The sequence below is a fragment of the Lontra canadensis genome, unplaced genomic scaffold, assembly GCF_010015895.1.
Source record: "Lontra canadensis isolate GAN:19392208 unplaced genomic scaffold, GSC_riverotter_1.0 scaffold89, whole genome shotgun sequence".
Lineage (NCBI taxonomy): Eukaryota > Metazoa > Chordata > Mammalia > Carnivora > Mustelidae > Lontra > Lontra canadensis.
The window spans coordinates 2413490-2482410 of record NW_022631083.1 but is presented as its reverse complement, the minus strand read 5'-3'; the positions used below and the strand labels follow the sequence as shown (position 1 = coordinate 2482410).

The 68921-nt window shown below is 39.1% G+C and overlaps 2 protein-coding genes across 2 annotated transcripts; one reads left to right on the top strand and one right to left on the bottom strand.

Moving 5' to 3' along the window:
• Nucleotides 1–13594: 13594 nt before the first annotated feature.
• Nucleotides 13595–41374, bottom strand: MCEE (methylmalonyl-CoA epimerase). Its single transcript, XM_032835938.1, has 4 exons — nt 41343–41374; nt 40978–41156; nt 30687–31024; nt 13595–13972 (listed from the first exon to the last, which is right to left on the bottom strand). Exons 1-4 carry the CDS (start codon nt 41372–41374, stop codon nt 13820–13822), a joined length of 702 nt encoding a protein of 233 aa, XP_032691829.1. The 3' UTR covers nt 13595–13819.
• A 150-nt stretch (nt 41375–41524) lies between these two features.
• MPHOSPH10 (M-phase phosphoprotein 10) lies at nt 41525–60948 on the top strand. Its single transcript, XM_032835962.1, has 11 exons — nt 41525–41613; nt 43585–44260; nt 44795–44949; nt 45726–45897; nt 47765–47906; nt 49356–49423; nt 51269–51406; nt 53562–53672; nt 58897–59004; nt 60081–60311; nt 60706–60948. Exons 1-11 carry the CDS (start codon nt 41525–41527, stop codon nt 60853–60855), a joined length of 2040 nt encoding a protein of 679 aa, XP_032691853.1. The 3' UTR covers nt 60856–60948.
• Nucleotides 60949–68921: the final 7973 nt, after the last annotated feature.

The following is a 68921-nucleotide window of genomic DNA, read 5'->3' as shown; positions in this document are numbered from 1 at the left end:
CTTTCTTTCTTTCTTTCTTTCTTTCTTTCTTTCTTTCTTTCTTTCTTAAGAGCACAAGCTCTTTTTAAGAGCATGAGCAAAGGGAAGGGGCAAAGGGAGAAGCAGACTCCCCACTGAGCAGGGAGCCCAATGCAGGGCTTGACCCCAGGACCTTGAGATCATGACCTAAATGGAAAGCAGCTGCTTAATTGACTGAGCCACCCAGGCGCCTAGTATAGCCAATTTGGAAGACATGTTGGTGATTTCTTAAGAAATAGATATTATTTAAGAGTAAGTAAATGTACTCTTACTGTAAAATCCCACAATCATATTCCTTTGTATTTACTCAAATGAGGTGAAAAATGTGTCCACACCAAAACCTACACATAGATGTTTATAGCAGTTTTATTCATAATTTTCAAAATGTGGAAGTACCCAAGATATCCTTCACTGGGTGGATGGATATATACCCTGTATTACATCCAGATGTAGAATACTATTCAGCACTGAAAAGAAACGATCTATCAAATGAAAAAGACAATTTTAAAAAACTGCTTGATGATTCCAATTATATGACATTCTGAAAAAGGCGAAACTATGGAGAGAGTAAAGATATCAGTGCTTGCCAGGGGAAAGGCAGGGAGGAAAGGATGAATAGCACAGAGGTTTTGAGGGCAGTGAAAATATTCTGTATAATACCATAATGATGGATACATGTCATTATGTATTTGCCAAAACCCATATAAGATCTAATACCAAGAATAATATAATAATAATAATAATAATAATAATGTAGGCTCATTAATTTTAACAAATGTACCATTCTTATGCAGATGTTGACAATGGGGGGAGGCTATGCATTTATGGGGAAGGGGTTATACGGGTACTCAGTGCTTTCTGCTTAATTTTACTGTGAACCTAAAACTTCTCTAAAAATAAACCCCACTTAAAAGGAAAAAAAATATGTTCCACACAGAAGAATTAGGTACATATCAATAATTTCCAAAATATAAATTCTCAACTATAATTTTGATGAAAACTTAAGCATTTTTGTATTTTAAAATAAAATATTACCAAAGATAAGTAAAATAGGGGCGTCTATGTGGCAGTGGATTAAAGCCTCTGCCTTCAGCTCGGTCATGATCCCAGGGTCCTGGGATCAAGCCCCGTGTTGGGCTTTCTGCTCAGCGGGGAGCATGCTTCCTCCTCTCTCTCTGCCTGCTTCTCTGCCTGCTTGTGATCTCCATCTGTCAAATAAATAAATAAAAGCTTTAAAAAATGAGTAAAATAAAATATTATCAAATTTTAAAAATATATTAAAAGAATAAAATTTTTAGAAAAATGCAATGAGGTGTTATAGATTACATGTTATGAATCCATCATTGGCAAGGGAAATGGAATTTAAGTCCAACTATGAGACTTTACCTGAGGCTTATCTGTGTGTGTGTGTGGGAAGGGAGAGACACCTAACAGAGTCAGAATTCTGTTAGGAAGAAAATAATGAATGGATGCTAACAGGCTATTAACACTACAGATACATATTATTTTGCATAAAATGCTATCACATTTTATTCTGCTTATGAAAATAGAATTGTATTAAATTATCAATGGATGAATTAAATTCACAAAGTGAATTTTATTAAAAAGATTGTGTATTTGCATTTATTTTATTTATTTATTTATTTATTTATTTATTTATTTTTATTTTTTTATTTTTTATAAACATATAATATATTTTTATCCCCAGGGGTACAGGTCTGTGAATCGCCAGGTTTACACACTTCACAGCACTCACCATAGCACATACCCTCCCCAATGTCCATAACCCCACCCCCCAACCCCCCTCCCCCCATCAACCCTCAGTTTGTTTTGTGAGATTAAGAGTCACTTATGGTTTGTCTCCCTCCCAATCCCATCTTGTTTCATTTACTATTCTCCAACCCCCCTTAACCCCCCATGTTGCATCTCCTCTCCCTCATATCAGGGAGATCATATGATAGTTGTCTTTCTCCGATTGACTTATTTAGCTAAGCATGATACCCTCTAGTTCCATCCACATCATCGCAAATGGCAAGATTTCATTTCTTTTCATGGCTGCATAGTATTCCATTGTGTATATATACCACACCTTCTTTATCCATTCATCTGTTGATGGACATCTAGGTTCTTTCCATAGTTTGGCTATTGTAGACATTGCTGCTATAAATATTCGGGTGCACGTGCCCCTTCAGATCACTATGTTTGTATCTTTAGAGTAAATACCCAGTAGTGCAATTGCTGAGTCATAGGGTAGTTTTATTTTCAACATTTTGAGGAACCTCCATACTGTTTTCTAGAGTGGTTGCACCAGCTTGCATTCCCACCAACAGTGTAGGAGGGTTCCCCTTTCTCCGCATCCTGGCCAGCATCTGTCATTTCCTGACTTGTTAATTTTAGCCATTCTGACTGGTGTGAGGTGGTATCTCATTGTGGTTTTGACTTGTATTTCCCTGATGCCGAGTGATATGGAGCATTTTTTCATGTGTCTGTTGGCCATCTGGATGTCTTCTTTGCAGAAATGTCTGTGCATGTCTTCTTCCAATTTCTTGATTGGATTATTTGTTCTTTGGGTGTTGAGTTTGCTAAGTTCTTTATAGATTTTGGACACTAGCCCTTTATCTGATCTGTCGTTTGCAAATATCTTCTCCCATTCTGTCAGTTGTCTTTTGGATTTTTTAACTGTTTCCTTTGCTGTGCAAAAGCTTTTGATCTTGATAAAATCCCAATAGTTCATTTTTGCCCTTGCTTCCCTTGCCTTTGGCGATGTTCCCAGGAAGATGTTGCTACGGCTGAGGTCGAAGAGGTTGCTGCCTGTGTTCTCCTCAAGGATTTTGATGGATTCCTTTCTCACATTGAGGTCCTTCATCCATTTTGAGTCTATTTTCATGTGTGGTGTAAGGAAATGATCCAATTTCATTTTTCTGCATGTGGCTATCCAATTTTCCCAACACCATTTATTGAAGAGGCTGTCTTTTTTCCATTGGACATTCTTTCCTGCTTTGTCCAAGATTAGTTGACCATAGAGTTGAGGGTCTATTTCTGGGCTCTCTATTCTGTTCCATTGATCTATGTGTCTGTTTTTGTGCCAGTACCATGCTGTCTTGATGATGACAGCTTTGTAGTAGAGCTTGAAGTCTGGAATTGTGATGCCACCAACTTTGGCTTTCTTTTTCAATATTCCTTTGGCTATTCGAGGTCTTTTCTGGTTCCATATAAATTTTAGGATTATTTGTTCCATTTCTTTGAAAAAAATGGATGGTACTTTGACAGGAATTGCATTAAATGTGTAGATTGCTTTAGGTAGCATAGACATTTTCACAATATTTATTCTTCCAATCCAGGAGCATGGAACATTTTTCCATTTCTTTGTGTCTTCCTCAATTTCTTTCATGAGTACTTTATAGTTTTCTGAGTATAGATTCTTAGCCTCTTTGGTTAGGTTTATTCCTAGGTATCTTATAGTTTTGGGTGCAATTGTAAATGGGATTGACTCCTTAATTTCTCTTTCTTCTGTCTTGTTGGTGTAGAGAAATGAAACTGATTTCTGTGCATTGATTTTATATCCTGACACTTTACTGAATTCCTGTAAAAGTTCTAGCAGTTTTGGAGTGGAGTCTTTTGGGTTTTCCACATATAGTATCATATCATCTGCGAAGAGTGATAGTTTGACTTCTTCTTTGCCGATTTGGATGCCTTTAATTTCCTTTTGTTGTCTGATTGCCGAGGCTAGGACTTCTAGTACTATGTTGAATAGCAGTGGTGATAAAGGACACCCCTTCCGTGTTCCTGACCTTAGCGGAAAAGCTTTCAGCTTTTCTCCATTGAGAATGATATTTGCGGTGGGTTTTTCATAGATGCCTTTGATGATATTGAGGTATGTGCCCTCTATCCCTACACTTTGAAGAGTTTTGATCAGGAAGGGATGCTGTACTTTGTCAAATGCTTTTTCAGCATCTATGGAGAGTATCATATGGTTCTTGTTCTTTCTTTTATTAATGTGTTGTATCACATTGATTGATTTGCAGATGTTGAACCAACCTTGCAGCCCTGGAATAAATCCCACTTGGTCGTGGTGAATAATCCTTTTAATGTACTGTTGAATCCTATTGGCTAGTATTTTGGTGAGAATTTTCGCATCTGTGTTCATCAAGGATATTGGTCTGTAGTTCTCTTTTTTGATGGGATCCTTGTCTGGTTTTGGGATCAAGGTGATGCTGGCCTCATAAAATGAGTTTGGAAGTTTTCCTTCCATTTCTATTTTTTGGAACAGTATCAGGAGAATGCAAATTAGTTCTTCTTTAAATGTTTGGTAGAATTCCCCCAGGAAGCCATCTGGCCGTGGGCTTTTGTTTGTTTGGAGATTTTTGATGACTGTTTCAATCTCCTTACTGGTTATGGGTCTGTTCAGGCTTTCTATTTCTTCCTGGTTCAGTTGTGGTAGTTTATATGTCTCTAGGAATGCATCCATTTCTTCCAGATTGTCAAATTTGTTGGCGTAGAGTTGCTCATAGTCTGTTCTTATAATTGTCTGTATTTCTTTGGTGTTCGTTGTGATCTCTCCTCTTTCATTCATGATTTAATTTATTTGGGTCCTTTCTCTTTTCTTTTTGATAAGTCTGGCCAGGGGTTTATCAATCTTATTAATTCTTTCAAAGAACAAGCTCCTAGTTTCGTTGATTTGTTCTATTGTTTTTTTGGTTTCTATTTCATTGATTTCTGCTCTGATCTTTATGATTTCTCTTCTCCTGCTGGGTTTAGGGTTTCTTTCTTGTTCTTTCTCCAGCTCCTTTAGGTGTAGGGTTAGGTTGTGTACCTGAGACCTTTCTTGTTTCTTGAGAAAGGCTTTTACCACTATATGTTTTCCTCTCAGGACTGCCTTTGTTGTGTCCCACAGATTTTGAACCGTTGTGTTTTCATTATCATTTGTTTACATGAATTTTTTCAATTCTTAATTTCCTGGTTGACCCATTCATTCTTTAGAAGGATGCTGTTTAGTTTCCATGTATTTGGGTTCTTTCCAATTTCCTCTTGTGATTGAGTTCTAGCTTCAGAGCGTTGTGGTCTGAAAATATGCACGGAATGATCCCAATCTTTTGATACCGGTTGAGACCTGATTTAGGACCTAGGATGTGATCTATTTTGGAGAATGTTCCATGGGCACTAGAGAAGAATGTGTATTCTGTTGCTTTGGGATGAAATGTTCTGAATATATCTGTGATGTCCATCTGGTCCAGTGTGTCATTTAAGGCCTTTATTTCCTTGTTGATCTTTTGCTTGGATGATCTGTCCATTTCAGTGAGGGGAGTGTTAAAGTCCCCTACTATTATTGTATAATGGTTGATGTGTTTCTTTGATTTTGTTATTAATTGGTTTATATAGTTGGCTGCTTCCACGTTAGGAGCATAGATATTTAAAATTGTTAGATCTTCTTGTTGGACAGATCCTTTGAGTATGATATAGTGTCCTTTCTCATCTCTTATTATAGTCTTTGGCTTAAAATCTAATTGATCTGATATAAGGATTGCCACTCCTGCTTTCTTCTGATCTCTATTAGCATGGTAAATTCTTTTCCACCCCATCACTTTAAATCTGGAGGTGTCTTTGGGTTTAAAATGGGTTTCTTGTAGGCAACATATAGATGGGTTTTTTTTTTTTTTTATCCATTCTGATACCCTGTGTCTTTTGATTGGGGCATTTAGCCCATTAACATTCAGGGTAACTATTGAGAGATATGAATTTAGTGCCATTGTATTGCCTGTAAGGTGACTGTTATTGTATATTGTCTCTGTTTCCTTTCTGATCTACTACTTTTAGGGTCTCTCTTTGCTTAGAGGACCCCTTTCAATATTTCCTATAGAACTGGTTTGGTGTTTGCAAATTCTTTCAGTTTTTGTTTGTCCTGGAAGCTTTTAATCTCTCCTTCTATTTTCAATGATAGCCTAGCTGGATATAGTATTCTTGGCTGCATATTTTTCTCATTTAGTGCTCTGAATATATCATGCCAGCTCTTTCTGGCCTGCCAGGTCTCTGTGTATAAGTCTGCTGCCAATCTAATATTTTTACCATTGTATGTTACAAAGTTCTTTTCCCGGGCTGCTTTCAGGTGAACACAGAGTTCAGATGGAAATGAGGGAGGCAAGAGTGATTGACTGCTTTTCTGTGAAGGCTCACTAAAGAGTAGAGGCCATAAACTTTTGGCTCCAGGGCTAGAGAGGGGTGCATCACCATTTTTATTCCACCCATTGGTGCTGAAAGCCTTCAGGGAACAAAACAGCACCACATAGTAGAATCCAGAGCTGCTTACACTGAGCTCAGACCCCTGGCAAGAGAGGAGCAATTCCACCAGGCAGGGCACCTGAGTATCAGCGCAACAGGTCCCTCCCCCAGAAGACCAGCAGAAACAACTGGCCTGCACCAAGTATACTGAACATAGAGAGATGCAAAGCTTCAGCTCTTGGGGACAACAATATATAGCACCCATGGGGTTTTTTATTCTTAAGTCTTTCAGTATTATTTTTTCAGTTATTTTCTGATTTTTTCAATTCTTTTATATATATATATATATATATATATATATATATATATAGTTTGTTTTATTTTTTCCTTTCATTGTATTTTTTTTAAGATTTTATTTATTTATTTATTTATTTATTTGACAGAGATCACAAGTAGGCAGAGAGGCAGGCAGAGAGAGAGGGGAGCAGGCTCCCTGCTGAGCAGAGAGCCTGATGCCGGGCTTGATCCCAGGACGCTGAGATCATAACCTGAGTCGAAGGCTGGGGCCTAACCCACTGAGCCACCCAGGCGCCCCTCATTGTATTTTTTATTTATTGCCTCCTTTCATTGTATTTTATCTTTTTTAAAATGTTTGATTATGTGTGTGTGTGTGTGTGTGTGTGTGTGTGTGTGTGTTTCTTATTTTGGAATCCAGTTTGTTCTAACAAGCAGACCAGAACACACCCAGGGTCTAGTTTTTTGTTTTGTTCTGTTTTGTTTCTTATCTTTCTTGTTTTGCTTTTGCTTTTTTTTTTTTCCCCTGGTTTGTTTTGTTTTGTTTCTGTATCATTGTAGCTATTGTTGTATTTTCTCTTTCTCTCTTCTCTTCTTTTCTGTACAAAATGATGAGACAGAGAAATCCACCCCAAAAGAAATGAACAGGAGGTAGTACTCACTGCCTCACAGATATAATCAATATCGATGTAAGATGTCTGAACTAGAATTTAAAACGATTATAAAGATACTAGCTGGGGTTGAAAAAAGCATAGAAGACACTAGAGAATCCCTTAGTGTAGAAATAAAAGAACTAAAACCTATTCAGGCTGAAATTAAAAATTCTATTACCAAGATGCAGTCCCAAATGGAGGCTTTAAAAGTGAGGATAAATGAGGCAGAAGAGTCAGTGATAAAGATAAAATGATGGAAAGTAAGGAAGCGAAAGGAAGAGAGAAACTACTGGACCATGAAGGGAGACTTAGAGAACTCAGATTGCATAAAGTGAAATAATATCCAGAGATTAGAAGTCCCAGAGTATGAGGAGAGGGAGACAGGGACAGAAGGTCTACTTGAACAAATTATAGCTGATAACTTCCCTAGTCTGGGGAAGGAAACAGGCATTCAAGTCCAGGAGGCACAGAGAACTCCCCTCAAAACCAATAAAAATAGGTCAACACCTCAACATATAATAGTGAAGCTTGCAAATTTCAAAGATACAAAGAAAATCCTGAAAGCAGCTTGGGATAAGAGGTCCTTAACCTACAAAGGTAGAACACAAGGCTGTCAGCAGACCTGTCCACAGAGACCTTGAAGTCCAAAAAGGACTGTATGATATATTCAGCATGGTAAATGGGAAAGATATGCAGCCAAGAATACTTTTTCCAGCAAGGCTGTCATTCAGAATAGAAGGAAGGATAAAGTTTCCAGGACAATCACAAACTAAAGGAATTTGTAAATACTAAACCAGCCATGCAAGAAATATTCAAGGGGACCTTTTGAGTGAAGAGAGAGCTGAAAAGTAACAAAGCCAGAAAGGAACAGGGATAATCTATAGGAACAGCAACTTTACAGGTAATACAATGGCATGAAATTCATATCTTTTAATAATTACTCTGAATGTAAATGTACTAAAAGCTCCAAACAATAGACAGAGGGTATCAGAAAGAATAAGAAAACAAGACCCATCAATTTTACAGGAGACACATTTTAGACATAAAGACATCTTTAGATTGAAAGTGAGGGATGGAGAACCATTATCATGCCAATGGACATTGAAAGAAAGCTGGAGAATCAATCCTTATATCAGACAAATTAGATTTTAAACCAAAGACTATAATAAGAGATGAAGAAGTACACTATATCATAATAAAAGGGTCTGTCCAACAAGAAGATCTTGCAATTGTAAATATTTATGTCCCTAATTTGGGAGCAGCTGAATAAATAAACCAATTAATGACAAAATTAAAAACTCATGAATAACAATAATAGTAGGGGACTTTAACAGCAATGGACAGATCATCTAAGCAGAAGGAAACAAGGACTTTGAATGACACACTGGATTAGATGGACTTGACAGGATATTCAGAGCACTGCATTCTAAACCAGCAGAATTCACATTTTTCTGGAGTACATATGAAACATTCTCCAGAATAGAGCACATACTGGGTCACAAATCTGGTCTCAACTAGTACCAAAAGAATGAAATTATCCCCTGCATATTTACAGACCATAATGCTTTAAAACTTGAAGTCAACTACAAGAAAAAATTTGGAAGGACCACATACATGGAAATTAAAGGGCAGCCTACTAAAGAATGAATGGGTCAACCAGGAAATTAAGGAAGAATTTTAAAAAAACATGGAAGCAAATGAAAATGAAAACATGACAGTTCAGAAACTTTGGGATGCAGCAAAGGCAGTCCTAAGAGGGAAGTATATTGCAATATAGGCCTTTCTTAAGAAACAAGAAAAGTCTCAAATATACAACCAAACTTTATACCTAAAGGAGCTGGAAAAAGAAGAGCATATAAAGCCTAAATCCAGCAGAAGAGAAATAATAAAGATTAGAGCAGAAATATAATGATACAGAAGTTTTAAAAACCAGTAGAACAGATAAATGAAACTAGAAGCTGTTTCTTCAAAAGAATTAATAAGATCTATAACCCCCCCAGCCAGACTTAGCAAAAAGAAAAGAGAAAGGGCCCAAATAAATGAAATCATGAAGAGGAGAGACCACAACTAACACTGAAGAAATACAACTATAACGGGGTCCCTGGGTGGCTCAGTGGGTTAAAGCCTCTGCCTCGGGCTCAGGTCACGATCTCAGGGTCGTGGGATCGAGCCCCATATTGGGCTCTCTGCTCAGTAGGGAGCCAACTTCCCCCTCTCTCTCTCTGCCTGCCTCTCTGCCTACTTGTGATCTCTGTCCATCAAATAAATAAATAAAATCTTTAAAAAAAAAGAAAAAAGAAAAAAAAAAGAAAGACAATTATAAGAGAATATTATGAGCAATTATATGCCAATAAATTAAGCAATCTGGAAGAAATGGGTGCATTCCTAGAAACACATAAACTACCCAAACTGAAACAGGAAGAAATGGAAGACCTGAACAGACCTATAACCAGGAAGGAACTTGAAGCAGTAATAAAAAAATCTCCCAACAAACAAGATTCCAGGGCAGGATGGCTTCCCAGGGGAATTCTACCAAACATTTAAAGAATAATGAATACTTATTCTTCTGAAACTGTTCCAAAAAATAAAAATGGAAGGGAAACTTCCAAAATCATTCTATGAGGCCAAAATTACCTTGAACCCAAAACCAGACAAAGATCCAACTAAAAAGGAGAATTGCAGACCAATATCCCTTGTGAACATGGATGTAAAAATTCTCAATAAGATACTAGCTAGTAGGATCCAAAAGTATATTAAAATGTTTATTCACCATGACCAAGTAGGATTTATTCCTTGGCTGCAAGGGTGGTTCAACAACCATAGATCAATCAATATGATACACCACATTAATAAAAGAAAGGACTAGAACCATACAATCCTCTCAATAGGTACAGAAAAAGCATTTAACAAAATACAGCATCCTTCCCTTTTGTTTTCATCCTTCCCTTTAAAAAAAAAATATTTTATTTATTTATTTATTTATTTGAGACAGAGCACAAGCGCACAAGAGAGCACAAGTGGAGGGGAGGGGCAGAGGGACAGGAAGAAGCAGATGCCCCGCTGAGCAGGGAGCCTGACACAGGGCTCAATCCCAGGACCCCAGGATCATGACTTGAGCTGAAGGCAGATGCTTAACAACTGAGCCACCCAAGAGCCCCTACTATATCTTTTCTTGATAAAAACTCTGCTATATAGGGATAGAGGGAACATACCTCAATATAACAAAAGGCATATATGAAAAACCCACAGCGAACATCTTCCTCAACGGGGAAAAACTGAGAGGTTTTCCTCTAAGGTCAGGAACAGGACAGGGATCTCTACTCTCACCCCTGTTGTTCAACGTAGTACTGGAAGTCCTGGCCTCAGCAGTTAGACAACAAAAAGAAATAAAAGAAATCCAAATCAGCAAAGAAGTCAAACTCTCACTATTTGCAAGATGACATGATACTCTAGGTAGAAAACCCAAAAGACTCCACACAAAAATTGCTAGAACTCATAAAGGAATTCAGCAAAGTTGAATTCAGCAAAGTTGCAGGATATAAAATCAATGTACAGAGATCTGTTGCATTTCTAGACACTAACAATAAGGCAGAAGAGAAATCAAGGAAACAATCCCATTTACAATTGCATCAAAAACTGTAAGATACCTAGGAGTAAACCTCACTAAAGAGGTAAAGGATCTATACTCCCAAAACTATAGCACACTTATGAAAGACATTGAAGAGGACAAAAAGAAATGGGAAGACATTCCATGCTCATGGATCGGAAGAACAAACATTGCTAACATGTCTACACTACCCAAAGCAATCTGTACATTTAATGCAATCCCTATCAAAATACCATTAACATTTTTCACAGAACTGGAATAAACAATCCTAAAATTTGTATGAAACCAGAAAAGACCCTAAATAATCATAGGAATATTGAAAAAGTAAACCAAAGCTGGAAGCATCATGATTCTGGACTTCAAGCTGTATTACAAAGGGGTATTCATCAAGACGGTATGGTATTGGCACAAAAACAGACACATAGATCAGTGGAACAGAAAAGAGAACTCAGAAATGAACCCTCAACTTTATCATCAACTCGTCTTCAACAAAGCAAGAAAGAATATCCAAGGGAAAAAAGACAGTCTCTTCAACAAATGGTGTTTGGAAAACTGGACAGCCACATGCAGAAGAATGAAACTGGACCACTTTCTTATACCACACACAGAATAAATTCAAAATGGATTAAAGACCTAAATGTGAGACAGGAAACCATCAAGACCCTAGAGGTGAACACAGGCAGAAACCTCTTTGACCTTGGCTGTAGCAACTTCTTACTAGATATGTCTCCTGATGCAAGGGAAACAAAAGCAAAAATTAACTATTGGGACTTCATCAAGATAAAAAACTTCTGCACAGTGAAGGAAACAATCAATAAAACTAAGAGGCAACCTACAAATGGGAGAAGATATTTGCAAATAACTTATCTGATAAAGGGTTAATATCCAAAATCTATTAAAAAAAACTTATCAAAGTCAACAGCCAAAAAACAAATAATCCAATCAGGAAATGGGCAGAAGAAAGGAACAGACATTTCTCCAAAGAAGACATACAAATGGCCAACAGACACATGAAAAAATGCTCAACATCATCCAGCATTAAGGAAATACAACTCAAAACCACAGTAAGATACAACCTTACACTGGTCAAAATGGCTAAAATTAAGAACTCAGGAAACGACAGATGTTGGCAAGGATGTTAAGAAAGAAGAACCCTCTTACTCTGCTGGTGGGAATGCAAGCGGGTACAGCCACTGTGGAAAACAGTATGGAGTTTCCTCAAAAAGTTAAAAATAGAGCTACCCTACAACCCAGCAATTGCACTAGTAGGTATTTACCCGAGGGACACAAACATAGTAATCTGAAGGGGCACCTGCACCCCAATGTTTATAGCAGCAGTGTCCACAATAGCCAAACTACAGAAAGAGACCAGATGTCCATCAACAAGAGCCCAAATGTCCATCAACAAATGAACAGATAAAGATGTGGTGTGTATATACAATGGAATATTACTCAGCCATCAAAAAGAATGAAATCTTGCCATTTGCAGTGACATGGATGGGAGTAGAGGGTATTATGCTAACTGAAATAAGTCAGTCAGAGAAAGACAAATACCATATAATTTCACTCATATGTGGGATTTAAGAAACAAAAAAGATGAGAATAGGGTAAGTAAAGAAAAAATAAAATAAGATGAAAACAGAGAGGGAAGTAAACGATAAGAGACACTACACCATAGGAAACAAACAGCGTTGCTGGAGGGAATGTGGATGGGGGCAAGGGATAATTGGTTGATGGGCATTAAGGAGGGCACTTTATGGGGCACCTGGGTGGCTCAGTGGGTTAAAGCCTCTGCCTTCGGCTCAGGTCATGATCCCAGGGTCCTGGGATCGAGCCCCATATCAGGTTCTCTGCTCTGCAGGGAGCCTGCTTCCTCCTCTGTCTCTGCCTGCCTCTCTGCCTGCTTGTGATCTCTGTCTGTCAAATAAATAAATAAAATCTTAAAAAAAAAAAAGGAGGGCACTTTATGTAATGGCTACTGGTGTTATATAAAACTGGTGAATTACTAAATTTTACCCCTGAAACTAATAATACAGTATATGTTAACTAAACTGAATTTAAATAAAGAATTAAAAAAATCAGCTACCTATGCACTCACTAGATCATGAATGAAGTTTTCCACAAAATTTCTTACTCCTATATCTAGCATTAGCACCCAAAATACCTGCCCATATGGAACCGGTGAACAAGAATTGTTCTAGAAGAGCAAAAACTTTTGAGGTTGAAACTCCTTAACATCAGTGTAAAAAACTCTCCATAACATCCTCAGAAAGCACTTTGTCCCAAATATGTAGCTATGCAACTGCCAGGCACCCTTTCATAGCTCCATCCCAACTCACACACGCACGTGCAAGCATGCAGATACACACACTCTCACACAGAAACATACTGTAGTCAATTACCCCATTTTGGACAAGAATAGTTTATTTCTATGAATATGATTGTAACAATATTCCCTATGTATTTATTAATCAAGGATTCCTCCAAATCAGAAAAAAACCCAAAGTAGTTAACAAATATGTCAATTATATATATTGATAAATATTATATATATATACAACTTAAAAAATCTCTTTCTGTAATTTAGGTTGCTTTTTTTAAAAGATTTTATGCATTTATTTGAGAGAGAAAGCACAAGTGGGTGGAGGGGCAGAGAGAGAGAGAGAAACAAACTCCCCGCGGAGCAGAGAGCCTCACCTGGGGCCTGATCCCAGGACCCCGGGATCATGACCTGGGCCGAAGGCAGACACTTAACCGACTGAGCCACCCAGGCACCCCTGTAATTTAATTTTTGATTTTGAACTTTTTTAAAAGATTTTATGTTTAAGTAATCTCCACACCCAACATGGGCTTGAACTCACCACCCTGAGATAAAGAGTCACACGCCTTGCTGACTGAGTCAGTCAGGTGTCCCTTTAATTGTGAACTTTTAAGTGATGGAAGGAGTGAAGGATTCAATGCTGGAGTATAATTCGTTGGGGATTTTCAGTATATTTTGGTGGGGATTTTTAAAGTTTCTTGCAAATATAAATCAAGCTTGCTCCAATTCCACAAGAACACCACCACAGTCTTTAGGATGGAGAAAAATCACTGGCTTTCCATGTGCTCCTATTTTGGCCTCTTCACTTAGACTACGAATCTTCTTCTCTTTCAAATCCATCACAGCTGCATTTATATCATCCACCTGGAATAAAGGAAATAAATAAAAACAGGATCAAGATCACAAAAATACCGAACTACAGGATCTTAAAACTTAGAAGAAACTTGGTAAGCTCATGAGATCTATCTCCTCTGCCTTCAGGCAGAATCATTTTTAAACCATCACAAAAATAAGTTTATTGCTTCCAGAGAGGGAAAAGAAGTCGGCAAATTCTCATAGGTGAGCAACCACAGTGCTTAAAAATTTTCACCATTAGTAAACATTACTCCTTATAATCTAAAAAATGTATGTCACACTTGATATTTTCTCTTAGTGGTACTATTGGTGATACTGCACATACTCTTTTTTCTTAAGAGCTCTGAGTTCCTAATTTATAATAATTTATTATAGAGAGATGAGGCCTATATAAATGGGCAAGAGATTAAAATGAGAAACCAGATAAGAAGATCTTAGCAGGAGGTGCCTGGGTGTCTCAGTGGGTTAAGCCTCTGCCTTTGGCTCAGGTCATGATCTCAGGGTCCTGGGATCAAGCCCCGCATAGGGCTCTCTGCTCAGCAGGGAGCCTGCTCCCCTTCCCCTCCCACCTGCCTCTGCCTACTTGTGATCTCTGTCAAATAAATAAATAAAATCTTTAAAAAGAAAAAAAAAGAAGAAGATCTTAGCAGTATATGACACAGGTTATAGTACATACTCAAAAGATAGGAGTGCTCCTCTGGATCCCCAAACCTCCCACCTGCCAAACCACCTTTGAGATTAAAACTTCATATTTTCATGTAAATTACTAAGAAATTGCCACCAAATTTTTTTTTCCCATTCTAAAAAATCCCAACATTTATAATTTTATAACTCTTCTAAATAATTTCTATTTTCTTCATATTATTGGCAGTCTTGAAAAGAAGCAAATGTGTTTCTATATATTTGATGAAAGAGTGATGCTCCTCTATCTTGGAAAGTCATCCTTCTTAGACTGAGAACCCAATAAGTGGATGGGAAGGTACACAAAATCCTCTATTCCTAGGCAGTCATAAATCACTCTGGAGTTTAATAACCTAATGGCATTCTAAACATAAAAAAAGCACAGAGAATATAACACCCATGTACCCAACATGTAGCTTTAACAAATGTTCATATTTATAGAATCTAATTTTCAGTGAGCCAAGGATTATATACTAAATTCTAAAACTTGACAAACAACTGACAAGGAGGATACTAGATTACTATAAGTAAATGATTTCTTCAAATAGTATACATTCTATTATTTACACATTCCTGATGTTTCATTTTAAACTTGATAGCTATATCAAAGTCAGGCCCAGACCATAACCATGGTTACTTCATGTATCTTGAAATAATTGGTCTACTCTCATCTTTTTCAGAACAGTGGAATTCCTCCTGATGGCTTATCTTTCCATATCTGGATATAATGAATTTCATTTAATTGAATGGAACTTCTCTTTCCGTTTTCCCAAAGTTAGTCTGAGTTAGTCTTTTAATTTTAAAGTAATTAAAAAATTATGCAGTACATGAAAATTTAAACATACAGATAAAGCTGAGTACCCTTTTACTAGCACCACTCTCACTTTTCTCCACAATGAATGAACTACTATCCTCAGTTCAGCACATGTTCCTCCAAATCCTGAAATAAACTTATAAAATTTACATATATGTGTACTAGTAAAGAATTTGGCTTTGTCTTAAGAGAGGTCTTGCTTCAATGTCTGGGAGATAACCCATGTCACCTGAGAGGAGTATCTTTGGTTAGAGTAAAGGATCACCAGATAGATTCCTAAAGTAGAGCTAGCCATACCCAAGTCTTTGGGCAGGGGCTGGCCAGGACAGACACCATGCAATTTAAGGTAGGAGCTATGGGTCACGTATCAGCAAACCTGGAGATAGTTTAACCACGTGTTCAAAATTTAAAGTGAAATATGCCAAATAAATAAGAACAGATACAACCTAAAAATAAAATGAACAATCCACCAAGATGACAAAACAATCTTGACTCTGCATGTACCTAACAGAAAAATAAAAAGCAAACCAAACATGCATACCTCTCAGTATCTCATACATCAAGCAGACAGAAGATTAAGGATAAAAACAAACTGTAACAGTTCTTTGATCACTCTGGATTTAAGTGCCTTATCAGATATGTGATTTGCAAATATTCTCCCTTATTCTGTGTGTTGTCTTTATGCAAAACCTTTTAATTTTGATGAAGCCCAGTGTTATTACATGTGCTTTTGGTGTTAAATCTAAGAAATCATTGACCAATTCAATGTCATGAAACTTATGCCTGTTTTTTCCCCAAGAGTTTTATAGTTTTAGCTCTTACATTTAGGTCTTTGACCCATTCTAATTTTTATATTTGGTGGAATACAACTTTGGGGGTTTTGTGAAATGCTGTCTTGACCCAGTTCTGAGGCACTGGCTAGAGGCTGGTCAGTTCTTCTCCAGCAACTAATAAAGTCCACATCTCAACCATTTCCCTTAACAGTCTCACATTCTGGATCCATTATGTGCCCACTCTAATTTCCCCAGAGATAGATATCAGGTACAGTCGATATGTCCCAGAGCCCACAGAATTATTCAGATTAGCCAATCTAAAGGGAGCCTATGAAAACTAACTAACCCCACCCCATTTGCCCCACTAAGCTGCCCCCTACAGCTCCAGTTTGCTGTTACTTTGTCCCCAGGTGCGACCTCATGTGGCCTACACAGCAGCTTTCTCTCATTTGGAGTTCTAAGGAAGAAAGACTTTTGCTTTTCATCTATCTACATGTCACTGTATTGTGTCCCACAGTTAAAAGAATCTTTAGATCTTATAAAACCTATGGTGTGAGGCAAGTGACCCAATGCAATCTTTTTTTTTTTTTAAAGATTTTATTTATTTATTTGACAGAGAGAGAGAGACAGCCAGAGAGGGAACACAAGCAGGGTGAGTGGAGAGGGAGAAGCAGGCTCCCTGCCGAGCCAAGAGCCCGATGTGGGGCTTGATGTGGGGCTCGATCCCAGGACCCTGGGATCATGACCCGAGCTGAAGGCAGATGCTTAACAACTGAGCCACCCAGGCGCCCCCCCCAATACATTCTTTTGCATGTATCCAGCTGTCCCAACGCCATCTGTTGAAAACATGAGTCTTTCCCCATTGGATTGTCTTGTTACTTTTGTTGAAAACTTACTGTATATATGAGGATTTATGTCTGACTCTTAGCTCTATTCTATTGATTTCTATGTCTATCCTTATGCTAATACCATGCCATTTTGATTACTGTAGCATTGTATAAAGTTTTGAAATCAGAAAGTGTAAATCCTCCAACTTTGCTATTCTCTTTCAAGACTGCTTTGGCTATTTGGGACCCCTTGCATTTCTATATGAATTTTAGGATTATTTGTCCATTTCTGCAAAGATGCCAGCTAGACAGAATCGGATAGGAATTGGATTAAGTTATAGATCAAGTTAGGGAATATTGCCATTTTTAACAATAGTCATATGATGCATGACATAGAATATCTCTCCATTTATTGAGGCCTTTTTAATCTTTCAATAATGATTTGTAGTTTTTGGAGTATAATTTTTGCCATTCTCTTGTTCAATTTTTCCTAAGTATTTAACTGTTTTTGATGCTATTATAAATGGAATTGCTTTCTTAATTCAATTTTTAGATCTGTGGGTTTAAAAAAAAAAATCCAGATATGGGGCATCTGGGTGGCTCAGTGGGTTAAGCCTCTGCCTTCGGCCCAAGTCATGATCTCAGGGTCCTGGGATCGAGCCCTGCACTGGACTCTCTGCTCAGCCTGGAGCCTGCTTCCCCCTCTCTGTCTGCCTACTGCTCTGCCTACTTGTGATCTCTCTCCCTGTCAAATAAATAAAATCTCTTCTAAAAATCCAGATAATCTTTGGATTTTAATTATTTAATCCATTTATATTTAATTAACATTCATATAGTTGAATCAATCATCTTTTTTTTTGTCTTATTAATACTTCATTCTTCCTTTTTAAACTTCTGTTGGTTAAACATGTATTTTTGGAAAAAAAAAGAAAAAGAGAGTGAGAAAAACCAAGAAACAGATTCTTAACTATAGAGAACTGATGGTTATAAGAGGGGAGGTGGGTGGAGGAGTGAAATATGTGATGGGGAATAAGGGGTGCAACTTGTTGGGATGAGCAATGGGTACTCTAAGTGCTGAATCACTGAATTCTACACCTGAAACTAATATTACATTGTATGTTAACTAAATGGACTTTAAATAAAACTTGGGGAAAAATGTATTTTTGTACTATTCAATTTTGTCTTAATTATATTTTAGTTATCCCCTGTTTAGTTTTCTTAACGAGTGTTCTAGGGCTCACAATGTACATTTTTATCCGATTAGTCTACAACCTCATATATAAGAAACTTACAACAGTATACTTCCCTTTGTGCAATTCTCCACCTTTATACTATTATCATAAGTTTTTCTTCTGTTATAAACCCTACATTTTAAAAATGTCAAGTCAATTGTTTCTTACATAATTTAAGGTAAGAAAAAGTTATTTTAACTCACAAATTTACTATTTCTGATGTTCTTCATTCCTTGTAAAGATCTGAATTTTCATTTGGTATTAATTCAAACCTCTATCCTAAAGGGATGAATGCTATATCCTGAATATTTCTTTGGTTTTTCTTATAGTGCAGGTCTACCGGACAGGAATCCTCTCATTTTTGCTCAATGTAAGATGTTTCCATTTCACTTTCATTTTTGAAGGATATTTTCAACAATTGCAAAATTCTAGAATGACTGTTTTGTTTCAAACTTTTTGTAAGAGCAGTTTTAGGTTCACAGAACTGACCCAAGGTACAAAGATTTCATACATATAACCCCTGCCCCCACAGGTGCATAGCTTCTGCCATTATCAACATACCCCATCATTAGGGTCATTTTGATGTTACACGTTCTATGGGTTTGGACAAATGTATGACATGTATCCATCATTACAAGGTGTTTTCACTACCCTAAAAATCCTCTGTGCTCTGCTGAGTCATCCTTCCCCCACCGCCAACCCTTGGTAACCACTGATGTTTTTACTGTCTCCATAGTTTTGCCTTTTCCAGAATGTCATGTAGTTAAATCAGACAGTAGTTAGCCTTTTCAGATTGGTTTCTTTCACTATAATATATATTTAAGACTCCTCCACAATTTTTCATAGCTTGGTAGCTTATTTCTTTTCAGTGTTGAAAATAACTCAGTGTTTGGATATAACAGTTTATTTACCCACTTACTGAAGGACCAGAGCAGCTTTTGGTCTAGGACTGATTTTCTTCATGGGTAAGGCAAAGTCCTTTTCAATATTCTACCCGATGTCCCATAAATCACAAGGATTTCCACTATGGTGGGTAAGAACACAAACTACTCCAGCTGGTATACGGATTGTCACCTCTAATACTTCCAGAGCTCTATTCCCAACCTCAGGTAGCTTCCTCATGTGAATGCACGGCTCAATATTCAGATGAAGACCTGAGAGGTACTGTAGATCTCTGGAAAACTCTCTTTAGGCATCTCTCTTTCCCATACTTTATACTGCAAACTCAATCACCCTGGCTTCCCCAGACTCCTGGGAACTTTCTCCAGCCAGTAAGCTGGGAAATTGCACAGCTCATTTGGTTTCCCTTCTTTCAGGAATGTATTGTGCTGTCTGACATTCAATGCCAGAAAATCGTTTCATATATTTTGTTTAGATTTTTCATTTGTTTGAGGCAAGGGGATAAATCTGGCCTCTCTTATCTCAGCTAACTTAGAATTCTACATTGGCAGTGTTTTTTGTCAGTATCTTAAAAAAATGTCATTACATACTATTTCACAATTTCTGTTGTCTTTTTTTTTTTTTCTGATTGCTTTTAAGATTTTCTCTTCATCTTTGGTTTTCAGTGGGACAGTGGTGTGCTCAGGTACGGTTTTACTTGAATTTGCCCTACATGGGATTGCTGAGCTTCACGCATCTGCAGGTGGATGTCTTATCTCAGATTGGTAATGGCCTTAGATGATTTCTTCGATTATTGCTTCTGCTCTATTTTCTCTCTTCTCTTTTTCTGGGATTCCACATATATGGATAAAACCTTTGACCATGTTCTACATCTCTCTTATGGTCTATTCTGGTTTCCCATCCCCCCCCCCCATATTTCTTTCTCTTGATTTTGGACTCTGGGCTCTAGAACCTTAACAAGATAAATTTCTGCTGTTTTAAGCTACCAGGTTTGTGGTAATTTATTATGGTGTCCCTAGGAAACAAATACAACCACTATATATCCATACTGAAATTGCACAATTAAATAAAAGGATGGCAGATAGTGGGAGCCAAGTTTCTCAGTTGGAATGGGCAGTCATGAATAAGTAAGGAAGGATCCAGTGGTTCCCATGGTAATGCGTTACAGTTAGAGACACCAGTATGAACTCATGAGTTCATGAATATGATATATATACATTGTAAAAGTTCTATCTGGTTATCTAAAGAAATATCTATCCATTTATCCATCCATCCATCCAGTATATACACATATATGTCCTTGCACTGTTAGCTCAAAAGGCCAAGAAACAGTGACATTCCAGTTGCAACAACAGAGCCCAGATCTTGGTTTCTAATACTTTTCTCTAGTAAAATGAACCAGTGCTCCTTGGAGAAATGACTGGTTTTAGGCTAGGGCCAGGGGATATAAATGGTCAATCTGGAGCACCTTGTAGTGCCAGAAACTAAGGAAATGTGGAAGGAAAACAAACAAAAAGATGAGGTATATCAGAGACATAGGAGTCAACCCAAAGTGCCCTTTTGACAAAACTGGAACAATCTGAGCAACAAAATAAAGTGGTATTGGATTATAGCCCTAAGTATAAATACCTATAAATCCTCACTGACATAAATAAATGTCCTAATAAATAAGCAAATTATTGAATAATGAATAATTAAATAAATAAATGGGGAAGAATGGAAAAATCTTCCATTCAGGAAAATTCCAAATAATTAATGGAATTATAAAAGAGATGGAGCATAACTCTCCATCCCTTCAGCATTGGCCTCACACAGTGACTTCCTTCCCGAGATTATATTATGGAGAAAGGGGAAAAGAGTGTAACTTTACAGTGGAGAAACATGATGACATTCTCTCAGGTATGGAATAAAGGTCAATATCAATAGTAATAAGTTGATGACATCCTTGATGTGATGTGTACCTCTGTGGTCTTCCTCCCCAAAATCAATAACCCTAGTTTATCTAATCATGAGCAAAATCTCAGTTGAGGGACTTTCTACAAAACAACTAACTGACCGGTAATCCTCAAAAATATCAAGGTCATCAAAAACAAGGAAACTCTGAAAAAGTGTCACAGTCCAGAGGAGCTTAAGGAGACATAACTAAATGTAATGTGGTTATTCTAGATGGGATCCTAGAACAGAAAAAGGACACTGGGTAAAAACTAAGAAAATCTAAATACAGATTTTAGGTAATAATAATGTATCTATTTGGTTCATTAATCTTGACAAATGTACTATACTAGTAAGAGGTTAATAATTCTTTTTTAAAAGGGCCTAAAGAGATTAACAACTATTTGTAATAAGTGGACCTTGTTTGAGTCCTGATTAGAACAAGTCTATCTAGAGACATTTGTGAATCAATCTAACATACCTGCCTCATGGACTGTGTATATCATGGTGACAAAAGATTTATTTTTAAATTTGATCCTATGATAATATCATCATGGTTCATTTCTTAGAGACACAAACTACATAAAGGTAAAATTACATATTGTGAATGATTTTTAAATAGTTTAAGAAAAAAAAAAAGAAGCAAATGTGCCAAGATGTTGAAAATTGTTGAATCTGCTTGATGGGAATATGGGAGTTCATTTCATTATATTTTTATACTACTTCTTCTACATTATTTTTTTTCTACTTTCATTACATTTGAAAAAATTCATAACAGAATCATGACTTTTTTTCCAAGTGTCCTTTTGGTAACTTCTACGCTAAATATGATCATGGATATTCTCATTATATAACATTCTACCCAAGTATAAATATCTACAAATACGATGTTGCATCTCCATTTTTAGTATACTGCTTCTTCAATATCCCTTAATTCAAGAAATACTTCTGAGATTTAATAAACTAGATTTATATTTTGAAAAAATGCCTACACTAATAGAGACATTTACCAGGGTACTTTGGGTTGACTCCTGTGTCTCTGATGCCTACATTAACATTGCACGAGCATCTATTTCTATTACTGATTTTGATTTTAAAGATCTTATGCCATATTCATCCTTCTGTTAGAGTGTTGCTATAAAATCTACAATTCTTCAGGAGCACTCCTAATATTTTGCTTGGGAGTAATAAAAATAATGAAATAAAACTGTCTTAATTTTCTGAATTGAAAGTAGGTGCATTATGTACTTTAAGGTTATGAGAAATGCAAAGCAATCTGACTAGGGAAATTAAGTCTTTCCCCTTAAGGATAAAAAAATAACACAGTTAATAATAACCCATCTACAAATTTTTGCTTTTACAGTCCTTTGTGCAATTACAGTTATGCATCTTATAGCTCTATATGACCTCGAATGCCATTAAGTGAAAACCTGGGCTATTTATCTCTTCTTCTTATCAGCTTTTTGGGGGCGGGGTAGTAGTGGTTGTGGGATTTACCTTGTGTCTGAAAATTTATTTTGATTTCTCCTGTCATTTTTAAATTAAGAGTGCCAGTACTCCAAATAAAAGATGTTTGGACTGTCACAAACAGAATTCAGAATCTTCAGGTAAATCTTGTGCTCTCTTTGATCCTGAACTGCCTCATCTGAAAAATGTCAATACTTGTTTGAAGGCAAGGAGTTGGACTAAGTAACATTTTTTAAGGTACATAATTCTCCGTGACCAAATTTTATGAAGTAGTGTGCTACTTAAAAAAAAAAAATTTATTGAGCTATAATTAACATACAACATATTAATTTCAGGTATACAACTACATTGATTCAATAATTCTACATTGAGTAATTTACAGAATAATGTACTTTCAATGGTGCATATTTTGACTACTTCCAAAAATAAAGGCTTTTTATTTTATATAAAATTACAATGATCCTAAGTGATATCAATAATGAATGAAATTTAATCTCCAAATTAACATAAATCCATGAATGTTAAAATGAAAAGTCTGGATAAAATATTTGTTTCAATTGTCTCTCCACGCCAAACTAGAAACAGTAAATTATGCAAACCTAACAATGTTACTTTGCATGGGGCTCAAAGGGTTCCTGTGTATTCTTTAGAATTATGTCAGAAGGGCATAGTTCACCTCAACTTCCACATTTGTTTAATTGACAGGATTCTTTTATTCTAAGAGGAACTCTTCTTTTCCTTCTTACTTTTTCTTGGTAATAAATTTGCACTTTCTCTTACAAAATGATGTTAGCAGTAGTTGGAAGTTTAGATTTTTTTCCCTTAATAACACAAAGTTTAAAACCTCATTAAACTGTCCACTTTTTTGGTTTTGTTCTGTTTTCTGAAAATGTTATCTTTCTATGAAACTCTCACATCTGGGAACTAGTGACAGAGATCACTCATGGAGCTTAACTATCCCCTAGGGTTTATTATAAAGCCAAAAAGAGAATGGAACTTTTCAAAAAGCAGATTTTTCTGCCTTTTTGGTTGAAGAATAGACATTCCCCAGTATGCAGAAAATAAGTTGTCTTACTAGCCTTAGAGTTTTCCTTTCATAAGGAATATCTGCTCAATGGAAACAGATCTATAAAAGATATAAAACCATAAACAAAAAAATAAGTCCTCTAGTATGGGACTACTCAAAATAAAACTGCTGCATCTCTTTACACTTTTTAAAATCTTATTTCTAATTTTATTTTTTTAGAAGATCTTATTTATTTGTTTGAGAGAGACAGGACAAACAGGAGTGGGGCTGAGGGAGAGGGACAGACTCCTCATGGAGCATGGAGCTGGACACGGGACTTGATCCCAGGATCCTGGAATCGTGACCTGAGCCGAAAGCAGACACTTAACCAACTGAGCTTGCCCAGGCACCCCAATCCTATTTTTTAAATAACATTTTTATCTTGTGCCTTTCCCCATCAGCCTGGTGCAAGTAGGATTACTTCTAGATGAAATCTAATATCCTTTTTGTACTTGTAATACCATTTCTCAGACTGGCAAACCTGACTCTCATTATCCTCACTATACTTATTTTATTAAACCCTCGAAGAAATCAGCCCTTATCCCTGCTGCTGTCCTTCCCTCAGCAATGCACTCTTCACCACGTGTATGTCCCCTCCCTTTCCTCTGGCTGCCCCTCCCAGCCATCTGGGCTCCCAATCACTACCCCACATCACCAGGCCCCCTGTGTGGAGGTCTAACCCACTTGGGTTTGGGCTCTCCCTGCGTGACAGTCCTCCTCACCTTGCTTGGGTCCCAATCTCTTGCACAGAATTGCCCCAAGGTGTACACTGGTGTTCGGACTCTGATTCCCTATACCTGCTTCCAGCGCATGTGGATGTCTGCCTCACCCTGCTCAGGCCCTGGCTCCCCACATCAGGCCGCCTCATGTGAGAACATTCACCACCCCACCTGGCTTCAACTCCCCACACTGTGTCACCATCTCCCTCTGCACTGATACACTCCTCACAGGACTCAGGCCCTGACTCTCCATGCAAGGTCCCCTCCCCAACTCCACCCCCCCAACACCTGGTGCTAATACCTCCCTCACACTATTTAGGCTCTTAAATTCCATGCTGCCCCCCTCCCACTCATATGGATGCCACCCTCAACATGCTTGCACTGGGCTAGCCTTCCATGCTGATGCCCTTCTTAAGCAGCCATCTGAAGCTGGGCTGTCTCCCTGCAGGTACACCTCTCTGCCCCCATCCTGCTCATACTGACACCCTGAGCTGGACCTCCTCATGCCTGGGCATCTTACTCAGTCCCTGGCTTTCTTATGGCAGGCAGCACCCACTTGCTGATGCTCTTCTTACCCCACTCTGGCCCCAACACCCTGCTCTGAGCTACTCCAGCCCTCCCCACAATCACCGACAACCATTTTGCTGTGCCCTACCCAAAGTCTTCAACACTGACTGGTTCAGAAAGGGAAGGGAAAGAAGTGGGAAGGAGCCGTAATTATTTTGACTATTCTTTATTTTCCCTCTTGTTTTGGAAACCATGGAGCAATACTGGGTAAAACAAACAGATATACTAATCTTACCTTTAGTTTTGCCTCACACTTCTTTTTTGTTTTAACTTGCACTATTATTTATGTTCATTATTTTATGTCTTCTAAACTGTATTTTGGTCAGTCGCCACCAGTCCTCTGTGGAAAATGCAGGGCATGTGTGAATAAATGAAGCAAGCCCAACTCCAGGAAGCGAGGGACTCTGTGTTCTGTTCAGCTACCTATCCCCAGGACTGAAGGCAGTGAGGATCAGAGTGAAACTGAAAATACTTATCAGCGATATAATGCAGACAAAGACACCAGCCAAATAAAAGAGAGGGGAACTTGTTAGGGATCAGAGTTCTGGAAGACCCCTGCAGAAAGTGCTAACCCTTTAGTTGATGAAGTGTGTGTATGTGCACGTGTACACGTGTGAGGAGTGGAGGGGCCCCCCGGAAGGGTCCTTCTGGAAGGGGGATGTTACTTGGAGTCTTTACTAGCCAGCATGGGAGCATTAAACATTTTGTACAACCTCAATACAAATTTGTTGAATAAGAAAGGTTTTCACTGTGACATACGTTACTCTCTGGGCAAGTTACTCAGTGAAAACACAGCTAGTTCTACTCAGTATCAGGACCATCTCCTCAGGGAGAGGCCTGGAGAAGGCACTAAGTGCACGCTGGCAGCATCAGTAAAAGCTGTGCGAGAAAACAGCAGGCTACTTGGTCCATACGCAAGCAAGGGAAGGTGACTTTTAAACTTTCTCTAGTCTAGTAAAAGGCAAACCACACAAGTATAAGAGATTGGGAAAGAAAAAATGAAACCAAAAGCCAACTTTGACAGAAAACTGTTGATAAGTGGGTGGGAAACTAATTCACATATAAGAAAAAAGTTCATTTTGTCCAAAATCTCTCTTAAGCCAACCGAAAGCTACGATGCACGCCCACAGCAGACACACGGCTAAACCAGAGGTTTTATAGGAGGTCCCAGGGAAAAGTATATAAAGTATGCTGGTGATTTGCAGAGAAGAAAGGCACTTCTCTGATGGGGTGGATTTAACATTTTAAAAGAAGGAAGGGCGTTAAGAAATCACTGGCTAGGAGCCATAAAACTATAAAACATTGTGAGCATCACCAGAAGACACATTTCTGAGTCCTCTCCCTTCATTTTTCCCTTCTCCTAATGTCCTGCATACTCTTCCTTATGCTCCACAAATAAGTGAAACCATACAATAATTCACTTTCTCTGACTTATTCACTTAGCATAATCTCCTCCAGTCCCATCCATGTGGATGCAAAAGACAGGTATTAAGGAGGGCACGGACTGCACTGAGTACTGGGTGTTATATGCAAACAATGACCACGGAACACTACATCAAAAACTAATGATGTACTGTATGGTGACTAACACAATTAAAAAAATAATTAATTTTAAAAAAGACACATTTCTGAACATTGCCTATCCCCCAAACATGAAAAGCCAAAGTCACTGGTTTTTACATATCACTGTGTATGTAATATTTATCATTTTCTACCTTATCGAGCATGGATCTTGAATTTCCTTATTTATACAAAAGCTAGATAGGTTACTTCCTCATGCATATGAGAATGCTGCAGGTTCCCACTTCTGGCTCTTTGAAAACAAAATCATTCTATAGCATTTAAAAGTTTCCCACATTTTCCTATTGCTTAGAACACTTTAGCACCTTGATGGCTAAACACTTGTAAAACGTGTCCATGGATTCTTTGCTGCTCATCCCATTAAGAGGCAGGGTCTATGTCCTCTTCCCTTGCAGCTAGTCTGCCTGAAGAGCTTGTGTATGATAAAGAGACTGCGGTGGGACTTCAGAGGCAAGGACAAAAACGGCCACGTGGTCCTGCCTGGCTCTCTTGGGACACTCTGGGGGAAGCCAGCTGCCCACTAAGAAGTCCAACTATCCTTAGAACTACCATCAGCAACTGAAGCTGAACAGGTTACATACAGGGGCTCCTACTGGAAGGCCTGGCCAAGCACCCAGCTGCTAGCTGGAAATCAGCTGCCACCTCAGGTGAGGCCTGTGGGATGCCCAGCCCAATAGAGCTTCCCATGACTGTGTCCCCAGCCAGCATTTGACCATATGCACATGAGGATCGCAAGTTAGAACTGGCTGGCAGAGCCCTCCCCCAAACTCCCAGCCCACAAAATCCTAAGCAAAATCAAATAGTTATCTCCTCTCTGCTCTATGAAAATTATTACTTATGCCCATTGAAGTCTTGACCCGAGTTAAAAAAAAAAAAAATCAAATAGCTGTTGTTTGCCACAACAACAACGTGTAGGATAATGCATATTGATGGTAACAGTAACTGTAATGACCAAGGAAGTATTTTCTGACCAATTCTATCATATTTCGTACCTTTAGTAAAAGGCAATTTCAGACCCAAGTTATATTAGCCAGAATAGACCAAGTTCTACTGTGCACTAATAATTTAGCCTGAAGAGTCAACGGGAGGGAAAGTATGCCAGAAATCTTCCATTCCCTCTCTGGCTTCTCCCTTCATTGTGTTCCCCTCTGCTTCATCGTGCTCTGTTGTCAGGAAGTTTACCTGCATTCATAAACTTGTTTTTCCTCTGGGTTCCAACTGGGTTCAGCTAACAAAAGGCAGGAGGTGAGGGACAAGTGAAGTAGGGATATTTATTCCCCCACCCGTCCCTGCCCAGTTTCCCTGGCCTGCTCCCCCCGAGGTAGGTCATCACTCTTGTTTAGAGACCTACTCAAGACACTTCCCTCGTAGGTCTTGGTAATGGTCTTTCACTTGCCCCTTCAGATTTAGAGGTTCTAATAGTCCCCATCCCAACCCAGAGCTAGCCTTAAGGATACTGGGCCATGTACTGTTGACTACCTAAACTCAGCCCACATCTTATAAGTAAATCCCTTTCTAAACTCTCCTCAAATCACCCAGTTTAATATGCCGTCCACTTCTTGGTGTTTGCCTAATCCTGTGTCTGTGATTAAAAGAATCATTAAATATATCTTTACATTAAAAAAGAAAAATTACCCTGAAATCTCAGCGGTTTCGTTCAACAGAAATGTGTCCTGTTCAAGGATAGGCGAGGAATTCTGTTCTTTCTGGCGAGTCAGGGAATCGAACCCCTGCATGGGATGACGACTTCATTTCACAGACTGCAGCCTCAGTGACACTAACTCTCCCATGTTTCTATCCTACAGCATATCTTCATTCAGAAAAAGTGTCACACTATTCTGGCAATACCATTTTTTAAAAGTTACCAAGCGTAGCATAGATTGGCGGTCTCCAGTATGGTTTCCCCTTTTCTTCCTTTTAATTATAGCAACAGCGTAAATGTTAGCAAGGTTCCTAACCGCCTGCCTACAGATGCATCTGCAGCCCAGAGTACCATGTAACTAAGATCAGACTGATGGGACACGAGCAGAGTGAAATGTGTAATTTCTAGACCCTCTCTTTACAGGCATTTGCCCTGTATTTTCTCTCTGCTTTCCCTCCCCTCCGGAACACCTCACTTTTAGACTGAGAAGAGAAAAATAAAATCCATCTATCCATGTATCTAGTTAAGCCACTTTATTTTTTTTTTACCAAGAACAGAGAACGATGACAGGGGGTGTCATACTAACTTAGAAACTAACTTTTCACACCTTTTCCTATTGTACACCTTTATTTTATACTGACATTACATTTTCATTTCCCCCTTTTAATCTGTACTTTTGAATATACTGTTACATTACTGAACTTCCACTGTTCTTTACTTAACTGAACTCTAACTCACATGGCAGCTTCCTTTGAAGGCATGGACTCTCTGATGTAGAACACAGACACTGCAGTGTGGGAGAGGGAAGAGTCCATTCAAAGGTTGATGATCCTGCTTCTCATCCTGGGGGGATGTCTCAGACAAACCCTAAAGTCCACTGAAATAAAGACTTGCAGCCAAAATTAACCTCCCCAAAAAGGTGTAAAGGTTAAATAGTAGGTATGTTTAGCTCCTAACATGTTATGGCTCCCCCGCCTCAAATTTAAAAATTACCCAATATGATGAAGGCAATTTGGTACCACAGCTCACAGTGCTGATCCTGGAATCAGAACAAATCTGGGTTTGACCCTCAGCCTTCCCACTTACTACTAATTTGACTAGAGGCAAGTTAACTGTCAAAGGTGAGTAGAATGGTTCATAGAGTAGCTGTGAAAATGAAAGAAAATAGTACACATTGAGTCCTTCATATACTGCCAGAGGATTCAATGTGAGTGGTTAGTATAACTATCCCTTTGCATATACTGTTGCCTCTGCCTGGTATACCTTTCTTTCTTTCTTTTTTTTTTTTTTTTAAAGATTTTATTTATTCATTTGACAGACAGAGATCACAAGTAGGCAGAGAGGCAGGCAGAGAGAGAGAGAGGAGGAAGCAGGCTCCCCGCTGAGCAGAGAGCCAGATGCAGGGCTTGATCCCAGGACCCTGGGATCATGACCCGAGCTGAAGGCAGAGGCTTTAACCCACTGAGCCACCCAGGCGCCCCTGGAATACCTTTCTCCTCTTGTTGATCTGGGGAATTCCTTCACCTTCATTACAACTCAGGCTCTGTGATGCCTTCTCACCTCCTCCGCCGGCCAGGAGCAACCTTTCCCTTATTGATGTTACTGAGAAGACATGTGCATTAATCCTGCTTTATCGTAGGATACTCTAATTGCCTTTTTAAATAGCTGTCCCGCCTCACTGTGTGCATGGTCTGTTTCTTCTTCACTGCTGAATCGCATTACTCAGTGCAGTACACTCTGTAGGTTCTTAAATATGTTTGCAAAATGAACTGAATAAATCCTTGAATTCACTCTAGAATCAACCCCCTTCTCTTCTGGATTAGGAACAAGGCCTACAAATTAATTATGCCTTTCTTTCTATGAAAAGAATTGTCCTATCAAAATAATTTAAATGAAGCATAATTAGTATTGCTGGTCTTACAAAAGGCAGTTATCTGAACATGACTATCTACAGATACAGGCTTTCTAATGAGAATGTTCTTGTCTAACATTTCAAGTTTTTCTTGGGAATTGTAAGATGCAATTGAAAGGTCTTAAAAATCACGGTCAGTAATTGAAAATGTATCGCTTTTATAATAAGGAACAAGTTATTATTAGAATTTTAAGGATAGAAAATAATCATAAGAATAGTTAGCATGTATATGGAAATTCTTACTCTATAAAGTCTTTTCACCTTCTAGTTGCCTTGTGATAGTGAAAGCAGCTGTAATTCCTGTAACATGGGAGGTTATGTATAATCAATAAATACTATAGCAAAGATGCAAATCTGCTTTGGCCAGCTTTGGTGGCCTTTGTTGTGGCTGTTAAATCCAGACTTCGATAAAATATATTATTATTATTATTCAGTCTTCTAGAGGGAAAGAGAATATACCCACGGATCCATCTGTGAGTAAGACCACTATTACCATTCCCTTTAAAGAACTTAATACCAGTTTTGATGACAGTGACAATACACAGTCTTAAAGAGTAAAAGACATTTTGTAAAAGAGAAATTTGAAACACCAAACAATGAAATAAAATACCTCAATGCAGATATGATGCATTCCTCCAGCCTTGTTTTTCTGCAGAAAACCTGCAATTGGACTGTCATTTCCCAACGGATGAAGCAGCTCCATCTTGGTGTTTCCCAGGTTGACAAAAACAACAGACACTCCATGCTCAGGAACAGGGACCGCCTCACTTACCCGGGCCCCCAGAACATTCTTATAAAATGCTGTGGCTTTTTCCAAGTCTGGCACTGCAATTGCTACATGATTGAGTCGACCCAGGTTCCACACAGGACCTGCCGCTTGAAGAGAGGATTGTGATGTGGAGAAAGTTCTTCCTTTTGGAACTGAAGTCTGAAGTCTGGAAAAAAACCCTGAAAAAGGGAATAGCCATTGATATCCTTCTTTTGAGAATTAATGGATTTATAAAATTAATTTTTTAAAAAACTAAATGCATTCCCACGAACTGTTGTATGAGGGCTCCCCTTTTCCACATCCTCTCCAACATTTGTTCTTTCCTGTCTTGTTAATTTTGGCCATTCTAACTGGTATAAGGTGGTATCTCAATGTGGTTTTGATTTGAATCTCCCTGATGGCTAATGATGAACATTTTTTCATGTGGTGTTAGCTGTTTCTATGTCTTCATTGGAGAAGTGTCTGTTCATGTCTACAATGGACTATTACTCAGCCATCAGAAAGGATGAATACCCAACTTTTGTATCAACATGGATGGGACTGGAAGAGATTATGCTGAGTGAAATAAGTCAAGCAGAGAGAGTCAATTATCATATGGTTTCACTTACTTGTAGAGCATAAGAAATAGCATGGAGGACATTAGGAGAAGGAAGGGGAATATAAAGGGAGGGAAACTGGAGGGGAGATGAACCATGAGAGACTGTGGACTATGAGAAACAAAGTGAGGGTTTTAGATGGGGGTGGGTTGGCCCTGTGGTGGGTATTAAGGAGGGCACGTATTGCATGGAACACTGGGTGTTATACGTAAACAATAAATCATGGAACATTACATCATAAACTAATGATGTACTGTATGGTGACTAACATAACATAATAAAAAATAATTAAAAAAAAAAGAAACGCATAATACATGTAAAATCATTTATATACCTATTCTGGTTTTAATTACTGAAGTTAAATCAGGTAGATGAATGGAAAAACTATGTCAAAATTACCCTGCTCTGAAACAATTGTCTGGAATCAAAAAATTAATTCTGAGCTTTTTAGATTTAAAACAAAGATGGTATTTTTCATAATTTATTTATTGATCACACTTAAAGGACAACTACACAGAGTTAAGGATTACTTGCTATTCTCTGCATTTCACAAGAGGTAAGTTTGAATGTGACAGTGAAACAACACACATTCAATGATGAGAACAAGCAATTTTATTTCTACTTATAACTGATTTTTTGTCTTATAGTAATATGTATCAAAAGTCACAACCACTACAGTGCTTTTCAATGTCACTTAAAAAATAATAATTACAAAGGAAAATATCTCACTGTTGCGAGAAAAACAAGCAAAGATTAAGAGGGTCCTTAAACTTCCAAGAATTCCCTCTGAGACGAGATTCTTAAAAACTGTTCCTTTTTATCATTTTGAAGAATTAGAAGCAGAACTGCTGCGGAATGTGAAGAAATCTCTTTCATTTAGAAATGGAAGAGACTTGTAACGTGTTCTCTCTGTGGATTACTGTTTCCCCAGTCCCCAATACACTGGATTTTAAGAGCCAGATTCTCCCCAGAATGAAAGCTATATATATACACGAGGTCTAAAAATAATCTTGTAAAACTACATCAGCTAATAAAAAAAGGTACAAAATGGCAAATTGAAGAACACATATTCTAAACAATTAGATTTAGCTCTTAATGGAAAATACATTAAACAGTACTTAGTATCACAGAGCTCCAGCTAACAAATAATTAATTCCCCTTTACTGAAATTACTGATAATAAGGAAATTAAAATGACACTATTTAAGACCACAAACCTTGTGGGGAAAGGAAGTCTCATGTGTGTAGTCTTTCAACCCCCCACTCAGTCAGATAAGGAAGAAAACCTCCTTACCAAGAGAGAAGAGCCCACAGGGCCTGTGCAGGGCTTATCACCTTATCCCGAGCGTAGCTTTCCCTCTGTCCAGCTCAATGAATGTCCTTTTGTCTCAGTTTAAAGTTTGTGTGTCATACGTTACATGAGTTCTCACTGTTTTATCAGTCCTCTGTGGAGAGGGGACAGCACAAGAGAAGAGTGCATATGTAAACCGTCCTGCACTGGCCACTGGGAGAGACTCATTGGCAATGGTGGACCAACACCCACTGTTAAAGGTAATCTTACTCTGTCTCCTCTCTATGAAAGTAAAGCATTGTGCCATCTACTGTTTGTGTTTTCTTTGAAGACTCTGACACTAAGACGCAATGGGGAGAAGTGTTTAGAGTCTTCCCCTGGGATTGGTAACCAGTGTATGGTACTGCTTGACAAATGTGATGTATCATAGGTCAGTAGAAGGCAAAATTCAGCCTCAGATAATCTTCTGCTGTATGCAAGCCTGTATTACTGATAATGGAAATACCCAAAGGTTGTCATTATCAACAAGATGACCTAGCTCAGTTCTATGGACTCCCTGCATTTTGAAATTCACGTGTATTCCAAACTAGTACACATGTACATAAATGTACAATTGAAAGTATACTTCATGAAAAGCATACCTACTCCTCAACAGATGTGATGTGCTCTGACAGTTTCTACTCTGTTGCATTTTATTTCAGTTTTTAAAAAAATTCTGTCACTACCCACTAAATATCTATCTTGCTAAGTTTGCTGTAAAGATTAGATATTTGGTATAAAAAATATAATACAGTGCCAGACATACATAATAAGTGCACAATAAATTCAGCCATTCTCATTGTTATTAATAAACAATGATCATTTGCTAACTGAGTGGTATGCAGGGTAATCTGTGGAGAGCAAGAAACCATCTCAAGAGCATGGTGGTAGTGAATTTTAAAAATGCTAACAACCGGGGCACCTGGGTGGCTCAGTGGGTTAGGGCCTCTGCCTTCAGCTCAGGTCATGATCCCAGGTCCTGGGATCGAGCCCCGAGTCGGGCTCTCTGCTTGGCGGGGAGCCTGCTTCCCCCTCACTCTCTGCCTGCCTCTCTGCCTACTTGTGATCTCTGTCAGGTAAATAAATGAAATCTTTTTAAAAAAATGCTAACAACCAACAATATCACTGGTCAAACTGCTCTTCCTTTCTTGCCTCACATCTCTACTATCTGTGCATTTTGCAATGAAAGTTCAGTAGAGAATGTATTTGTATTAAAAAAAAAACAAACAAACACATGGTAGGTAGGGCCAATGATCTTTTAGAGCAAAATGCACATCAAAAGAAGTCATTTGGGAGCGCCTGGGTGGCTCAGTGGGTTAAGCCTCTGCCTTCGGCTCAGGTCATGATCTCAGGATCCTGGGGACCTCAGCAGGGAGCCTGCTTCCCCCTCTCTCTGCCTGCCTCTCTGCCTACCTGTGATCTCTCTGTCAAATAAATAAATAAAATCTTAAAAAAAAAAGAAGTCATTTGCTCTGTGAAATCTTGAAGGTATCAAATACTGAGTCTAGGTATTTCTGAATTCTCCTTATTAGTGTTATCTCTACACAAACTGGGGCAGCTGGTGGTTCTTTGGCAGGCATCCTATTACTAGCAATGGAACATATAGAAATATCAAAGGAATAAATTACAAGATGTCCAAGTGAAGGTAAAATTTTATATACTGTTCCAGTTTGTTGGGGGAACATTCTAAAACCTCTGACATTGAAAAGGTAGCCCAAGCAACTCATGTTATCGGAAGCCTCCCTATGGTCTACCTTTCTCCATGACCATCTTATCATCTGGAAATGGGAGAGGAGGAAGGAGTTAGTAGAATGACTGGTTCTTTTTCTTTTCAATGGAACATAAAATCTTCATACATTAGGAAAATAGAAAGATAATAACAACTTTATATAATGTAACAGTCAAGACTTTGTAGTTACAGGTTTATTTTATCTCTAGAAATGTAAACTATCTTGAGAAAAAAATACTTTATTGATTTTTTTTTTTGGTCTCTGGGAATAGAACAAAAATAAACCCAGTGATAATGGTTAGAATTCAGTAATTCAACTTCTTTAAAATGAAGGGTTAAGAGGGGCACCTGGCTAGCTCAATTGCTAGAGCCTGAGGCTCTTGATCTCAGGGTCAGGAGGTCGAGCCCTACATTGCATGTAGAGAGTAAATGAATAAACACACTTAAAAAAATGAAGGGTTAAGAACATAAAAATAAGCAAAAAGCATATAAGATACTCGATATCATTAGCCATTAGAGAAAGGCAAATCAAAAACACAACAGGATACCACTTCATATCCACAACTGAAAGTGTTGATGTGGATGTGGAAAACGAATCCTTGTACATTGCCGGTAAGAATGTAAAATGATAGAGCTGCCATGAAACAGTTTGGAAAACTCAGAAAGTTAAATATACAATTAGCATGTCACTCAGAAATTCCACTCCTAGGTACCTAAAATAATTGAAAACATGTACTCAAACAAAAACTCGTACACAAATTTTCATGACAGCACTATTCCCAACGGCCATGGAAAATGATTCATATTCGTACAGTGGAATATGATCCATGTAGTGGATATGAAGCAATGATACATGGATGAACCCTGAAAACACTATACTAAGTGACAACATTAGGCTAAGTGACAGCTGCCAGACATAAAAGGTCATATGTTTATAGGAAATAACCAGAATGGGTAAGTCCATAGAGACAAGAAGCAGAATAGTGGTTGCCAAGGGCTAGACAGAGGTGGGAATGGGGATTGATTGCTTAACTGGCACAAGATTTCCCTTTGGGATGATGGAAATGTCTTGGAATTAAATAAAGATTATGGTTATACAACATGGTAAATATAATGTTGATAACTTGTATATTTTAAAATGTTACATTATGTGAATTACCTTAAAACAACAACAATGGGATTAATTTAGCTAAAAGTCTAAAGTGCAATCCTATAGACTAAGCAAACTGGGGCAGAAAACATGGAATAAAGGGGTCCTTTTCTCCCTCCCTCTCCCTTTGTCCCTCCCTTCTGCTTATATGTGCTCTCTCTCTCAAATAAATAAATCTTAAAAACAAAATAAAAACAGGAGTGTTAAAACCCAACAGGATTGCAAAGATGAGTATCTACAGATTTAAGAAACAAGAATCTCACATATAAGAAATAGATATGTTACCAAATCTGGTCTGTATGTTAACTTTGGTTCATATCTTTCTCTCAATATTGGCTCTTACTAAATACTTTCAGTGTCTTGACTTAAAAGTAACATTGAATTTCCTTCCATCCAGATTGCATTTATCTCAGACCAGTCTTTCCAAACATGGGCTCCAAACAAGGCTTCAGCTGCAAGGGTCTGTACTCAAATGCATTGAGGGCACTTACTGTTTAAAAGAAATTATGTTGAGTTTGTACATAAAGTGCCACAAAACTGTGAATAATCACTTGTAATAAGGTCTTCCTAACAGGTCTGAAAGTCGCATGTAATGAGGTCTTCCTATAATTTACACACGACAAGCTTCCCTCATTTGAAGTGCACAGTTCACTGTTTTCTTATGTATTTGCAACGTTGTGCAAATTTTACATAATCTAATTTTAGAACATGTAGTAAGTTCTCAAGTCTGAACTTTTGTATATCTTATTTGCGGAGACATAACATACTTAGAAAGACATTCATTAGAAGTGCCTTCCAAGTTGTTTGGTAAGAAGTCCATATATTTTCAGCATTCAACCAGTCGATTCCCCACAGCACCATATCCATATTTACAACCTGTTTAAAACGCTGGTAGGAATAACTTTTTACTTATCCCAGTCAGTAAACACACCATGCTTTTGTTACCCCACTTACATATGACTCCATAATAAAAGTAAATCTCTCCTCACAGTCCTATAACTTGGCCACAGTTGTCTCCTATCAGGATCATCTTCTATTTTCTTTCTTTTTTTTTTTTAAGATTTTATTTATTTATTTGACAGAGAGAGATCACAAGTAGACAGAGAGGCAGGCAGAGGGAGAAGGAGAAGCAGGCTCCCCGCTGAGCAGAGAGCCTGATGAGGGGCTCGATCCCAGGACCCTGAGATCATGACCTCAGCTGAAGGCAGAGGCTTAACCCACTGAGCCACCCAGGTGCCCCAGATCATCTTCTATTTTCAAAACTACCTTTTTTCATGAAGTCAATCCTTTGCAAGCCAAATTGGAATTTATTGTGTGTCCTTAATAGGATTCATTTTTCTGCGCTTCTCCTGTTTTTCTGTGAAGTATTATGTTCCTTAAAGGTGGGGTCCTAACATAAGATTACCACATTGTCCAGTGATCCCACTTCTGGTATATACCCAAAAAAACTGAAAATCAAGGAGATATTTACATATTCATGTTCATAGATGTATTATTCACAATAGCCAAATCTGGAAATAACCTAAGTGTCCATTGACAGATGAAAAAATAAAATGTGGTGTACACATACAATGGACTACTATTCAACCTTAAAAAGGAATGAAGTTCTGACACATTAGGTACAACATGGATGAACTTTAAAAACATGCCAAGAGAAACAGCCACTCACAAAAGGACAAATATTATATAATTCTACATACAAACAGCACCTGGAGTAGTCAAATTCATAAAAAGTAGAATAATGGTTACCATGGCTTGGGGGTGGAGGATAATGGGGGTTATTGTTAAATGGGTATAGAGGTTCAGGGTGGGATGGTGAAAGTTCTGGAGATGGATGGTGGTGACGGATTCGCAATACAAATATACAATTGTCTCTTGAACAAACTGGGGGGTTAAGAGTGCCAACCCCCAACACAGTCAAAAATACACATATAACTACCCAAAACCAGAAGCCTTGACCAGAAGTCTTACTGATAACACAGAGAGTCAATTAACACATATTTTGCATGTTACATGTAATATATATGCTATATTCTTACAATAAAGAAAGCTAGAGTAAAGAAAATATTACTAAGAAAATCGTAAAAGAAATTTATCTACAATACTTTATTGAGGAATTGTGAGTATAATTGGACCCATGCAGTTCAAACCTATGTTGTTCAAGGGTCAACTTATTTAATGCCCCTGAACTGTACACCTAAATATGGTTAAAATGGCAAATTTTATGTTCTGTATATTTAACCACAATAAAAGACAAAGTGGGGTTATTTAAGGTTCAAGCACCTGAAATAGGAGAATAAACCAGAGCTGGCCTTTAGAATACACTATTTTCATTTTACTTTTCCCTTGTGGCAGATGTTATATAATTTACCAAAAAAATGTATCTTTATTAGCATTCAGTTCTTGCAATAAAGGTATGACTTTCTGGAAGTTATATTCCCTTCCTCGTAGTTTCCCCCCATCAACTACTGAATAAAAATATTTCTAAAAATACACATATAAAAATGTCTCTTCTCTAATATTCAAGTTATTATTTATACATTCACTTTCAGGTTTTGTGTGTAAGTATCATAGGAGAAGCAGCATGTCTTATGGTTAAGAACGTGGGCTCCAGTGTTAAACTGTCCTGGTTCAAATCTTGACCCTACCATTTGTTCTGTAACTTGGCATTAGTACCCTAGTTACGTACCCTCTCCGTGTCTCTTTTTTCTCATATAGGAAGATAATACCTAACTCATATAGTCATGAGACTAAAATGAATAATATAAAGGGTTTAGAAAAGTACTTGGCACAAAGTACATAGCAAATTCCAAGAATGATCATTATTAGCACTTACAGAAAGGTTACATCAATAACTTGCTTATAAACATAAACATCTCTAACATATTTTAACATTCTAACATATTTTGCACTATTAAAGGAAAAAACTGTGCACCTACCCTATATGTGATACTAGACTAGACTCAAATACTAAAGATTACTTGTATTACTTGTATTAATGTTTTGGCACACATAGTATTTCTGTATTCCCTGCATCATTCCATTAATCCACAACTTACTACTTTTTATCACAAGGAAACCACTCTCCTTTTACTCTAGGAAACTTATGGTGTGGGCTGCGATTTTAGATCTTTGGTCGTATTTCAGTGTTTAGTGACTACTGACACTCCGGTGGAATAATGCTGCTGGAAGGTATTATAGTCATGGTCCGCTTTTTGCTTTTTGATACATGAATAGTGATTTACAATTTTTTCAAGTTAAAATTAGTTGTTTAGAGTAACCTCTAACTCTCCCACACTGCTCATGACTATTGCTTTAACTTGAGAAATCCTTTTAATATCATGTAGAAGTGGAAACTATGTAACAATTCTGCCTTTCAAGAATTGTATGAACTGGTTATTATCCCCAGTGCAGATATGCCCTAGTCTCTAGACATTCTCCATACTGCTGGGATTTACCAACAGTAGAGAATTTAATCCTATGGCATACCATGATATATCATCTTGTTGATTTGACCTCACTACCAGTAGAGACCTATGACTTTATTTCATTGTGAGAGTTATGCAACAATATTACCCTGTAAACTTGCCTAAGTCTGTAATCTTGCCTAACCAAACTGCGAAATTGTGAATTCTGAAGTAGGAGTACATCATGTGCTAGCCTAGCTCTCTTAGTTCTCATAGCCATAAAATAGACTTAACAGTAATAGTTCAGTGAGCACTTCAATCTTTACCATAATTCCATGCATCGAAAAATATTATTTTTCCAATTTGCAGACAAGGAAATTAGGCCTGATTAAGTAATTTCTTCAAGGTCACACTAAGCTGGGCCTAAAGCCCACATCTGTCTGACATCAAAGTCGGTGTTATTAAACCATGATGTTGAATTTTCTCTTTCCTCTGAAATTTTTACCATTCTTTTGATCCCCAACTTTTAATATCTTTAATGTATATTTTATGCACAATATCTACATTCTAACAGAGGGTTTTCTAAGATATAATAAGAGATGACTTTTTGTCTTCATTTTCTTATCTTTGTTTTTTTGCAAAGGGTTGCTTGCAATTGTGCGTGAGCTAAGATGCTGCTTGTATCTTACCAAGGAGAGGAAGGAGGGACCAGGAGGATGTGTTATTATGAAAACTTTAGACTCACCTATTAATCAGATTCATTTCAACAAGCTGTGCTCAGCCTGTTATAGTATTTTCTCATATATACATACCACCTCTTCAAACTGATAAAGTACTGAGACAACCAAAACTATTATGGCGTACTTCTTTGTATGTGGCTCTAACTTAGCCCTGGTGACTTGCAATGATAAATGTTTAAGAAATGTGACTGGTCAGGAAGACTACAGTGGTCAATAAAGAATTGGTTAGTTTAAGATGGGACTTCAACGCACGGCTAGAATTGTATATTTGAATAGGCGGATTAGAGAAAGCACTACCTAGCAAAGGGATCTAACATTACTAAAGGTTCATCCCTGAACTGAAGGCTTTATGACCAATGTTCAGGAGTAACTCTTGAGACATTACCACTTGGCACTCTCCCTAACAGGGAATTTCATTAATTGAAATAGTGATGAAGAACAAAGAGCAAAAAGAAAGAGGGGTGCTAGGGTAGCTCAGTGGGTTAGAGCCTCTGCCTTGGGCTCAGGTTACGGTCTCCAGGTCCTGGAATTGAGCCCCGCATCGGGCTCTCTGCTCAGCGGGGAGCCTGCTTCCCTTCCTCCCTCTCTCTCGGCCTGCCTCTCTGCCTACTTGTGATCTCTGTCTGTCAAATAAATAAATGAAATCTTTATAAGAAGAAAAGAAAAAGAAAGAGGAGAAAGTGAGTGGCTTGAGAGTCAGAAAACTTGAGTTTCTGTCATTTACTGAGTCGATCCAGCTTTTTTTTTTTTTTTTTTTTGATGGAGGTGAAGAAGACTCAAGAAACCTCCCAAATCCGTCTGCCTTTGTCTTTCCTGTTTACATACGGAATAATAAATATATTAGGGCAGGAGGTAAAAAAATAACACTCCCTTGGTATTCTTCACACAACTGACCTCCAAGGATTTCCAGCGGGTACTGGAAGGACTTGGGAGTTCACCTTGTTTTTTAAAGGACTCGCCCTTCTTTCTGGTTTCTCCCGTCTCCTACGGTGCACTGGAAATTAACATTCACTGTCCCTCCGCCACTGACTTCATCTACTCCAGCCTACAGGTGCTGACCGGGGGACAGAGCGCAGTGGACTTAGGTGCTCTGGCCACCTGCCGCCTGTCCCAGCCCCCGGCCTCGCGTCCCGCGCGTCCCGCTCCCCGGAGATCCCCGCCCGCGCTGGGTATTCACCTACTGCACTCTCGGCCGCCGCCGCCCCCGCCGCTGCCGCCGCCACCGCCACGCTCGCCACCGTCGCCTTCAACACGCGAGCCATTTTGGAAAGTGACCCACTGTACCCTCGGGTGCTTCACGCGTGGAAAGGAGCTCGGTCGAGGGGCGGGGTCCACGCGGCCGGGGGCGGGGCCTACGAGGCTAGGGGGCGTGGCGAGCGTTGCTGCGCGCCCGTGGTGCGGCGGGTGGGCTAGTTCTTATTTTACGTATTGAAGCCACCCAGTGCGTCTAAAGCAGAAACTTAAACGAAGGACACGTCACCCCTTTGGGCCCCTCAGGGATACAAAATAGAAAGTTTAGAGAAAGTTCAAAGGCGCTAAAACTGACCAATGGCCCAGTGAAAGTTCTTGCTCTGCCATTGGCTCTGGCGGGGGGGTGGGTCCGGAACCTGTACGCAGCGGAACTTTCGCCTTCCCGGTTCAAGTTGCGCGAGGCGCGTCTTTGTGGCGCGGTTTCCGGGCGGCCCTCTTCCTGTGCATGCGGCGCTGTGTCCCGGTTTGCGGAAGGAGATGGCGCCGCCGGTCTGGCGTCGGCGGACCCTGGAGCGGTGTCTGAAGGAGGTGGATAAAGCCACTGGCCAGCCAGAGTGCTTTCTCACGTAAGTGAAGGGAACGCGGGCTCGGGGTGCGGCCCAGGTCTCGCGTGGGCGCGGCCTGCCGGCAGATGCTGGAGCAGAGGGCTAAAGGGAAGCGTGCATCTGTTTCCGCCAGGTTTCGCGTTACGCTCCGCTAGCCCGTCAGGAAATTTTAAATGGTCACAGGCTGTGCAGTGCGGCTCTCCCAGTCGTGTGCTACCCAAACCAAGCTCAGTTATTAACGCCCAGAGGCTTCCACTGAGTCTTACGCGTCCCCCTACTCTCCCACACAGTTGCGAGCCCACTAGATTGGTTGCTCTTTCCTCCAACGGGCTCCGAAACCACCCAGTGCTTACTTACTCATCATACTTTATTGAAAGTAATGTTTGTTGTCTGTCTACCCCCGTCCCACGATGAGCTGCTTGAGAAGTAGGACTTCGTACCATAAGCTCTTCGTATTTTGTTGAAGGACTTAACGTACGACTTAGGAAAGTGTGGCTCTCAGATACCCGACTTTTCCCTTGAGCTTCAGGCGCACAGCAGCTCCAGCCGTTATACGTTCTCAGCATCTCAAATTTCTTATGTCCAAAATGACCTGTTTCTGTCTACTGTCTTATATTCTGCCCTCCCTGAAATCCTTTCCACATGCACCTGCCTTCCCTATCTCAGTAAACGGCTCCTCTGGTTTTTTTCAGTCATTCAGACATGTAACTAAGCTTCTTCCTTGATAGCGCCCTTTTCCTCATGTCTGCTTCTAATTCATCAGCAAATACTGTCGGTTCTGTCTTCAGTCTGTATTCTGAATTTGACTGCTTGTCACAGTTTCTGCTGTTCTAACCCCTGTACGGTTGTCATCCTTTCCCTGGATGACTGTGTCATCCTAATCACTGTACTTTCATTCCTTTTCCTCTGTTGGTCATCTTTCCAAAGTGTAAATTACATCATTTTGCTCCTTTGCTTAAAATCTTTTTTTTTTAAGACTTTATTTATTTATTTGGCAGACAGAGATCTCAAGTAGGCAGAGAGGCAGGCAGAGAGAAAGGAGGAAGCAGGCTCCCTGCTGAGCAGAGAGCCGGATGCGGATGCGGGGCTCCATCCCAGGACCCTGGGATCATGACCTGAGCCGAAGGCAGAAGCTTTAACCCACTGAGCCACCCAGGCGCCCCATCCTTTGCTTAAAATCTTTTGATGGTGGGGCTCCTGGAAGCCTCTGCCTTCGGCTCGGGTCATGACCCCAGGGTCCTGGGATGGAGCCCCACATGGGACTCTCTGCTCAGCAGGGAGCCGCCCCCCCCGCCCCCTGCCTGCCTCTCTGCCTGCTTGTAATCTCCGTCTGTCAAATAAATAAATAAAATCTTTAAAACAAATCTTCTGATGGCTTCTCTTTACACTTAAAATAGCAAAGTCTTACCTCAGAGCCTGCATGTTAAAGTTCCCATCTACCTCCTTGGCCTTCTGCCTTCTTCACCGCACTCCAGCCATGCTTTCATTTCTTTTCCTCAAATGAACCAAGTTCATTTCCATCTTACAAAATTTGCTCTCGCTGTTTTTTTCTGCTTGGAATATATGTTTCCAGGTCTTTGTAAGAATGTCTCCTCGTATACAGGTCTCATTTCAGATGTCAGATCTTCAGAGGTATTCGCTGAGCACTCTTGAGCCAAAGCAAGTGTTAACCATTGGCTGACTGAATGGAGTGGCATGTAATATAGCGGAGTTGGCATTTAAGGCTAAGATTCACCATATATCTTTAGGCAAAGAGGTGTGTAATAGTTTCCCTGCATATAGTAGATCACAGACTTAGTCGTATATTAATATGGCTCCTCAGCAAGCTAATACACTCTTCGGGAGCAGAATCTATACTTAAAATTGATATTTCATTCAAGTTTGATTTTACACAGAAGTTAGGCTTTTTTCTCCTTTTAACTCATAGTGCTGTGAAATTATTGCCTATAGTTATAAATCTCTTTAAACTTCCTCCCCGTGCTCCCTTAATAGGATTCAAGATGAATTGGCATCAAACTTCACTTCGTTAACAAAAGTACTTTATGATTTTAATAAAATATTAGAGAATGACAGGATCCATGGAAGTCCATTAAAAAAACTGGTGATAGACAATTTTGATGATGAGCAGATTTGGCAACAACTAGAATTGCAAAATGAACCAATTTTACAGTACTTCCACAGTGCAGTTAGTAAAACCATTAAAGACGAAGACCTCAGTCTTCTTCCAGAGAATGAAGAGCAGGAGTGTGAAGAGGATGGCTCAGCGGTGGAGTCTGATGATCAGGAGGTCCTCAAACAAGATCTGGAGGAGGAGGAGTTGGCTGACCTGAGCGGTGATGATCTTAAAGTGGATGAGAGAGCTAAAAACTTGAGCAAAGGTGATCTCAGGAAGAGTCCAGTTTTCAGTGATGAGGATTCTGATCTTGATTTTGATATCAGCAAATTGGAGCAGCAGAGCAAGGTGCAAGACAAAGTGTCTAGGAAACCAAGAGAGAAGTCCATAGTAGATGATACATTTTTCAAACTATCTGAAATGGAGACCTTTTTAGAAAACATGGAAAAGGAAGAGGGGCCAAAAGATGACGAGGAAGAGGAAGACATTAATTTTTTTGAAGATGTTGATTCTGATGAAGATGAGGGAGAACTGCTTGGAAGTCAGAAACCTCAGGTAAAGTTTTGGGAGAAGAGACTTTCTACCTCCTTAAATTAGATTTTGTTCTATTTCTTGAAGAGTGGTTTAAAATACCTCAAAACTCACCAGAGCATTAATGAAATATTTAGATCAGTTGAAAACAATGAGCTAGAAAAATTAAACCAAAGCCATCATTTCCTTATCACAGAATGCTTGTTTTGAACCTAAGAAGCATAGTCACACATGTTAGAGGTATTCAGAATTCCCCTCAAACATATTCCATCAAACACAAAAAATAATAGGGAGAGGAAGGCATTTGTATACTTTAGACAGGGATGTTTTAGAAATGATTATAGTTAGAAGCTTTAGAGTTAGGATGTTGTACTCTGTCTTATCAGTACAAGTGAACCTATGCTTCCTTCCAGTTTGTTATGGTCTAGTAGCCCTTACATCTGTGTGGTGATGTTGTCTGTCACCAGTTCCCCGTATGTAATATGCATCCACATACGTGCATGATTTAATGTGTTCTTCTGTTCTTAATTGAAAGTTTGAAAAATCTTTTTACTTTAGTCAGGTAAAAGTTCCAGAAACCTGAAATACAAAGACTTCTTTGATCCAGTTGAAAGTGATGAAGACCTAGCAAGTGCTCATGACGATGAACTGGGTTCAGATGAAGAGGAGGAAGAAATTGCTGACGAAGAAGGAGAGGAGAACATTTCTGAAACGTGAGTATTTTGAATCCTTTACACTGTAAGCTAGAACATTCCAGTTGTGTGTGTGGACTCATAGTTAAATATGTGGGGCGCCTGGGTGGCTCAGTGGGTTAAAGCCTCTGTCTTCAGTTCAGGGTCTCTGCCTGCTTCTCTGCCTACCTGTGATCTCTGTCTAATAAATAAATAAAATCTTTAAAAAAAAAAAAAAATGTTTGTCCTAAGAAGTTATATTCTTTAAGATCAGATAGTCTCAAGGTAGCCAGAAGAAAGTGTCTGAGGTTTTTTTATTTTTTTAAGATTTTATTTTATTTCTTTGACAGAGAGAGAAATCACAAGTAGGCAGAGAGGGAGAAACAGGCTCCCCACTGATCAGAGAGCCCGACGTGGGGCTCGATCCCACGGTCCTGAGATCATGACCTGAGCCGAAGGCAGATGCTTAACCCACTGAGCCACCCAGGTGCCCCGAAAGTGTCTGAGTTTAAAGGGGCTTTAGAGATCATCTAATGAAGATAAATATCACTGGCAGTGACAATGAAACTAAAAATACCTTACTGTCATTATTGTGAGATACATTTGTCTTACAGATTGAGGAATAATTTATTTTTTATATATTGCACGCTTTTGTTCTGTTTCACCTAAATAATATCTCTGTTCCTTAATAACTGAATGACTTTGGAATTCTGACTGTGTTAGGTATACAACATATCTATAATTACTAGAGAATTGGTTTTGTTTTCCTAATGAAAAATAGTGTGTTATCCTTTCATAAATGTTTTGGTATACTATAGTGATGAAGATAATGAACTTGAAGAAAGTGAAGACAGTAAGCAACATAAAGAAACCTCGAAAAGAGTGACTTTTGCTTTGCCAGATGATGAGGAAAGTGAGAATACAAGTATCTTAAATGTACAGAAAGATTCTGATGAAGTTAAATCCTCTTTTGAAAAAAGACAGGAAAAGGTAAGAATTGAGAACTTAAGGAATTTTTTTTATGTTTACCAGGACTGTGGCACTCATAACTAATGTACTCTGTAGTTCTTGGTGGAATACTTAATTATCCTTTAAAAAACAAAACAAAAATCTTGCTGCTACTTCCTACCAGACCCTGTATAGAGATGCCCAGGTGATAGGTAGCTAATTTGCAAAAATCAGTGCTGCATTCCCCAACCTGTGGCCTTCGATTTGTTTAAAAACCTGTTTTTTCCTCTGTCCCTGGTTTCTTTATACCTAATGGCATGTTCTTTTTAATTAGCTGTCCTGTGAACTTCTCCTTGTAGCTGTTTCAGCTGCTCATGAGGATACTGCTTCTTTCAGATACTCTGTAGCTGGCTCACGTAGTCGGAATGTTAATTAATGCCATCTCAAACACATCTTCCAAAGTTGATAAAAGTTATTTCCTTGTGATAGGATTTCAGACAAATCAAGTGTCATTTGCAAATAATAGATATAGCCTGGCTCCAATTATTTGTCTTTACCGTTTAACCACATTAAAATGACATCACACAATTAGAAATGAGAATAGGCAAATAATAAAATATAAAATATATCAATGATATCAAAATAATTATTAGAAAAAGAGAATCTGAGTTAAATGCATGATTGTGGATTGTTTCCAGAAGAGAGAGGAGATTTAAGGGAGGCGGTGGGGAAGCATTGGGAAAGAAAATATGAAATTGCATTGAGTTAGTTTCCCAACCTCTCTGTGTCTTTTCAAAAAAAAGAAAAAAGCAGGTTTAGTGTTACTAGAGAATTGTATCAAGCTTTCAAGAGATACCACTGAATTTTGTTTAATCAGTTCCCACATATAAAGAGAGAACTTCCAAACTTCTTTTTCTTGTGAAGCTATTACAGCATGATAGCCAAACCTGACATTAAAACACTCACACATGGTTTCATTTAAATATCCAAAATAACACAGTGAAAGACTAACAACACCATAACCAGATGGGCCTCATTTTCTTGATTCAGGATTAGAAAATCTATTGTAATTCTTGGTTGTAACAGAATAAGGAGAAAACCACATGGTTTTTTTCTGATGTCAGAAAGGCATTTGATGAAATTCAGTATCCATTCCTAATTTTCACTTGTAGTGAAATAGAAACACATCTAGCCAAAAGGTGCTGTCCTGCTTAGTGGTGAAATTCTCGAAATATCCCTTTAAAACGAAGAATAAGAAAATGTCCACAATTACTGTTACCACTGTTATTTAACATTCTTGTAGAAGTGTCAGTGCAACCACAAAAGAGAAAGATAAGAGCATTAATATTTGCAAAGGATACTGGAAAAACCTAAGCAGATGAATTGAAAGCTATTCAGAAAAACATGAGAATTCAGTAAAGCGGCTGAGAAGGCTGGCATTCTGTATACTATAAAGTCATTAGAGATATCTTTTAGTAGTTAGCAATAATTTGAATTTTGGAGTGTGGGGTCAAAAGAGGCTCCTTAAGTTACTAATGTTCTAATAAAGAAATTAACGTTTGAATGCTATAATAATTAAAGTTGATAGTGGCTTCTGAATAGATAGATCACCGGACTAGAATAGAGCCCAGAAATCTACCCAAATTCTTCTAGGGGAATTTGGTATATTATAAAATGGCTATTTCAAATCAGGGAGGGAAAGGTCATCTGCAGCCTCTGCCACATCTCAGGTGTCAGGAATTGGGAGTCACTGTTGGTTAGTAATAAAACGGTGGCGAGAACAAAACAAATGTGTTGAGAAATAACGCATTTCTTGTTTTTGTGTTTGTAATGATGTTAGTTGCTTCTATTTAGTTATATGCCTGATTTTGTTTCCTGGATATGTAATAACTTTTTGTCTCTTTCTTAGATGAATGAAAAAATTGCATCTTTAGAAAAAGAATTGTTGGAAAAAAAACCTTGGCAGCTTCAAGGGGAAGTGACGGCTCAGAAGCGCCCAGAGAACAGCCTCCTAGAGGAGACTCTGCACTTTGACCATGCGGTCCGCATGGGTACGTGAGCCCGCTGGGCCCCTTCGAGTGTGTGTTTTCATGCTTTTTCTCTGTTTCTTAGAGAGAGTCAGTTTTATTTATTTTCCCCCAACTTCTTCTTTTAAAAACTAGTAAACAGGGGCACCTGGGTGGCTCAGTGGGTTATGCCTCTGCCTTTGGCTCAGGTCATGGCCTCAGGGTCCTGGGATCGAGCCCCACATTGAGCTCTCCGCTCAGAGGGGAGCCTGCTTTCCCCTCTTTCTTCCTGTCTGCCTCTCTGCCTACTTTTGATCTGTGTCTGTCAAATAAATAAAATCTTAAGAAAAAAAACCAAACCTTGTAAACATATGGAAAAGTTGAAAAAATAGTACAGCAAACATATGGGTGCCATTCAGGGGGATTCACCAGTTAACATTTTATATTTGCTTTCCCTGCCTTGCGTATATGTGATCCACGTGTGTGTGTGTGTGTGTGTGTGTGTGTGTGATCGCATGTTTTGTTTTTTGTTTTTTGTTTTTTTACAATTTAAAAAATTTGTATTAGAACATTTACAGTCAGGGAAGAAAGAGGATCTACATCATCAAATGTGGAATGTTGAAGAAATATTTAAAATATATAAAAGACTCTGAACGTGGTTGGGGCTGGCTCAGGCTGGGGGACTCACAGAGGCCTCTGCGCATCAGCTCCAGGCTGCAGGGGCCAACAGCCTAGCCATACTGGCCTCCTCCTGGATGCAGCACAGCAGTGCCTGGGATACAGAGTCTGGCAAGCGCTGATGCGGTCAGCAAGCTCCCTCCCTGCTTTCTTCATTTACCTCTGTGAAAATGTCTGTCAGGCTCTGGAGCCCAAAGAGCCCACTTTTTTCCACTGATTTACTTGAAAGTAACTTACCAATATCGTGACACTTCACTCCTAAGTACATGTATCTTCTAAGAAATAGGACGTTCTCTTACATAGCCATGGTACTCTTAATTCACCCAGGAGTTACTAATATGCTAATTAGTGTCTATAGGGTACCTGATGTGTAATCCATAATGATTTCTGCTAGTGATCTGTATACAATGCTTACTGTCATTGTCCTCTGATTAAATTTTGTACTCTAGCCAGAAACCCTGGTCATCTCATCAAATTCTTTCTTGTACCTATGAAATCAAAATGAATTTTCATTTTATTCAGTTCTAGAAAGAATAAAAAAGATGGGGAGAGTACCCAGGTGAATGGGCTAAAAGTATTAGTACTTATTACCAGATATTCTCTAGTTTGTGGTTTTCAAACTGGAAGGAGCATCAGAAGGGTTACTTAAACAGATAGGGTGCCCCCACCAACTTTCTGACTCAAGAAGTATGGGGCAGAGCCAAAAAATTCACATTTCTATCAGGTTCCCAGGTGTTGATGCTACTTGGTTCAGTAACCACCATTTGAGGACCACGTCTAGTTTATACCTAATGAGTCGTGTTATATTTCCTTTAGCCCCTGTGATCACAGAGGAAACCACTCTTCAACTGGAAGATATCATTAAGCAGAGGATAAGAGATCAGGTCAGTAAGAATGAAATTTAACTTAATTTAAAATTCACCGAGATTTTTAGAAATAATATGAGACTTTGGGACCGTCACTTTTCTTCGTTTTCATAGAAATTTTGTTTATATCAGTTCTTCATTAAAACCCTTAATCTACCCTGAAACGTGCTACTAAGTCTACGCTGTCCTCATCTTTTGTTATTGCTTTTGTTTTGTGAGATACTGCCTTTCACTAGTGCTCTGGAAGGATGGGCAGATGTGTGTGAAGAGAAGGGGCAGCCAGAGCCGCTGCCGCTCTTCCTTGCCCCTTGTTTACCTGTCTGGTGGTGCCTGGTGAAGCTGGTGGAGGGTGACAGGTATGGGGACTGATTCTGAATTGATCTGGTCATCCTTGGGACCCTTCCATCTAAGCACAATATCTGCTGGGACAAATAAAGGGTTTATTTTTTTCAAATATTAAAAACCTAGCAGAGTTTTTATTTAAGAATTGATCTTAGATCCGTAGAGCAACCACTTAAAAAGTATAGAAAGGTAATGAAAAACAGAATTGATACATTAAAATCAAATACTGAAGAGTGTTTCAGTAACCCCAAATGAGGAGTGAAAGGATGTATGTGATGATGGAGGTTGAGAAATCCTGTGGTTTGTTGTCTGCAAGCAGAAAACCAGGAATGCTGCGTCCCAGGACCTGAGACCCAGGGGAGTTGGTGGTATAAGTTCCAGTCTGAGTCCAAAGGTGTGAAAACTAGAAGCAGTGATGTCCAGGGGCAGAAGAGGGATGTCCCAGCTCAAGCAGAGAGCAGATTCACTCTGCCTCCCACTTTTTATTCTACTTGGGCCCTTGGTGGATTAGATGGTGTCCACCCAAATTAGTGAAGACATATTCTTTACTCATTATACTAGTTCAGGTATTGTTCTTTTCCAAAGACATCCACACAGACATACTCAGATACAGTGTTTTACCATCTGTCTGTCTGGGCATCCCTTCACCCAATCAAATTAACACATGAAATTAACTGTCATAGTGGGCAACTGGGAGTGAACCCTGCTGGGGACCCCTGAGGATCTATGTAGGTTTTGTCTCAGAATTTACCCCTCTGGGGATGGATCTGCTGGAATATTTATCCACTAAACTCAGTCCTTAACTGGTTAAGAGCTGCCTCCGGAGATGTCAAGTCCTAGACACCTCAGAGCTGTCTTGAGCACAAATAGGCAAGATGCCCTGGCAGTCCAGAAAACCCACAGGATAAGAAGCTGAGTGCCACCTTGAGATGGGAAGCTGTCAGCATGTACATACACGGTCTCCCTGCAGCTACAGGTGAACTCAGAGATGGGTTAGGGTTTGTGAAGCAGGGCGTTTACACAGTCTGCTACACAGGTGTTTAATAAATACCAATCACATGAGAAAAAAGAATTGAGTCTGTTTTGTAAACTTAGAATAAGACTAGGCATATGACGTGTACAACAAGGGATGGCGTTAAAACGTGTATAATGTTCACTTGAAATAGGAAGGATTTGAAGGGTGGTACTATATGTGGACTATCCTTAAATTTGAAATGCAACACGACAAACTTTGAAACTTTTAAACAAACCATGATGGGGAAATGGGGAATTAAAGTTGGTAACCAGGAGAAAGATGCATTTAAAACAAAAAGGAAACTTAAGTAATGCCCTCTTTGCTTTTCATAATACTTATTTTTTGTGACTTGAATACACATTTTGCAGGTTGAAATTGATTACTTTTTGCTATAATTTGCTTACTCTGGACTGACCACCAATTTTCCAGAGGCAGAGTCCTAAGTGAGCCTAGAATAAAATGATAGATTTTGTTAATTTATGTTCCTTCCAACTTTCATATTGCAGGCCTGGGATGATGTAGTACGTAAAGAAAGACCTAAAGAGGATGCATATGAATATAAAAAACGTTTAACGTTAGACCATGAGAAGAGCAAATTGAGCCTTGCTGAAATTTATGAGCAAGAGTACATCAAACTCAATGAGGTAAGGAAGCCCAGAAGGCAAAGCCATCATTATTTAAAAAAAAAAAAAAGAGAGAGAGCGAGAAATAGAAAATCCACTCCGCTTGTTCTACCCTGGTGGCTGAAATTCATGAAATAAATCTGGAGCTCTTGGTTCACCTCATTTAAATGTGAGACAGAGTATGTTAGGAATAGAGGGGTTATAATACTTATGCCACTGAATGTGAGGGTGTAGGAGAGCTTGTTTGCAGTTTATTGGTTACCTGACTGTTCCACAGCAATTACTATAGTAGTCCTACAATTTTAAAATCCGTTCTCATTCGTACTTTAGAAGTTGCTGATAGAACATTATCTGTGAAATTCATTCAGATTTTTGGTCTGGTGGGTTATTTGTTTTTTGATTCTTGTTTGTTTTCACTTAGATTCTTTAAAATATACCTGGTTAAGTAGGACAAAGTCCTATTTCCAATAATACTGTATTACCAATATAGTGACTGAATTATTCCTTCACACTTGGTTTTTGAGAATGTGGTCAATATGTGCTTGCGGATGAGATGGCATTTTTATTTGCAAAAACCATTTAAGATTCCTGCCAGATTTGATTAAATAATGTCACGTTAGCGGCAATAGCAATCAGTGCCCTTGATGCTACTGTTAAGTTGAAGATCGGGAAAGATTTGAATTAATTATTCCTGGCTGCTTTGCAACCCAAAGTGGTAGGTGAAGGAACATGTTATTGAACATTGCCTGGCTACTTTGAGAGGATTCAGTAAATACAGAAAAGCATTTTGTAACCATGAGAGTTAAAAATTAAATATGTAAGGGGCGCCTGGGTGGCTCAGTGGGTTAAAGCCTCTGCCTTCGGCTCAGGTCATGATCCCAGGGTCCTGGAATCGAGCCCCGCATCGGGCTCTCTGCTCAGCAGGGAGCCTGCTTCCTCCTCTCTCTCTCTCTCTGCCTGCCTCTCTGCCTACTTGTAATCTCTGCCTGTCAAATAAATAAATAAATAATCTTATAAAAAAAAAAAAAACCTATAAAAAAAATTAAATATGTAATGTGACAGCTGTACCAGCCTGTAAATATTGGTTTTATTTATGTCTCAGAATTCAGCAGCCAGTTCACAAGTTTTTGAGTATGGACTTAATTTAGGCTAATTCTGCACCCATTCCATTAAGAGTTCATCCGGGGAGGATGATGAGTATTTTCCGGTTTAGTGTCCATCCAGGAGGTAATAAGCAAGGTGATGGTACACAGCACATGAATGAACTTCTGGTTGTATATGTATAGTATATAGTTGCATATGTATGATTTCACAGCCATTAGTGTGGGATGAGGTAAACAACATGTTCAGGATTAAAAAATGAGTTAAGTTAAAATAAGCAGTGGTGAGTGCTTCAGTGTGGCTGAAGGTGGGCTCTAATGACAGACGTTGGAGGCAGACCCTGATGCATCTCTGGCGTCAGGGTCATGGAGGCAAAGAGCCAGTTGCTTCCCTGTTTTGGGTGTGTTTTGTTTTGTTCTGTTATGCTTTAATAAAACAAATAAAAGCAGTCCTGGCCTTTTAAAATAAACATGGGCAGAGGGAAAAGGGGATTGTGAGCAATTGGGTTGTTTCTGTTTTTGACTGTTGGGAATAGTGCTGCTCTAAACAGATGTATTTATTTGAGAACCTCTTCTTAAATTCTCCTGGATATTTACCTAAGGATGGAATTGCCAGGTCATATGGCAGTTCTCTGTTTCACTTTCTGAGGAGCTGCCCCATTCATTTCCATTGTGACTACACCATTTACATTGTCCGTCACCAGCAACAGTGCACAATGGGTCCAATTCTTCAACATCCAACCCTTGTTACCCAGCTCCCCTTTCTTTTAATGAGAGCCATCCAAGTGGGAGTGGCTTAGTTCTTGACAGAAATAAATACCAAGGGAATGAAACTGTAAGTTGTCAATTGTAGGGGGAGGGGTCGCTACAGCTCTGAAGTGCACACTACATTGCTTCTTGGGCTGGTGCTGGCTCTGGCGTGGTATTGATAACTCTGATTCTGCTTTGTAATGTGTCTTTGAAGCTGAAGCCTTGATGATAAGAGATGAGGGGCATATCCTTATTGAGCTTTGTGTTTTGTCCTGTGATGTGTTATTAAGCTGCTAAGTCTGATGTTATTGAACTTATTTTCTAAGCAAAAAACAGCAGAAGAAGAAAATCCAGAGCACAAAGAAATTCAGAAGATGATGGATTCCCTCTTCTTAAAATTGGATGCCCTCTCAAACTTTCACTTCATCCCTAAACCAGTAAGTGTGTTAACAGTTCTGTGTGTAATCAGAGCAAACGTGATCTTAATTCCTCTTTGAGCTTCTGTGAGGCTAGCTTTTTGTTTTTTTTTTAGGATACAAACCTGTAGGAATTTCTAGTCTCAGGCAGTTCTAGCTTCTTCTGCTGATCCAGTGTGATCTCCCCATGGGCCGTTCTAGACCTAAAGTCTCTTCATTTCTCATTTTTGTTGTTCAGCTTTCAGTTGTGTTTTCATCCTGCGGTTGGTCTTGAGACCTGTAATGTCTGTACCTGATATTTTCTGAGTACCAGCTATTTGCCATACTAAGTCCTTTATGTATATTAACCCCTTTTCTCCTATTTTATTAAGATATAATTGACATGTAATACTGTTTAAGTTTAAGATGTACAACGGTAATGTGATAAATAGGTTCTCCTATCATCAGAAAGCAAAATGTTCCTATAAAACCTTTCACAAGCCTAAATGTGGTAAAGCAAAGAAGCAATTACCATTAATTAAATGGAGAGTTTTTTGGGCTTTTCAGATTCCAAATAACCTGTCCTAGGCTTTCCTGATACTTGAGCACCAATCTTGTAATAGGTGCCCAAATAAATCGAGATAAAGCACAGATGCTCACAGACACTGTTTAAAGGCATGGTGGCTTGATGCTGAGAAACCAAGTGTAGTTCCTGAGGAAGGAGCTGGGCAAAGCCACTCACAGCAGAATGCTGAATGCTATTTTTCCTTTCACCTTTTTTTTTTTTTTATAAAAGTGAAAATAATTCTCAGATTTCTGTCAGCAAAAACAGGTACTCATGTAGGTCTTTTGTGAAAGCAAAGTGGCCTTGCATGAATTTTCAAAAGGCATGGCATAGGGGAAAAGAGTATATTGGGGAGTGACTACTGTGTTAAGTTTAGTTAATAGCCATCACCCTGTATAGTTAGAGTTTCGTTTTTATGATGAGAGCTTTTAAGGTCTACTTCCTTAGCAACTTTGAAATATACAATACAATAGTATTAACTCTAGTCATGCAGCTGTTCTAAAGGAGGGCAGAGCTTTATTAAAATATAGTCCAGGGGAAGAGCGGGCCAGTCAAGAGAGACAAAGGCCCCAGAAACTCTGGGGTATGTGCTTCTATCACTTTTTTTCTTTTGGGAGGGTCCTAGGGTAGCAATATTTGAGTGACAGTCTTGGGTTATATAATAATTAGCCAAGTACTCATGTCCTTTCCAAGATGTAGTCTAAGTGCTTGCAAGAGTGGGCAACTGCAACATTATTTCTGTTCTAGAGACATAGTTCAAATAAGGACAAATGGCTGCTTTCTGCATAAGAGCAATAAGCACAACAAACTTAACTCTTTTTCTGCTGGGATGTCACAAGCCAAAACCTGCTGCTAGATGGGTAGAATGTGGTGGTCCTTGCACAGGGCTCTCCAGCCGGACATCTAAGGTCCATCTTCTTGTTGCACATGCCTAGTTCCTGCCTAACAAGATCACATTGTAATTTGTCTTTCTCTGTTTGACATATCTCACTTAGTATAATGCCCTCAGGGTATATCAGCGTTGTCATAAATGGCAGGACTTCCTTCTTTCTATGGCTAAATGGTATTCCATTGTGTGTGTGTGTGTGTGTGTGTGTGTGTGTGTGTGTGTGTATTTATATATGCACCATATTATCTTTATTCATTCATCTGTTGATGAACACTTGTATTGTTTCCATGACTTGGCTGTTGTAAATAATCCTGCCATGGTCATGGGGGTGCAGAATCTCTTTGAGCCGGAGCGGGGCACCTGCTTGGCTCTACAGATGGGCAAGCTGCTGGCTGGGATCTCTACTTGGGCACTCCTGTGAAGAGGAACATGGTCTGCCAAGGTCCAGGCACTGGTTGCTAGAAGCCCTGCACTTGTTCTTCATCCCAGTCTGATCCTCAGTGGTCAAGCCCCACAGACTCCCTCTGTGATCCCCATGACACAGACATGATTGGGCCTGCTCAGATGCGTTCTGCAATGCTGGGGAGCTAGAAGGCCACCTTGGGCTCTCTTCTCACTGGAGAAACCGAAGGCCAAGTCTCTCTCAGTGGGGCGCTGTGCTGGGCTGGGAGAGGGATGAGATGATGAGAGTGTAATCTCCTGCCCTTCTAAGTTTGGTCCTTCACAGTCCTGTGGCCCGGAGGGTTGCTTCAGCCTCACCCTTGGGTTCTGGGTTCTGAACTAGGCAGGATTTTTCCAGTGTTATCTCGTGTATGGATAGTTGCTAGCTGGTTTTGTGAGGAAGACTAAAGTAGAGATGGACCAGTGTTGGCGTCTTGATGACGGTAGTGGCCCTGTCCGTTAATTCTTCATCCACAGAATACCAAGGCAGGTATTACTCTTTCTGTTTGGAGATGAGGAAACTGAGGCTTAGGAGATTGAAAGGGTTGGATCTAACTGGGCGTCCATGTTCTCGCTGTTGCATCATGTTCTCTACACCAGGCCCAGACCTCCAGTGATCTTCCAGTCTGTCTCACTCCCACCACGCTTGGCTCAGTGCTTCTCTACCTTTTAGAACTTCCTTCTCACTGTCGTCTATGGACCCATAAAGCATGCATTGCCTTCTTTTTGGTACTTGTTCACCTATTGCCCCTTTGTGTCCCTTGTGTTTTCTAGAAATGAGGTACCATGAATCTCAGGGACTAGTCTAGAAGTCAGAAACCTGAATTTGATTCTCCCTTAACTAGCTTTGCGAATTAGGCAAATTGCTTCACTCTCATCTATAAAGAAGAGGTAATCTCCAAAATCCTTCTGATTCTTTGATGGTTAAGTGTTTTGTCCTGTGTGAGTGTCTTGTCTTCTCAGACAGTCAGCATTTATCACCTGGTTTGTTGTTGTTGTTGTTAATCAAGTGTAATTTCTACTAGGGTTTTGGTGGCAGGAGCCATCTTTAGATACCAAAGCACCTAGTGTGGGCTGTGTAAGGGATGAAGAAAAGAGGAATTCTCAACCCCTCTTGGCCACAGGTCCTACTGTGAAAAAGTTACTGACGTGAAGAGCATGATCCTTTCCTGTGCCTTACAAGGCCTTATGTGGTCTGGCTCCCTCTCACTCGTCTGGTCTCTGCAGCTTTCTGTCCCCCAGCCGCTCTCGTCGTCTTCCAGTGCCTTCAGTGGGCAAAGTGCCCCCTTCTCCACACCTTCCTGCTGGGCTCTCCTCTGCCTGTTAGGCTGCACTGCTTTTTTCCATGACTGGCTCCTTCCAATCTCTGGGGTGTCAGATGAATGCCATCTCCCTCCTCCGTGCCCTCATTTCCCTCATACCTATGATCACCATTGGTCGATTGCTGATCGTTCTCTACTCATTATCAAGCTGGCACAAATGTATATTGTTCACTGCTATTTCCCTGCTGTGTCCATCACACTAACATGGAGCCTGCCATGGGGAAGTACTCAGACCTTCCTTGGAACCTTGGGAATTGAAGAAGGTGGGAATAGTATATGGGCCTACATGCCCTATTTGAAAGCCTTTCTTATTCCTCTTCAGAAATGTAGGCCTTTCGGTACAGCTTCCCCTTAATACAAACTTTTTCTCTTAATCAGTTTCGTATTTCATGAGCTCCAGAAACCCTGTTGACCATCTTTTTTTTTTTTCTTTTTTTTTTAAATTTTCCGGTTTGTCTCTCATTTTCTTTGTATTTCTCTTTAAATTGTAGATTGGAACACAATGTTCCTAAGAAATAAGTGAACAGTGGTCCAATGGAAGAAAACATTTCTTTCACACTGACATTTTTTTCAATTAGAATCCACGATCCTGTTTTGTATATGACTTATTTTTGTTCTGTCTGAAATTTCCTGGGGCACACATCTGCTAGTTGATTGGCATATGGCCAGGAATGCATTAAGGAAAAGGTGTGCGAAGGAATCAGTGACATTCTCTGCAGTAGAGCCCCTTTCTCCTCAGTCCTGTGTTCTCTCCAGGGCACGCTTCCATCTTTTACTTCACTCTAGAGACAGAGTCCCTGTCTCTGTCCCCTGGTGCTCCTCAGAGATGCGCAAGAATTAGATGTAAATGAGATGTGCGTTAGTGCGTTAGGTAAATAATCACTAGTGTCCTGCTATCACCATAATCTGTATGAAGCTTGTTTTAATTTCTGTCTTTCCTGGGCATTTCTTTAAAAAAAAAAAAAAAGGGCTCTTCTGTTACCATCACATTTCATGACATTGCATAACATTTCTCCTTTTTATAATGAATAAATTTGATTTATTTCAATACTGCTTTAGTTTTCCAAAGCAGTTCTTGATCATCTCACATTTGTTTATAAAGCTGTGTTTTCAGTAGCTGAAAGATGAGAAAATTTGTTTATCCAGTAGTTTATTTTGACTCTTATTCTGATAAGCATTTTTCCTTGTATCTTTTCTGTATATTTCTTACAGCTGGTCTTTTTTTAATAACTAAAGACAGGATAATATTAACAAAAATCAATAGATTCTTTAACATTAGCTAGGATTGTTGGAAAATGTCCACGTCCATGGCAGATGGTAATAGTTTAGTGTAATAGGCAAAAGAATAGGTGTTTGAATGTGGTAGAAATGTCCTCCAAAAGTGTAGAAATAAGTGTTCTTGGTGCAGCAGTGAGACAGAGAAGACCCTTGAGTACTCAGATTATCAAAAGATTCCTCAAGCAGCCCATGCTGCCCACCAGCACGGCTGTCATTCCAGTAAGCTTTGCTATCAACCATCTCACATTTTAAATAATCTCCATAAAATATTTTATTTTTTTAAAACATGGGAAAGCTTTTTTTAAAGATTGATTGAGTTATGTGAGAGTGAGTGGGGCAGAGGGAGAGAATCTTCAAGTAGACTGTCTGTGGAGCACAGAGCCCTATGTGGCGCTTAACCTCATAACTCATGAGATCATGACTGAACCAAAACTGAGGCAGACTTTTAACTGAACCACCCAGGCTCCCCTTTATAAAGTATCTTATGTATTATGCTTTAAATTAATAGGTTCACACCTTAACAATAGAGAACAAACTGAGGGTTGCTGGAGGAGAGGTGGCTGGGGGGTGGGCTAAATGGATGATGGCTGTTAAGTAGGGTACTTGTTGGGTTGAGCACTGGGTGTTGTCTGTAAATGATGAACTACTACATAAAAATAATAGTAAAGTCAATTCTAAAGGATATTAAGAAAAATAAATAGGTTCACAATACAAATATTTTATATTAGGACTATTTATGACTTCCTCTTAAATACGTTGTCTCTTTTCTAGCCTGTTCCAGAGATTAAAGTTGTGTCAAATCTGCCGGCCATAACCATGGAGGAGGTAGCCCCAGTGAGTGTGAGTGATGCAGCTCTCCTGGCCCCGGAGGAAGTCAAGGTAGGAAACCAGTGTGGAAACATTTAGTTTTTTGTTTGTTTTTGTTTTTGTTTTTTTAATAAATTAGTTGTTTATAGCTAGATCCTTACTCAGTGTCATTATCCTGGAGTTTGTAGCTTTTATTCTAATGTATCAGCAGTTTTTAATTATAATCAAGCTAATAGTTTTACATAGTATTCAAACATCAGTCTTCTATAATCAGATATCATGAGGTACAGGTATGAGAATTATTATAAAGGCGTCTTGTAAATATCTGATGTCCATCTTGTTATAGTCCAATTTGAATACTAGCAGTGGTGTTGGGTTAACATAAATGGTTTATGTTGCTCATAAACTAGCAGTCCTTTAATGCCAACATTTTCCCCATTATTGTATCCATTTAATGCTTATCAGTAATGGAATAGGTGTCTAGAGTAGAACATTTGGATTATTAGAAGTTGGAGGTAACCAAATGTAGACGGTCCCTGGCTCATGAACATTGATGCTCATGCATTACACAGGAAGATGGTTCCTGCCAGGTCTCATCTTCCTGGCTGGTGTGGCAGCATGGCTCTTTGTCCCTCCACACTTGCTTTGCTGCACCCACACCCACCCCTTCAGGACCTCTGCCACCTCTGTAGGTAACAGCTCTAGCAGGATAGGCTGGCAGCTGAGGAGAATAGAGAGGACATTGATCCTCCCTGAATAGATATTTCCCTTCCATTTCTGGGAGCCCCTCCTGCCAGCCAGTAGCTGTCCTCAGCAGCTAAGGCTGTCTCTGATGCCCATCTGGAGTCTTAGGTGCTTTAGGGCGCCTGCTTCTGGGACTGTCAGTGGGATAACCCGGCTCTCCAGGCTGCCTTTGCAATGTAGTTTGGGAGCTGAACTGCTGCTGGAGTCCGCTTTGTCAAAGAATGCGTTCCAGGTCTTAAAGAGCTGAGCTCCCAAGGCTCTGTGGGGTGCAGATGGGTGCTGTGCGCTCAACTCCTGGCAGGTACAGCCCATTGGCCACACTCTCTGAAATAGCTGCTCTTCCCATTTCCTGAGTAGTGTTTATAAGTTGGATTAACTGGTATGCTGGTGGTTACCTTTAATAGGAAAAAAATAAAGCTGGAGATGTAAAAACGGCTGCTGAGAAAACAGCTACAGACAAGAAACGAGAACGGAGGAAAAAGAAATATCAGAAGCATATGAAACTAAAAGAGAAGGAAAAGCGGAGAAAACTGCTTGAAAAGAACAACCCAGACCCAGCAGGGACATACACAAAGGCAGTAGCTTCAGAGAAGTTAAAACAGCTGACCAGAACAGGCAAAGCTTCGCTACTAAAGGTAAGGATGCAGGAAAGAAAACCGCTGTAGGGGGCCCTTGTGGGCAAGGTGGTGGCAAGCAGTGGTGACATCTGCTCCACTGTGAGCCTGCTGACGCCACCCACGTGCCAGGGAAAGGCCGGTGGCACCTGGCTGGAGTAACAGCTTGAAACTCTGGGCCCCAGGACACCTGGGGCCTGGCAGCGGTGGTCTTCCACTCCCTCCTCCCTTTAATTATAGGAATATTGCATCGGCATAGAAAGCTTATAATACCTCTGTGCTGACTGGTGTGATTTTTCATAATATCTTCTCAATTTCTGGATTTTTATACTTTTATACTCCGTTGTAAGCATTTGGCTTTTTTTACTTACAAGAACATTTTATAGCATGAGTGTGTTATTATTTTTAATTGCAGGATGAAGGTAAAGACAAAGCCTTAAAGTCATCTCAAGCATTCTTTTCCAAATTACAAGATCAAGTAAAAATGCAAATCAGCGATGCAAAGAAAACAGAAAAGAAAAAGAAGAAAAGACAGGATATTTCTGTTCATAAATTAAAGCTGTAACATATTTTGAGTATAATATAAATACTAAGATGTAAGTTTATATTCTGTCATTGTTCCCTTTTATAATAAATTTTTCGAGAACTTTTCTTTGCATACATGACAGATATTTGAGAATTCCTTATTTTGAAAAGACAAATTCCAAACTGTCATTGGAAAGTCCCAAATTGCTTCTTCTGTGAAGCTGAATGTAACCCCCAAAGCCCTTTCCATACTGTGTTCTTGCTGGGGCAGGTGAAGGCCAGCTCGGGCCCTGGCCAGTAAGCAGGAGCTGACCTGCACGCTGACCAGGGCCCGGGAGCCAGCTGTCCCTGTCACAAGCAGCTGTCTACAGCAGGGGTCCTCACTCTTTGGGTCCTGGTTTTCTTCTCCCACTGCCCTGTCATCCTTTCACAAAACAGGTGATCTGCACCTGAACAAAACACCTGAACGAAGGCTTTGTGTAGGCTCTAGAGTATGGTCAGATGCATAGAGGGCAGGTGTGACTTAGACAAGATGGAAGGCGAACACAGCAAGGAAGGCCGACCGGCAGTGTGGTGAATCTTCATGACTCCCCGGTGCTCACCTCTGCATCTGTGGAGAGCTGCCTCTTGTCTCATAGGACCTCATGCTATGCTGGTGGAAATGCCCTAAACCTTAACCTCAGAGGGAAAATGAGAGCAGCTCCTCCTTAAGCAGCAGGGAAAGCCCTTCTGATTTTTCATCTACAGGCAACCATCAGCAGGAAGGAAGAGGTCGTGGGCGTGTGCTTTCTGTATTTCTGCTTCCTAATGCAGCAGCCGGCCACATCAGGTAGAACCAGGCTGGCTGGGGCTAGCTGGAGCACCAGTCAATACTACATGGTCATTTGCTGGAAGTTTTATTCAGGAGACTTCCCTTCACCTTGCACCTTTGTCTTCTAAACTGCTTGAGCAACCCCGGGTCTCTGTCTAGCCTTAGTGGAAGTGTCATTTCATGTTAGTGCTGGTGTGAGTGTTCTATGGCTCTAAGACTTCCTGCTTGCTTTTTAGTTCAGTTTGCCAGTCCCCATTCAACTGCTAGCTTAGTTCTCTTTCCCTCGAGTCTTTCTTTCATAATCATTCATCAGGATCCGAATGTTTGATCCTCAAGTGATGATTCACTTTACCTGTCCAAGGGCAGTTTGATGTCTGCCTAGTTTGAATCCCTTTTATCTTCATTTCTCCCCGCTACCTCTAGGTGAGGCGTATCTGTTCATTCACTTTTTTAATGTAATATTTGATATATTCTAAAGATTATATTCTTTTCTATACTCTGTGCCAGGCAGTATTCTAGGGAGCAGGGATATAACTGAACAAAACAATTCTTAAACTTCAGAAGTGTTCATTCTGGTAGAATACATGCATACTTTTTATACACAAATTAGAAGCACCATGTAACATTGTAGAAACCACCCTTTATCTAAAAACACAAAACAGGGCCATCTGGCTGGCTTAGTGCGTGGAACTTGGGACTCTTGATCTCAGGGTTATTAAGTTTGAGCCCCACATTAGATGTAGAGATTACTTTAAAAAAATAAAATCTTTAAAAACATAAAATAATACACAGTGGTGCTCTTCATCTGCTTGACTTAACTATGTAAGGAGGTAAGAAGGAAGTCATGGTTCTGAGTGGTGTGTCATCCTTCCTTTACATTCATGTATACTTGGCCACGTGTGTACCTTAGTGCATTGTTCACTAGTACTTGAATTTTATGAAAATAGAACACTGGGCACTCACCTATGGCTTGCTTTTTCACTCTTGATTTCCCTCATTCCTCCATAATGCTACTCATTTTTACTGCCACATAGTATCGTATGCATCTATCACAATTTTATTTACCCTGTCTTGTGAAGATACTTGTTTTGTTTTATACTATTAGGAATAATGCCATTTTGAACATCCTGTTCCCACACACTGTCACTCTTAGGCTCCAGCCTCTAACGCCCTTCAGAGTAGAATTGCTGGGTAGAAAGTGCAGACAGAAGATTACGGCCATCTTGTTTTTCAAAGTAGTTGTACAAGCTTGCAGTTAATCATATCCTTGTCAGACTTGGCATTGGCAAGATTTAAAAAATGTTGTGCCTTTCTGCTGGATATAAAATGATATACCTATGTGGTATTAATTTATCTCTCTGCTAATGAGATGGAGCATTTTCTTGTGTTCTGTCTCATTTTTAGCTAGTTTTTTTATTTTAAAATTTACATAAAAGATACATAAATATAAAAAATATAAATATCAAAATTTATATACAATTTTTACAGAAAAATTCCAGGAAGTTTAGCTCCATTTGCTTTCTGAACCTTGTTTTTTCTGAACATTTTAAGAGGAAGTTAGAGACATTGTGGCCCTTTCCCCTAAATACTTCAGTCTCTATTTCCTAAGAATACGAATATTCACATAGAGCTGCAGTATAATTACCAAAATCAGGAAATTTAACATCAATAGGATGCTATTAGTCCATAGTCCATATTCGAATTTTGTCAATAGTCCCAGTAATGTCCTTTCTAGCTCTTTTCCCCTCGTCCAGGATCAAGTAATTCTAAGATTCCTCATTGTATTTAGGTGTTATGTCTGTGTAGTTTCCAATTCCTGAGCCTTTCTTTGTCTTGACTAACATTTTTGTGGTATAGGGCCACTTATATAGAGTGTCTCACAAAATTGGATTCGTCTGTTTTCCCAGGAATAGATTGAGGTTATACATTTTTGGCAGGAAAGCCAAAGCAGAGGTGTGTCTTTAGTACCTAAAATACAGAGGGTCAGGATAATCCATTTGTTTCTGTGAAGCTGGTGATGAAAACATTTCATGTTATGGTGATGACCACCAGGTTTCCCCACTATAAAGTTACTGCTTGTCCTTTTTACTTAGTAATGTTAGGGAGATACTTTGAACCTCTGAATATCGTGTTCCAGTTCGGCATCCACTGATGATTTTCTAACTTAATTTCTTCTATATCTATTATTTGGCATTCTGTAAGGGAAGTTTTCCCTTCTTTTTATTTCAGTATTGACTGATTTTTATATTACTCAAAGTTTTTTAATCCTTTTATTATGAATTTTGATTTTCTAGTTGTCCCAGGCCAGTACAGTAGAAGGCCCTTCAAACTAATTTCTGAGTTCTGTTATGTTCCCATTATTCTCTGAGCACTTCCTTATTCTCTGGGGCTAACCAGTGTTCCAAGCTTATCCTGTCTTTTCCCTGGAATTGGCCATTTTCCCACAGAACCCTGGTTCCTCTTGGAGAATGGTATTTTGAAACAGATGTGGGTGCTAAATGTGCTCATTGCTACTGTTGCCACTAGCCCCACTCACCAGACCCAGAAAATTGTGGTTGTGGTGTGTGTGTGTGTGTGTGTGTGTGTTAAATTCCATACATGAGTGCATACTAAAACCTACAGTTCTAATCCAATACCCCTGCAGATTAAATTCTAGTATTCACTCTTTCCATATTTGTAATGCCTTTTCCAACAGTGAGAAATCTTGCTCCTATTATCTTTAGTATATTTATTCATTTACTCAAGCCTAGAATATACAAGTAGTTTTCAGAATTAGTAAACTTATACCACTAGGAAAAGGAAAAAATATGTGTCCATCAGTTGTTTAATATAGTGTTCTGTATTTCAGTTAGTCCAAAGCTTTGGTATTTTCGTTCAGTTATTATGTATCCTTACAGATTTTTGTTTGTTTAGGTCTGTCAATTAGAGAAGTATATAAATTTTCTAATTATGATTGTGGATTTTTCTCTTCTTATAATTGTATCAGTTTTTGCTTCATGTATTTTGAAGACCTATTAGGTATATACCCATTTATGATTTTCATGTCTTTCTCACAAATTGATCCTTTTGATTATAAAATGACCTCTTTTTCTGTGGTAGTACTCCCTGTCTTGGGAGTCTATTTTCAGTATAATACTACAGCTCTTTTGATTTTTGTTTGAATATTATGTTATTTTCCATTTTCTTACTTTATAGTTGCCTGTGACTCTTAGATATATCACATAGTTAGGAATTGCTTTTTAGGTCTAATCTGACAAGTTCTGTCTTTTATTTGTTTTTTTTTAAATATTTTATTTATTTATTTGAGAGAGAGACAGCATGAGCAGGGGAGCGGGAGGGACAGAGGGAGAAGCAGATTCCCAGGTGAGCAGGCAGCCTGAGGCAAGCCTACTCCAGGACCCTGGGATCACTACCTGAGCTGAAGTCAGATGCTTAACCAACGACACCCAGGTTCCCCTGGTTCTGTCTTTCAATTGAAGATTTTAGTTCATGCATATTTAATGTAATTATTGGTTTCGTTGTACTTGGTTTTACCATTTTGCTATTTATTTTCTCTTTGTGTTTCCTAATTATTCTCTCTTCCTCTTTTGCTTTTAAAATCAAATGTGTTGATATTCTAGGAATATCAAGGAATATCTCTCCATTTATTAGCTCTCCATTGTATTGATTTTCAGTTGTTTAGGAATTACAGTATGCATCCTTAACTTAAAACAGTCTGCTTAGAGTTAATATTCTACCACTTCAGATGTTAGACCTTTGTAGCGATATATTTACATTTACCATCTCATCCTTTTTGCTATTGTTGTCATCTGTAATTCATCTAGGTATGCTAAAATCCTATGATGCATTGTTACTATTTTTGCTACTGAACCTCCAGTTTCTGCCTACTTTTGATCATTCTCCAATGTTTGCAAATAGATTATTTTTCTTACACTTTATAATTGTTTATAATTTAAAATTATAATGAACATTTGTTTCTGTAATTTTTATATTATTTGTAATTTTTACATTGTTTATACTTGTGATATGCAAGATTTTTAGCCCAATAAAATATAAGCTACAAAGCCATTCTAGAAAGTTTTTAATTTAACTCTAGTTGAGTTTGTCAATCTCTTATTTTATGGTAGCACTTATTCTCTTATTTAAAGGAAGCCTATAATACCTTCAAGATAATAGAATGCTATGCAGGCATATCTCATGTTATTGTACTTCACTTTATTGTGTTTTGCAGATACTGTGTTTTTTGCAGATACTGTGTTTTTTTACAGATACTGCATTTATGGCAACCCTGTGTTGAGCAAGTCTACAGGCACAATTTTTCCAATAGCATTTGCTCATTTGCTGCCTCTGGATCACATTAGGTAATTTTTTGCAATACTTCAAACTTTTTCATGATTGTACTTATTATTATTTCATGATGTATTTATTATTATTTCATGATTGTATTTATGGTGACCTGTGATCAGCAATTTGCTGAAAGCTCAGATGATAGTATTTTTTAACAAAGTATTTTTATTTTTTTTAAAACAGTAACTAAAATACTTTTTTTTAAAATTATTTTTATTAACATACAATGTATTATTTGCCTCAGGGGTACAGGTCTGTGAATCATCAGGCTTACACATTTCACAGCATTCACCATAGCACATACCCTCCCCAATGTCCACAACACAACCACCCTATAGGTATTTTTAAATTAAGTCATATACATAGGGTTTTTTTTTTTTAGACATAATGCTGTTGTACACTTAATGGACTGCAGTGTAGTATAAACATAATTTTTATATGCACTGAGAAACCAAAAATTCATTTGATATGCATTATTGTGATACTCACTTTATTGTGATCTGGAACCAAACCCGTTATCTCTCGAGGAATGTCTATTATTCTAAAAGTTTTGAAGTTTGTTTTTCACAGTTGTTAATCTAGTTATCCTTAATCTTTGTATTTATTTGGTGTGAGGTAGGGATCCGATTTCATTTTTCCACATAGGTAACTTATCCTCAAGAGCCATTTATTCAATAGTCAGATTTCCCTCAGTAACCTACAACTTTTACTATGTTGTGGACTGGATTTATTGCATTCCCATAAATAGTTTGGGATTTTCTTGTGCTATGCTTATTTCATTACTTGGGCAACCCCTTCCCTTGTGAACTATATCCCCTCCTCTCACCTACCTAAGAATATTACTCCAGCAAGTCTTTCTCTCTCCTGCTTCAGATTTCACCTATCTGAATGTTTCTATCAACATATAAACATATTGTTATTTTTTCCATCTTAAATAAACAAAACTCTTAGCCCCGCCTCTTCTTTCAGCTCTGCTATACCTCTCTGCTTTCCTTCACTACAAAACCTGTTTAAGTCTACACTTTGTTGTCAGGAAGAACTTTTCCTCAACCCTCTTAGATTTAGTGCCTAGGGGCCTGTGAATTAAACTGACAAAAGAAGATGAACAGGAAAACAGGAAAAATTATTCATTTACTTATGGGAGCTTACAAAAGAAGTAGCGTGGGGTGCCTGGGTGGCTCAGTGGGTTAAGCCGCTGCCTTCGGCTCAGGTCATGATCTCAGGGTCCTGGGATCAAGCCCCGCATCCGGCTCTCTGCTCAGCAAGGAGCCTGCTTCCTCCTCTCTCTTCTCTGCCTGCCTCTCTGCCTGCTTGTGATCTCTATCTGTCAAATAAATAAATAAAATCTTTAAAAAAAAAAAAGAAGTAGCTTGATAGATGGTTAAAGTTAGTAGGAAAGGAAAGGGGTAGAAAAGGTCTTTGGGGAAGAGCACATGGGTTTCTAGAAGAACAAATGGGAGATAAGAAAGTTTGTGATAATGGTTGTTCATGCAGGTGTTCATGCATTTTTGTGGCCTTAAGATTTCCCTGGAGAGAGAATTTATAGTAGATATTCTCTAGGTCTCCTTCCTGGTAATAAAATCCCAGTCCCCACTCACTCCCCAAAGAGGGAACTTATGGCAGTGTTATTTCCTAGAAGTTTATTTTAGTCATATAAGGGAAGCTCCAGAAGGCTTCTTTCTGTATCTGTTGAATCCCAAATGCCTTCAGCTTAAAATAATCTTCATACCAACTTGGGTTTTGAATTGGTCCCTGTATTGTCTCCAATTCCTGTCTCCCCATCTTTCTTGAATCCTATTTAATCATCCCACTGTTTCACAATAATAGCTTTTGTCAAAGTTACCAAATGCCCTCCACATTGCTAGATCTAATGGTTGTCCTCAATACTCATCTTCTGTTTGAGTTGCATCTGAAAACCACCCCGCCCCATCCTTACCACACATCATTCACCTGGTTTTCTGGATGCCAGCTGTTCGCCTTTTTCCTCACTGGTAACTTCTCAGACTCCTCTACTGGCTCACTCTCATCTCCCTTCTTTTTATTGTGCCATTCAGTCTTCCTGACCTTTTAATTCTCTATTGGTATTCACTCTGTGGTGTCATATATTGATACCATATAAAGCCTGATGATTCCTGAATTTTTATTTCCTGACCTGATTTAATTAATAAATTCAAGTGTCTTCATCCACAACAATGTCTGATTGGCATTTCAAACTTACATGTTGCCATGGTTTGAACGTTTGCATATGCCCCACCCCTCCTGCCCAAATTCATGTTGAAATGCTAACCCTCAATGTAATGGTACTAGGAGGTGGGGCCTTTAGCAGGTGATTAGATCATGAGAGGGGCCTTTGTGAATGCGATTAGTGCTCTCAGAAAGCTGACATTAGAGGGCTCCCTAGCCACTTCCACCATGTGAGGATACAACCAGAAGCCTGGGACCCAGAAGAAGCACCTGGCCACGCTGGCATCCTGATCGTAATTACACCGTGCCTGCCACTGTTGTAAGCACTGGCAAAGGGCAACACGTAGCCCCTGCCCTCAGGAAGCTAACATTCAGAATCATTCATGGGGATGCTGGAACCAGCTGGTATCAGTGCTCAAGAGCTGAATGATACACCTTCTGTTTCAGTTAAAAATGCCCGTTGTTAAGCAGCCATTATTATACACTAAACTATATAACTTCACAATTAAACCATATGAAAAACAGAAATAATCAATACCCCACACTCCCTACTCCCTAACTACTTGGCTGCATCTTATTGTTCTTTGCTCTTGAGGTTATTCACATCTACTGCAGCAAGGCGGCGAGCAGCACATCTTAGGGAAAGTCGAGCGCACCGCTGAGCCTTCCACGTGGACTCGCGGGCGCGGGGTCAGTGGAGCCTACGCGTGCATCTGCTCACAGGAGGCCGCTTCGCCCTGACACTGAGCGCGCCCCCCACCCGT

What these genes read in the sequence shown, in the direction of transcription:
- MCEE (XM_032835938.1), bottom strand. Translation starts at nt 41,374, where the DNA reads ATGGCAGAGCAAGAACTTTCACTGGGCCATTG. An exon ending in GAACTTTCACTGGGCCATTG is followed by an intron (nt 41,157 to 41,342) that starts GTCAGTTTTAGC and finishes CACGCCCCCTAG; the next exon opens with CCTCGTAGGCCCCGCCCCCG. An exon ending in TGCATCATATCTGCATTGAG is followed by an intron (nt 13,973 to 30,686) that starts GTATTTTATTTC and finishes CCTTTATTCCAG; the next exon opens with GTGGATGATATAAATGCAGC.
- MPHOSPH10 (XM_032835962.1), top strand. Translation starts at nt 41,525, where the DNA reads ATGGCGCCGCCGGTCTGGCGTCGGCGGACCCTGGAGCGGTGTCTGAAG. An exon ending in TTGAAAAAAGACAGGAAAAG is followed by an intron (nt 45,898 to 47,764) that starts GTAAGAATTGAG and finishes TCTCTTTCTTAG; the next exon opens with ATGAATGAAAAAATTGCATC. An exon ending in TGGCCCCGGAGGAAGTCAAG is followed by an intron (nt 59,005 to 60,080) that starts GTAGGAAACCAG and finishes TACCTTTAATAG; the next exon opens with GAAAAAAATAAAGCTGGAGA.